This window comes from Lycium barbarum, chromosome 7 (assembly GCF_019175385.1).
Source record: "Lycium barbarum isolate Lr01 chromosome 7, ASM1917538v2, whole genome shotgun sequence".
NCBI lineage: Eukaryota > Viridiplantae > Streptophyta > Magnoliopsida > Solanales > Solanaceae > Lycium > Lycium barbarum.
The window spans coordinates 11224220-11296308 of NC_083343.1; the positions used below are offsets into that span (position 1 = coordinate 11224220).

General features: G+C 33.2%; 3 protein-coding genes and 1 pseudogene across 4 annotated transcripts; 1 reads left to right on the top strand and 3 right to left on the bottom strand.

The window, feature by feature from the left end:
• Positions 1-266: 266 nt before the first annotated feature.
• Positions 267-1241, bottom strand: LOC132602126 (tyramine N-feruloyltransferase 4/11-like; annotated as a pseudogene).
• Positions 1242-14768: 13527 nt separating this feature from the next.
• LOC132603115 (uncharacterized) lies at positions 14769-16947 on the bottom strand. Its single transcript, XM_060316013.1, has 2 exons — positions 15824-16947; positions 14769-15291 (listed from the first exon to the last, which is right to left on the bottom strand). The coding sequence occupies exons 1-2, from the start codon at positions 16851-16853 to the stop codon at positions 15065-15067; spliced, it is 1257 nt and encodes a 418-aa protein (XP_060171996.1). The 5' UTR covers positions 16854-16947; the 3' UTR covers positions 14769-15064.
• A 5975-nt stretch (positions 16948-22922) lies between these two features.
• Positions 22923-31992, top strand: LOC132603117 (bifunctional purple acid phosphatase 26-like). 2 transcript variants are annotated; one of them, XM_060316015.1, is made up of 10 exons: positions 22923-23090; positions 24201-24440; positions 25268-25468; positions 26086-26197; positions 26615-26841; positions 26961-27099; positions 27847-28067; positions 30035-30156; positions 30845-31006; positions 31679-31992. In XM_060316015.1, exons 2-10 carry the CDS (start codon positions 24276-24278, stop codon positions 31761-31763), a joined length of 1434 nt encoding a protein of 477 aa, XP_060171998.1. In that variant the 5' UTR covers positions 22923-23090; positions 24201-24275; the 3' UTR covers positions 31764-31992. The 2 variants fall into 2 exon arrangements, with proteins under 2 accessions (XP_060171998.1, XP_060171999.1); XM_060316016.1 differs by lacking the exon at positions 22923-23090 and adding an exon at positions 24042-24065.
• A 159-nt stretch (positions 31993-32151) lies between these two features.
• LOC132603116 (synaptotagmin-5-like) lies at positions 32152-54288 on the bottom strand. Its single transcript, XM_060316014.1, has 13 exons — positions 53926-54288; positions 50053-50157; positions 49383-49433; positions 49087-49207; positions 42507-42628; positions 40215-40316; positions 39229-39303; positions 37956-38035; positions 37243-37393; positions 36928-37158; positions 35072-35365; positions 34716-34829; positions 32152-32742 (listed from the first exon to the last, which is right to left on the bottom strand). Exons 1-13 carry the CDS (start codon positions 54028-54030, stop codon positions 32596-32598), a joined length of 1698 nt encoding a protein of 565 aa, XP_060171997.1. The 5' UTR covers positions 54031-54288; the 3' UTR covers positions 32152-32595.
• Between the last annotated feature and the right edge of the window lie 17801 nt (positions 54289-72089).

Sequence of the window (72089 nt, forward strand, 5' to 3'; positions counted from 1 at the left end):
AAGTTAAAAATTAAAAATACAATGTATATGTTAATTAAATTAAAAAAGAGATGACATATGTAATCTTATGAAAGCTATATTTACAATTGTAAGTTCTAGCTTGAAGTCCAAAGGTAAAATAATATTAATGCTTAATGACGTCTATATTAAATTGAAAAAGAAAACGTGAAAATATTTAATGATAAACAAAAATTAGCATGATAGTGAACATGTTTGAAAAATACAAGAGTAAAAAAGCCATGACGAAAATTTTAAAGAAAGAAAAGTATCGAAAACAAATCAATATATTTAAATTCATGTATAGATAGGATAAATTTTAAATAAAACACAATACAATACACACTGAACACTCTTCTTTTACAGAAGTAAATACGAAGAAATTTATTGGAATTTAAGGTAATAAAAGAATTAAAAAAAACTAACAGCCCCCTCCATCACTTTTCTCCTTATCAGCATACTTTTGAAGCGCTTCACCGTACAACCTCCCATATCTACACTCATCAAACATTTCAACTCCCATGTCCATGTATAAATCATTTACCTTCTTATTCCAAGCTGCACTTATTCCCTCCACCGAAACGAACCCGTTGTTAGCAGCAATGGACACAACAGTTCCAAACAACAGTCTTCCCATTCCCAACTAATTACGATAACTCTCCCTGAAGTAAAAATCCTCGAAATGGAACCCAGGTTTATCATAGAAGCACGAATAATTCGCGTAAAAGAAAGCATATCCCGCCATAAAAACATCATGTTTATCGTTGCCATCATCATATTTGGACCTGAATTCCTCCGCCTGTCCTTCAACAACGGGGAATTTAAGGTCGAACTTTGTAATGACGGGCTTGAACCCTTGGTCCGTGGTATGCATGGATTCGGTAAAAGGGGTTGGTGAGACTTCGAGTAGAAGTATGGTTGGCCCGTAATACAGGGGAAGAGGGTTTTCTTTAAAGAGCAAGTTCCCTAAGGAGGATTCGGTAGCTTTATAGAATGAGCGTCGTTATGGTATGCATGGTTTTGGTAAATCAGTTGGTATATATGGTGAAGGTCAGCTTTCGTAGCCAGACGGAGTCTTGTGTAGATCTTTTCCTTGATCGTAACATTGTTTTCCGATGTCGAGTTGGTGGTTATGGTTTCAGATAAAGTTGGTTGTTGAGGAGCAGCAGCCATGGGATATTCTTAAGTTATACTAGTATTTGAGAGGGTTGAGCTAGGTTTCAGATAAAGAAAATAAGGCAAGGAAATGTTGAAAGGACTATATATAGGATGAAGGGTTTGTGATGGGATACTGTTTGGAAAGATTGTAGGATGAAAATGGTTGCTGGATATTAGATTCCTTTTTCCATTCTTTATACTCCCTCTCCCTTATTTTCTATATTTAGAAACAATTTAACTTTATAAGATAATTAACAGTTTATCCCAAAAAGATCTTTTTTTTTGGTAAACTGGCATACGATGTCACTTGTTAATACGTATATAGCCCATCAAACTTGCCGGCAAGTTCTATTTTGATATACTACTTATTCCAATGAGCACCTATTTATACATATTTAGCAACTATTAAAATGAAAAATGCTAATTAATCACCTAAACGCATGATAAAATGTTCATATTTGGCGCTCTTACTTTAAATTTTAATTTTTTTCGCAGATCTCAAATGCCCATTACGTAGATAAATTAACCATTTAATACGAATTAGTCTCAATAAATCATAAAACCTCATGCATGTTCCAATTAAAGATAATGTGTAGCATAATTAAAGAAAATGTCATATTTTAAACGGTTAACTTATCATGTAGTGACATTTGAGATCATGCATAAAAATTATTTTTCAATTTTGAACCGAAAGTATCTAATAGGAACACTTTATCATGTGTTCAGGTGCTCAATTGGAACAAACAATAGTTCAAGTGTCTAAATGAAATTTATTGGCAAGTTCGAGGCGTTGACAGTGTATTAAGCCAATAAAAAAAGAATATAAATAGAATAGACATCATAATTTCTTTTGCTTAGTTAATACAGAAAAGATAAAAATTTATAGTACCTAAAATAAAACAAAATTAACAATAAATATATAATGTGAGACATGCAAATTAAAAGAAATTATAAATCATATGTATAAGGAAAATACATATAAGAAAATATAACAAAAAAGCAAATCTAGATAAAAGCACTGTACATCTTTTAGTAGGTTTATGGGGAGGAGTTCTTGTGAAATTTTCTACGGAGAAGAGAAGTCAAGATAGTAATATAAGTCCCTCTCATGTTCTTTTATGTTTTTCTCCAGTGTTTAGTACTTGCTTTGAATTCGCATAATAAAGCTCATTAAATGATTTATTCTACTGAAACCCTGACCTTCTGTAATTTTGCTTTTGTGAGCTAACCGCCTTCTCAATTATTAGAAGACTAATCTCATAGTCGTTCTCCCACACTAACTAATTAATGAATAGTTACATTTTGTAAAGACATTAAATAGAAGAAGGGGAAAAAGAAACTATTAAACTTTCTGACATATTATAATTAGGAGAAAGGTAACAACTTGATTAAAAATATAAACATGTTTCTTGTCTAAAGAAAGGTGTCAACCACCTTTATTAAATTATTCACAGATTTTAATTAAACTCCATACACAACAAAGTTATAAATTGTGAATATTACCCAACTCCCCCTTAATTATCTAATACAAAAACTTTATAATCAAGAATTAAAACTTATAGTCATGAAAGGAAGATCTTAGGTTTCCCCTAAGCATCCATTATAATTACTTGAAAACTCTACTTCTATAATCTCAAATGGCTGCAATTGTCATTAGGGGAAATAATTAACATGCATGTCAGAAATAAAGGATAAGTCTGAGAAGACAAATACGCTCACGCAAGAATGAATCATATAATGGAGTAGGCAATTAAAACATTTGTATCTTGTTATAAGGGACAATCGTACAATCAAACACATTGTTCAGCTCCCATTACAATGTCGTTGTAATTGTCTGGTATCTTTCTGCTTTAAAATTTTAAAACACAAAACATAACCGGTAAATTTTCTTTAATCCATTAGGAAAAGATTGATGTGGATTTTAATTTATAAAACATGTTATAAATCTACTTATTTTTCATATTACAATCTACTTTTTATAAATAATTACTCATATTTATGCTCTGGATATTCTGATAGTGCGTGCAAAAATTCTTCCATATAATTTTTTTTTAATCTTTTCCTTTAGAGTTCAACTTGTGTACACTTATAGTGTATAATAGTTTTGTTATTGCATCATATTAGAATTACTTTCACTACATGTAACAATTGATAGTCGATTTAGTTTGATAACATAAAATTGACCTGACTTTAGTTTCAGAGTAGAGGGCATTCAAGGCTTTAAGCAGCAGTCAGAATTTGCTTTTGACCGAACCAATTACACTAAACTACACAAATATAGAGCCCCCCACTTTTCTAACCCAAAAAAAAAAAAAAAAAAAAAATTGGAACCAAACTAACCCATTAAAAAAAAAAAACCTAATTAGGCTTCACGTACAGAATCTGTGCGTGAAAGGACCAAACTGTAACTTTTTAAGTTTGGTCCTTTCACGCACAGATTCTGTGCGTGAAAGGGGTATTTTTTTTCTTTTTTTAAGCTATCAAAAATCACTTTTTTTTCATACTTTGGGCAAAGATTAGTTATGTTTCAAAACCCCAAAATATCATATTTTATATAGAACTTAATATATTTTTTTTGCATACAATAACGTCGGCTCATTACATCAAGTATACCTAAACGTTTGGATCGTCGTTTTAAGGGTTGTAGAGTGCCCCGAAATAAGTTTTGTTTGAAAGGAAACTTGTCATCTTTAAATCTAAGTGTCATATTTTATAGGATTTTGATTTAAGTGTTTTGAAATAAAAATATTATATTAAAAAATAATTCATCCAATACGAGAGGTTCAACCAAGTTATAGTATATCTCATTAAATGCTCCCACCAAGGTTTGATCCCATGTTGTTGGCATAAAAAAGAAGTGAGTAAAAAAGTGAGGCTAAACCACCAAGTCAAATTGGTGAATGTTACAAAATAGACACTTTTTATTTTTTATATTGTTCACTAATGCTATCTAACTCGATTTCATAAATTGAATTTCGAACCTCGAAATTGACATTCAAAACATCATTACCACGGGATTAGCATCTCGAAATAGATTTTTTATCATTAGATTTTTACTAGAGAAGAATGAAATTTTTGCACAAATTGGGGGAAAATACAAATTGAATGGGGTAACGGGCGTTTTTTGGAAAATCGGCTGGGCCAAACCGCCTTGCGGCGTTTTTTTCGCGTAGATCTCGAAAAAATACCCTGAATCAAAAAAAAAATCGCGTAAATCGGATATCTGAGCGCAAAGTTATGACCATTTAAAGTTTCAACAATTTAGAACTAGTTTTCCACCTATGCTCTGGTCCTTATTTTTTATTTACGTGAGTGAAGAGGCATATGTATACTTGATGTAATGAACCGATATTATTGTACGCTAAAAAAAATATTAAGTTCTATATAAAATATTTATATTCCAACGTTTTGAAATGTGACTAATCTTCGGTCAAAGTATGAAAAAAAACTTAAAGATAACAAGTTTCCAAACTTAATTCGAGACACTTTACAACCCCTAAAACGACGATCTAAACATATATGTATACTTGATGTAATGAGCCGACATTATTTTATGCTAAAAAAAATATGAAGTTCTATATAAAATATTTATATTCTGGTGTTTTGAAACGTGACTAATCTTCGGTCAAAGTATTGAAAAAAGCTTAATTTTGAGTTTGATTTCCAAAGATGATAAGTTTCCTTTCAAACAAAACTTACTTCGGGGCACTCTACAATCCCTAAAATGACGATCCAAACGTTTAGGTATATTTGATGTAATGAGCCGACGTTATTGTACGCAAAAAAAATATATTAAGTTCTATATAAAATATTGATATTTCGGGGTTTGAAAACATAACTAATCTTTGCCCAAAGTATGAAAAAAAACGTGATTTTTTATAGCTTAAAAAAAGAAAAAAAATACCCCTTTCACGCACAGAATCTGTGCATGAAAGGACCAAACTTAAAAAGTTACAGTTTGATCCTTTCACACACAAATTTTGTGCGTGAAGTCTAGTTTGGTTTCAAAATTTTTTTTTTTTTGGTTAGAAAAGTGCGGGGCTCCACAAATATATGACTACTCCATTAGAGAGACCGGGGCAGGACGCTGTAGTATTACAAGCAATATAATTCCGTCCCAATAATAATAGTATAAAGTATATGGTGTCAGATCATAATTCATAGCTCAGCAAGACAGCAACACCTTCACCATTATGTCTTGAGAGTACTATGCCCTAAATGTATAACATTAAAGAAAGAGAGGAAGAAACTCATTTAGGGGAAAAGAAAGAACTAATATTTGCTAAATGACCTAACAAAAAGTTAAAGTTAGAAGTATCTGCTACTGAAACAAATTTTAATCCAAAGCAATAATACCTGATCAATATACAGCACCATCTTAAAGAGCTGCAAGCCTGCAACATGCATGTATCATCAGCCAGATCCTTAGCAGGCGAGAGGATAATCAAACTCCCGTTAAAATGACAGATTCAACACATTCATACTATAAGAAGAAGAATGGATGATGGGTTTCAATGATATGTAAGTTACAATTTAGGGAGTAAGTAATGAGAGTTAATACTCAAAATAAAGACTCTAAGCGTTCTGTTTTTCTCTGCAAATAGGGATTAAGGAATATGAAAGGTTAAGAAGTTATTCTTGGATTAACTGCAATGAGTAATTCTTTATGCTTGTATTAATTTTTTTATTTGCGTTTCTTCTTTACATAGTAACATGTGAATGCTGAGCATTTAATTGCAATAAGTATTATGTTTATGTTTGCATTAAATTTTGTTTAATCCATAAATATATTAAGACTTTTATCAAAAAAAATGAAGTAAAAGCCCAAAAAATTGAGAAAAAAGATAAATGGTGTTATAGGCTATAGAGAGGTATCACATCACCTTATCTATGCCTAGTTTTATATTATATATAGATTCAGTTTCAGTTTTTGTGGCATAAAAATATTGACTTCTTGTTAATGCATAATCAGCCTTCGATATGGGAAAAATAGAGGAGTAGGGAGAGAGAGATAAACTAGTACAAGATCACTAAAATGAGTTGTGAATTATAAGGCTTTAGGTTTAAAATCTAACAGAGGCAAAAATATTAGTTAATTCCTTTCAATATATCTGAGCTTCGACTAACAGAGTTATCCGATACTTATGGTGTGAGTGATAGCAAATACTCTGTAGAATTGGTCAAAATGTGTGCAACCTTACCCCAACACCACAATTATTAAATAAAAAAACAAATTGCAACTACTCTTTTTGTGATAATAAATGTCTATTTAGTATACAGATATATTTTTCAACAAATTATTAATCATATATATATATATATATATATAAACTAGATGTTATTGGCTCGTGCTGGCATTTTATGTTGTATATTACATCGGGCAATTCGCAGGAATGCCCTTATTTTGGGTGGTCTTTAATTTTTGCCTGTTAAATTGGTGGTTTTTAATTTTTGCTCTTTATTGGAACCTCTTGGTTTTGGATTCGAATCCCCGCTCAATCAAAAAAAATTTAAAAAAAATCACTAGGCAGAGCTTGGATTCGTAAGGCAAAGGTTTGCATGCTTCAGGCAGAGTTTCAAACTCTACCTTAAGGTAGAGTTTTGGGCAAAATCTGCCTTAAAACGGAATTTTGCCTTCAATATTCTGCCTTAACTTCAGGCAAAATTCTGCCTTAAAAATCTCAAACATTACCTGAGTGTTCTCAATGATGTGTCTATTCTCATCCCTCAGCCTATGGAAACATATCAAAAAGTTACTTAGCTGACACAAAGCAAAATCGCCTAAAGTAAGTCCAAATTGGAGAAGAACACTATCAAAATGAATTACCACTCACATATATGCACAACATATGCCCCAACATCAGAGTTTCAAACTCTACCTTAAGGTAGAGTTTTGCAGGCACAGTTTTGAAGGCAAAATTCTGCCTTGCGAATCCAAACCTCTGTCTTGTGATTTTTTTTTTACTGAGCTAGAGTTCGAACCCAGAACCTCGAGATATTAAGCGAAGGGCAAAAGTTAAAGACCACTAATTTGAGGGGCAAAAATTAATAACCACCCCAAAAGAAGGGCAATCCGCACAAAAAAATGTATTCCTTCAGTTAAAAAAGAATATGTCTTTAGCCCTATCACATTCATTTAGAAACAAGTCAATAACTTTAATTTAAAGGTATTTGGGCTACAAGGTGTCAGCAGAATGGGGCCCACATGAAAAAAAGTAATTGGCATCTGGGTCTTTTGTCCAATTGAGGAAAACATACACCTACAAAGCATTTTAGTACAACAGCTTTCAAGCACGATAACAATAGAAACTGCCAAAATGTTAGCTCTGAAATTACCTTTTTGCCCTTGGTTGTCCAATTCTTCATCTTTCAAACTTAACATTACATTATTCAAACATCTTAATTAATTTCAAATGTTTAAAATGGACAAATACAAATTTGACTTTTTGTTTAATGAAGAATTACTATTTGAAAATTTTTAGTGAACAATCCTATTTTAGTATTATTATATGATTTACAAAATTAATTAATGCCGGAGGTATTGACTAAAATTTTAACGGAAAGCAAAATTATTTCGGTACAAGCAAGAAAGGAGGTATGAGATTAGTTAAACGTGAATAAGCTAATAATATGGGACCCACGTATCCATTTGTCTATGTGGGACCCAATGTAAATTTTATTGGAGAGTTGCGGGTGGGGGAGTATGGGGTTCACGTCCATGGACACAGTATTTATTTTATAGGAGTATATGTTTGATTCTTACTTTTCATAAAGCACCTTTATAATTGAGCAAATTAATTTCATCTTCTTTTAAATTTACACGTGACATCTTGCTATGTCCGACATTATATAGTATTTGTTAAGGATTACATGTTTGGAAATGATTTTTTGTATATTTCATTAACAAGTAAGGAAAAAAAGGAGTATAAAAAATTATTGAAAGTAATTCAAATCAGAGATTCATATTTATAGTCGGTTTATATAAGAAAGATTTTGTTAACCTTTCATGCAAAATTGCATCAAGATGATAGGTTTATTTGTGGTTAGAGTTGCAATAAACACATATTTTCACATATTCTTTCTTCGGAAAAAGGCCAAAAATGTATCTTGACTTTTTTAAAGGGTCTAAATACATTCTTCATCTACCTATTTTGTTAGAAATACCCAACCGCTCAGCATTTTGGCTCGCTTTTGCCCTTAAAACTAACATACATACATACATACATACATACATACATCTTCTTTTTTAGGTGACAATTGACGCTTATATCCATCTTGTGCTCAGGCATAAATTAAATTTTAATTATTAATATTACATGTTATATTCCTATTGAACGAAATTAAAACCTTTTCCCGTTAATTAAATCTGTCCTAGACTTACAAACCTAATGAGACAATGTAGTGCCGTCACAAAGAGACAAAAAGACACGAACAATTATTAGCATTTGTAATATAAAAAAAGTGATAAGTTAAACATATACCTTTAAAAAAAAAATCGAGTTGAAAATATGCAATCTTCTTTTGTGTTTTAAGTAAACGTAAATAAAGTTATGTATCTTTTAAGGACATTAAGAGATATACTGTATCTTACATGTTACTTCTAATTGTAATGTTTAAGAGTTGGCTGTTGAACAATTATCGTGGAAAAACCACCTGGCACCAAATGAGGAAAAAAAAAAGAAACAAATCTCATCATTTGAATTTAACTTGAAGTACTATATATCAAATAGTTATATAAAAAAGAATTAAATATCTTGAGGTTTAACAAATTTTACTTCTTAAATTAGATATATGAAAATGTCAAATTTGAAATTTCTTTTCAAAATATTTACACATTTTTTACTATTATATTACAATTTTGTACGACCCAATGTGCACGTAAAAATTAATTAGAAAACAAAAACAAAATGCTTTCCTTAATATTTATGATATTATTTGCTTAAACGAATGGCACTAAACTTGATCCTATAGGAAAAGAGCAGAAATGAGTTTTTGTAGCACTTAAGAAAGAAATGCAGATTGTTCTAGAGTTCATTTTCACCATTGCTTACAATTACTGATTTGCCCTTATATTAAGTTAGATTTGCCAACATGGCCTTGGTCGTCCATGGCATGGGCTTTTCTATAAACCATAAAGTATATATATATATATATATATATATTAATGAAAGTATCTTTGGACTAGTACGACATCCTCAAAATGATATCAAAACCGATGGTACGATAACAATGGCATGATGGCTTTAAAGTTTGTTTCTTTTGTTTCACCTAACCCGTAGAGACACACGTACGAAAAAATAAATAAACTTTAGTGGTTGTAAATATTTGACAAATTAGTAGGAGTAATACTTAACAAATCTACTGATAAGACTATCAACAACTTCCACAATAAAAAGGAGCTAAATAAATCACTTTTCCGCCATGAATCATGTTTTATTAATATAGTACTATATATAACTTTTATATGACCCAAAAAACGTGTTACATGTCTTAATTTGTTCTCTGTATTCGAAAAGAGAGGGGACAGAAAGAGCAATATATGTTATGTTATTAAGTACAAATGTGATTAGCTTGGGATTAATTCCTTTAATAAAATCAACCAATTTAGAAAGTACATTGGATGTGGATATCTTCTTTATTATAAGTACTGCTTAGAAATGATGAGTGTCATGAGAATCCTAGGAAACAATGATTGCCACAGCCCACAGCCATCTTTAATTGATGTATATAAGCCTTTTACGAACATAAAATAAAGTACCAAGTGTCTGTAGCATTTCAATGGATTGAAACTCCTTTTCTTTTTAAGCTTTGGTATCGGGGCTTGCTAGTTTGTGTGTATATGCTGACTCTACAATCAAAGTTTAAACAAATAAAAAGAAAATTACGTAGTGTTGCTTGTTCTGCTTTTTTTTTTTTTTTTTTTTTTTAATTTGAATTTGCCACCACATAATTTCAATCCACTCCATCGATTACTAAGTCACACTCTTTAACTGTTTTAATCGATTGCAAAACTCTTATACATGAACAAGGCAAAATAATGTACATTTCGGTATTATTTATGTTAAGGTACTCGATTAGGTATGAAGTATGAGAGAAAAAGATTTTTAAAATTTGTCATTTTAAACCTATCATAATATTTTTATAATTATACTATATATACTATAATTATACTACATAGCTAGAGACATACACTATGTAGTTAAGAAAGTTTCTCATGCAACAACACAATAGCATTTATTACTTTTTCTCCTCAAAGTAAATTGATCCTTACTGCTCCAATGAGTGAAGAGTTAATTAAATTAAACTTTTTAAGAGAAGAAAAGTAGTTTAAACACATATTCTTACTATGAAGGTTATTAAACAAAGAGTGCAAAAACCTTTAAAGACATGTAACATGAACGCGACGCAGTTTTGTTCTGGATGAAAAAAATAAAGTATGCTAACTGAAGCTAAGTTTACATCGGGAGGCTGGAGAGGGTTTTTGGTGTCATTGTTTAAGTTATTTCCCAAGTTTATATATTTTTGCACGTCTATGCACTTCGTAACAACTTCAGACATGCGGTGATTGAAGTGTCATATGACTTGCCTGAACTTCTTTTTGCCTGAATTTCGGCAATATGAAAACTTTAGACGACAAAACCTAACTTCAGACATCACATATCTGATGTTTGTCAACACTGAATATTGGTTAAATAATCCTAGAAAGGTACATAATACTACCCAAATAGAGCACCCGGGAATTTTTTACTGTTTACACTCGCTGCTATAATTGATGGGACATAGAGAAAAACGGGCTAGGAAAGAATATTTGGGCATATGCCAAACTGTATACAAGACTATTTCATAAAATGGGTAAATTAGGATATTATATAACAACCAGGTGATGTACAACCAGTGGCTAAATTTATCAACGTAACAAGATATCTAGGGTTCCCTAATGACTAATGAACCTGTGTGGCTGTGTCAAATCCAAGATTGCTAATTGTATTTCTCAAGAAACTCATTTAATTCACATATGGCCTAACTCTTCTAATATCATTTTATTTTCTTTCTTGATCGTATTTCATGTGATTGCAAAGGTATCCCACATAAGAGAATTATAATTCAAAACAAAGATTATCATAATCTTTTTTAGGTTTGCCTTTTTATAAATTAGAAAAAAGTAGCTCGGTGCACAAATTATCATGTTTTTATGCGGAGTTCGAGGATCAGTCCAAGGTGTCATTCTGACCCAAGCATCAGTAGTTGATTTTACTTTTTTGCTTATTTTTTTAATGGGAAAATACATTAAAACCCCCCCAAACGTGTAGTCGGATTAATTATGACGCACCCAACCTTTGCGGGCGACCTATTACCCCCCAGTCTTAATTTTTCAGTATTTTAGTAGCATTTTCGGCTGACGTGGCAAAAAAAAAAAATGGCAAGTGAAAACGATTAAAATGTGATATTTTAATAAAAATTAATATTTAAAAATTTATTTATATTAAAATATCTCACCCACCCCCACCCTCCCTCTCTTTCTTCTTCTTTCTCTTTTTTCTCTTTCTTCTTCTTTCTCCTCAACCATCGCCGCCTCCACCGCCGTCGTCACATCGCCGCACCACCGCCACACCTCCACCGCCGCCGCCGCACCGCCGCCAGCAGCAGCAGCAACAACAACAGGCGGTGACGTGGGGGTGGGGGTGGGTGAGATATTATTAATGTGTTAATTTAATTATTAATGTGTTATTTTAATTATTAATGTGTTAATTTAATTATTAATGTGTTATTTTAATTATTAATGTGTTAATTTAATTATTAATGTGTTATTTTAATTAGTAATGTGTTAATTTAATTATTAATGTGTTAATTTAATTAGTAATGTGTTAATTTAATTATTAAAGTGTTAATTTAATTATTAATGTGTTAATTTAATTATTAATGTGTTATTTTAATTAGTAATGTGTTAATTTAATTATTAATGTGTTAATTTAATTATTAATGTGTTATTTTAATTTGAATTATTAAATGAAAAAAAAGTGGCGGTGACGTGGCGGAGAGTGTGCAACACTCTCCACTGTGCAACTGGGATGCAATTTTTTTTTGCCACGTCAGCCAAAAAATGCTACTAAAATACTGAAAAATTAAGACTGGAAGGGTAATAGGTCGCCGGCAAAGGTTGGGTGTGTCATAATTAATCCGGCTATACGTTGGGGGGGGGGGGGGAGGTTAATGTATTTTCCCTTTTTTAATCATTTAAATTTATTATAAATCAGTCCGGGAAAGGAAAAAAAGCTCTCCTCCCCAATAGTCACTAGAAATCATGATATTTAAAAAAAAAGACTTCAGCAACTCTTGGTGATTTCTATTACGTCTATAGTTCACTAATGTTATAGTGACGAAATTCTCTATATATTAGAAAGTCAACAAATTGATCGCAAAAACATAGATACCAAAATGGTCTCGAATATGCTGGTCAGTTTTTTCTCTTAAAAAAATGAATTAAGGAATATTCCTGCAAAATCCTTTTCTTTTTTGGCAGGATATATAATTGTAAGACGTCATAAAAATCATAGTAAAACAGGAAATCCATCATTCAAATCCCAACATACAAAAGGACCAAGTAGTGATTTTCCTTGTCGTTCTTTAATACTACAATGATTTCTTCTCTTGATAAGCCACTCGTCTTGTCCCCATTGATACATGGGACCTTTGACTATTTTGGCCTACGGTGTCACTTGTTAATACGTATATAGTCCATCAAACTTGCCAGCAAATTCTATTTTAATATACTGTTCGTTCCAATGAACACCTAGTTATACATATTTAGCAACTATTAAAATGAAAAATGCAAATTAATCACCTAGACGCGTGATAAAATGTTCATATTTGGCACTCTTAGTTCAAATTTTAATTTTTTTCGCAGATCTCAAATGTCTATTACATAGATAAATTAACCACTTTAATAATACAAATTAGTCTCAATAAATCATAAAACCTCATGCATATTCCAATTAAAGATAATGTGTTGTATAATTAAAGGAGATGATATATTTTAAATGGTTAACTTATCATGTAGTGACATTTGAGATCATGTACAAAAATTATTTTTAAATTTTGAACCGAAAGTATTTAATAAGAACATTTTATCATGTGTTCAGGTGCTCAATTGAAACAAATAATAGCTCGAGTGTCTAAATGAAATTTGCTGGCAAGTTTGAGACGTTTTCCGTGTATTAAGCCAATAATTAAATATATATATCTTATATAATAAGTGAGGAAGCATGGGCGAACACAGCTATAAAAGTACTACTGTGTGCTCTATTGGTAAGACCAACAAATTTCTTATTACTTTCTATACCCTCAATATAGAGAACTGGTTGTCTTTTCCAACTAAAACAATTACGTATTTAGCTTTGCTAGTGTTTTTTCCCCACCGGTCTATTCATGTACCGCCAAGTTATCTCACCATTCATTTATTTTTTGTTTTTATTGTAGAATTCAGTTTCAGTGTTTTGTGGCATAAAATTGTTGACTTCTTGTTGATGCATAATCAGCCCTCGATATGGGGAAAATAGAGGAGTAGGGAGAGAGAGATAAACTAGTAGAAGATCAGTAAAATGAGTTGTGAATTATAAGGTTTTAGGTTTAAAATCTAACAGAAGTAAAAATATTAGTTAACTCCTTTCAATCTACCTGAGATTTGACGAACAGAGTTACCTAATACTTATGATTTGAGAGACAGTAAATATTTTATAGAATTAGTCAAGATGTGTGCAAGCTGAGCTGAACATCACAATTATTAAATAAAAAAGAAAAGAAATTGTCACTACTCTTTTTTGTGATAATAAATGTCTATTTTGTATACAAATATATTTTTCAACAAATTATTAATCTCATATATGTGCATATCATGTATTTATAATTAATGAAAGTATCTTTGGACTAGTACGCAGTGGCGTGTCTAATATTATAAATGAGAGTTCAATTGAACTCTTAACTTTCGATATGGAGCATAAATTTATATGTAAAAAATTTATAAAAATTATAATATGTAGTAGATATGAATCCATAACTTTAAATATATTAATGATTTTAATCCTAAAAATTTTAAGATTAAATTCATGAAATTTAAATCCTGAATGTGTTAATATAAGATCCTCAAAATGATATCAAAACCGATGGTACGAGGATGATGGCATGACGACGTTAAAGTTTGTTTGTTTTTTCACCTAACCCGCAGAGACAAACGTACGAAAAAGAATCAATAAACTTTAGTGGTGGGGTTTTGGCGGGGGGGGGGGGGGGGTCTGAACACCCATTTTCATTAATTACTGAGACGAAAATGATAAAAAGTAATGTGAAGTCATAATTGGCTTGGCTACTACATTTATGAAGGCCGGTATACCTAACCCTAATAGGAATTTTCCTACTGCACACCTTTGGCCGATTTGATTAGCTGGAATGTAAGTACGTTTAATTTATCGATTCTACCACAAAATTTGAAGGATAAGCTTTTTTTATTTTTAATTTCATCATTCTGTGTATGAAAAATATAGACATGCGTATCTGAAGTTTAAATATTTCTGTGTAAGTTCAAACAAAAATGACTAAATTTTAACATATGCATGAACTTCGGACAAAAGAGACTGAGTTTAACTATATATATAACTGAAATTTAAAATCCTATTCGTAAACCAACTAAATTTCGGAAATCTATTACCAAAACACAAGCCTTGAATTAACTAAATGTAATCTGAAAAAATAATAATCTAAGAATTTATTTCAGGACCCCTTTACAACAACTGGTACATACATACACAATTAAACATAAATTTAATCCACAAAAATTACCCCAATTCCAAAAATACCAATGCCTCCCACCCAATTGTTTTCTTTACTCTTCATGTTCGTGTTTGATTAAATAATTTCAAGGTGAAGAACCCCACAAAACCTCAGCAACAATGGTAGCAGCTTCAGCATCAGTATCACAAGCTTCTCTAATCTTCTTCAATATCTCTTGTTTAAAACCCCTTTTTTCTCTTTGCCTTAATCCTTCTCCTACTTGTAATTGCACTGCAAATCTCGCTACACAGCTAGCAAATGGATGCCTCTCCAAATATCTCTTTTCTCTGTAACCCCTTTTCTTCTTCACACCTGTTGGGATTGAAATAATCAGGATGACATGCGAAAGGTATGAATACTAGAGATGCATAATACTAATTTAAAAGAGTTTAATCAATCAATCTACATATGAAAAACTAATATAAAAGAAAATATTAAAACTACAGAGAGAGTAACAAACTGTCTTAACGACCATATTCTGGATGCTATTATATTATTGTATTAGAATAAATGATCTTTTATTTGTAGAAGTTTACTATTAAAAAAAAACGAAAGATCTTATAGATTACTTTTCCCAAAAAAAAAAAATACTCCCTCCGTTTTAATTTATGTGAATACATTTGACTGGGCACAATATTTAAGAAAGAGTGAAAACTTTTGAAACTTGTGGTTCAAAATAAGTCTTGAATATTTGTGTGGCTGTAAATTATTTCATAAAGTGAATTTGTTTTCAAATTATGAAAGAGGTCATTCATTTTGACATCACATAAATTGAAACAGAGAAAATATTATTTTGACGTAAAACACAATTATAGTAAAATTCAAATGAGATAAGAAAATTCACCTTGTTCTTGATTTTCTTCTTCAATTTTCTGATGAGCTTTTTCTAAATCAATCAAATCACCACCTACTTCCGACCTCTGTAATTCCACTAATTTCTTAATCAGCCCACAATTCAACATGGCTTCTACAGCTTCTTTTCTCCCAAAATACCCGATTTCAAGAACACAATCCATTGCCATTACTCTAATAACAAAATCCTCCGAATCCAAATACGAAATTACCTTCGAAATCCCATTAAGAGATTCGATTACATCAACGAGAGGACTTCTAATTGCTTTTATAAGTGAAGTTAAAACTTCCAATGAACACAAAGAATCCATTGAAACTAAAGCTTTTATAGTTTCACCCATTAAAACTTGCCCTACAAAAACATCTTTATTGAAAAGTACAACTTCTTTTAAAGCATACCCTGCTTTTTCACGCACTTTTAGGGACACATTACAGTTACATAACAAATATTCCAGCTCGGAAAATATTTTCGATCTTAACAATAAATCCTGAAGGTTTATGTTAAAACCTTGACTTAGTCTATCATGCAAGAAACCTAGTTTCTCAATAACTTCTTCTTCTTCTTCATATGACGACGAACTTGATTCTAGCAAACGTATTTGCTGGAGTTGCATGGTCAGATTCATGATCGATTCTCTGTCAATCCAGGCTTGGATTTCTGTCTCGATTGACTCTGCAACTCGAGTAATTTCATGAGTTTTGACTCGGCGAGTGAGGAAAGATTTGATCCTACCATGTTTGTTGTGTTTGGATTTTTGGAGGGATGATATTAGGGTTTTGAGATCGGAGATATGGTGAGAGAGGTTTAAGAGGTTCGGGTCGGATGAAAGGAGTGAGTCCGACCCGAACTCTGTGTCAAGCTCGAGTAAAGCTTTAATGGCGGATGAATCTGATGAATCAGATGAGTTGGATTCTGGGTTGGTTTGTAGTTGTTGTGAAGCTTGTTTTAGTGCTTCAAGAACTTTTAATATTTGTTGTGTTTCTTCTTCTTGATTTATGGAGAATTCTTCTTCGTCCTCCATTTGATGTTTTTTAAAGCTTTTGGAGAAAAGAAAAATGGAGGTTTTGAGAGAGCAGAAATAAAAATGGAGACAAATGACTGGTCTTACATGGACTTTGGAAGGATATTAGATAAGAGGTGGGTCCAGCAGATAATATTATAATAATTTTAAAAAATATATACATAAAATATCTAATTTTTTAGAGATTATGTGTTCACGTGCCTCAAATATTACACCTGAAATCGTCCCTGTATTAGATTATGAGAATGAATGGATTTGACTGGAACGGGGAAATGCCGGTAGGAGAGGACTTTACAAGAGATTCCAGCATGAATAGGGGTGCTATTAGCTATTTTCTTTTTTGAGTTAAATTAGGATTTACAGTCAAATTAGTATAGAAATAGATTTTTCTGTTTTGAGTTAAATTAGGTTTCTTACTATTATAAATAGGGGTGCTATTAGCTATTTTCATAACAAGAGAAAAAATAAGAGAAAATAAAAGATATTGTAGAGATTCATAAAGTCTATCAATAAAATATTTTATATCAAATTGGTATCAGAGCTTCTACGATCCTGGTAGAAAATTAAAAAGCTCCCGCTGCCGGTGAGCGGTTATAACCCATATGTGCTGCCCGTCTGGCCAAGAATTATTTAGGCAAATGTCGGGCCAATATTATAAGCATGAAGATAATCACGCTGAGAATGATTGAGAAAAATATTGCATGTTTCAATAGGTGCAAACAAATATGCACAACAGGAAGAAAAACTTTCCAAAATCCAGTCTTACAACAAATTAATGAATACATGACATGACATGTATTTATATACAGTTTTATTACTTAACTATAATTAACTAATGTATATTTTTATCTCATATCATTCAGTTATGATTAAATAACATAGTTTGTTATAAACATTTAAATTTCTTTCATAGAAGCAAACGGTGTTCACATTTCAACTGCTATAAAGAATTAGGAATGATAGATAATGACCATAGCCATTGCATAAGATGAGTCAAATTAAAATATGTTTAACAAACTTGAGTAGCATATTCGAATCTACGGATAGGCCTCTGGAATATGTCATTATTATTTATTAAATTATACTCCCTCCATCTCATAATAAGTGTCATCTTAGTAAAAAAAATTATTTCATAATAAGTGTCACCTTAGGAAACCAAGACATAAATTGACTAGTTTTTTCCAACTATACCCGTAGACAAATTGACAAGTTAAAGTAACATCTAATGATGATTGAAAAACCCACATATAATTTGATATTATTGGATTTTCAATGTTAAAAGGATTACAACTTGGGCATGTTTTTTGGGAGAATTGGATTTTTGGTCCTTTACAAACTTTATTTGGTTTTATAACTTTTTTACAAGAGATCTTCATTTTTTACACATAAGAGATCTGAAAAATACACATAAAAGATTTGAAAAAACTATTTTTTCTATTTAAATTATAAGAGGGCAAGAGATTATATTTTTATGTTTTTTATTAAGATGACACTTATTATAGAACGGAGTGAGTAATATGTTTTGTCCAGCCTTTCAAACTTGAATTAATTATGTGATCTGTCACAGTCATACGACCAGGCTATTTGGTGGTTTGTCTTGTGGGACAGTTACTTGAGGTCATGCATGAGAAAGTTTGATGAACAAATTTAACGCGTATTATAATTATATTAGTATAATAATAATAATTAATAGAAATATTTTCCTAGACTTTGCGAATAGAGAAAAAGATTGACCCAAAATTTGTGGTTTGGTGGTTGCCACGTGTGTATCATGCTTTTGGTATATAAAAATGTTACGGGAAATATATGCTTGCGCTACAAGAAAAAGGGAAAAACTTTTAGAATAAACAACCATATTATATTAACACATAATTGATCTTAAAGGGAAAGTAACTACATCACTTACAATATTACAATTCAACTAGGAAAAACAGAAATTCAATTAACATTACGTAAAAATAGAAAATTTGGTTAAATTGTGTGTTAGCATATTCCATAATCTAAAATATATACCATATGTACATCTTTAAATAAACTCACCAGCTTTCAAATATCTTCACAAGTAGTCTTAGATCTATCTTCCATGATACTAAGTACACTCCTTTTTTGTATCATGTCCACTACAATTGCGTTAGACAAGATTTACACTTTTGACCATCAATTTTTAATTAGTAGTGTTATGCCTTACGAATTGTTAGTGCTTCAACGATGATGACATCCTCAACAAATTGAATTGGGGTGTCAAAAGGCTTGAAGGAAATGGTCACAACAAGCCGCCACTCCAATGTTTAAATCATTTTTATATTCATGGAAAAAAAATTGACTTGTTTACAATTTCACCTGATTCACGTATATCCCCATTAAAGTTTATTGAATTCCTTCCCTTCCAAATTTTCCAAATGATTGAAACACTTAGTTTAGCAAGCTCAATAGAATCAGGATACTGGTTAGTTTTAATAAAAATATCATTCCACCATCTAGCAAAATCTATTGTATTTTCTATATTAGGCCAATTAATGAAACATATTCTTCATACTAATTGTGCTTTAGAGCATTAAAAAAACATATCATCAATAGTTTCACTTTTGATACCCAAACCTTATGCACATTACAGATACGTTTTAATCTATTTGAAACAATAAAATTAGCAAGTAGCACGTGAAGGATACATTTTTAAATAAAATGCTTATACTTGTTTTTTAATAAATTTCGATTCATATTTTTCATAAAGAATCAAACTCTTCTACTTAATTCCTCTTTTGGCCATATATTTTTTGGGCAAAAGAATATGAAATCTTTTTCCAGTTGTTTTTCAATAGTCTGTTTTTGCATTAATAGCTACTTCATTAATCTCACTGATTAGCGTACCTATATATTTGCTTATCTTGCTCAAGTAACAAATTATCAATACTATATGCATACATACTAGTTAGGGATAGCCCCTGCGGAGCACGGGCCCAATAACATGTGAGACATGAGCAAATAGTCACTTTGTGACCGTTAATCAACCTTTAATTAGGACAATTAGTTAAGTTTTAGTCACTTTTAACGCGGATTATCATTTAAACAATCATATGATTAAAATACGAAAACTCTATTTTTTTTAATGCAACTTAAAATATAAGGGCTCAAAAAATGTTCCTGGAGTTGAAACTGGCATGACTCAAATTAAACTCCAGAAAAAAGTTTAAGATGTGCGGTTTAAATTTTTTTAAAAAATATTGTGGAATGATTATCAGTGTAACTCTGAAATTTGAGTTTACTTTTATAAGTTCGAACTCTATATTTTTTACGTAACTCTATGACAAAATCCTGGAGTTTCAACTGTATAAGTTTGAACTCCAGGACACAATCTAAAAGGTTCATTTATCAAAAAAATATTTGTAAGCTTATTCGAATTGTAGGACACAATCAGAGGGTTTCAATTGACGTTATCCTTGAGTTCAAACTTAAATATTCTATCATTATTTAATTCGTGATATCTCTTTTAAAACTTTATCATTATTTCACATTACGATACCTATATGAAACTCCATAATAAATTCGTGGGAGCAATGACACCCCTTCTTATAAGAATAACTTTTTTATGTATATATACTATGTGTTGAATCCTCTTAATTTCGTTGTATATTTACTTTTTTATATTTTAACACCCCTTAATAAGAATCCTAATTCCGCCACCGATGATAATTGCACAAACAAAATAAAAAAATCATGGTGCTTCATCCAACATAAAGTCCCCACCCAGTTGATAAGTTCATTTCAAATAATTAAACTTCTTTTTGAATTGTAAATTCAATCCAGTGATCAACTTAAGTCGTGGAGTTTCGTAGAAACTAGTCCAACAAAATCGATTAAACACAAATAACAAAAAGATGCCTCCAATTGTTCCATCGAAATATTAATCAGTGCAATGTACACCGTGATATAGAACCACATAATTACAATAATTTCTACGAATAAAGTTAAGATGAGCTCTAATCACGCACAAGAAGAGGGATTAAATAGTCAAACAATAAAAAAGGTTTACAAAGAAGTTACAGTAATTTTTTTTTCTAGCCGATAAATTATTTCATTCTCGGCTAATTTGACACAAGTAGCCTCCTTCCAAAATAAAGACTTCAATGAACAGAACCAAAGAGAAAATTTTCAATTTGAATGCTACTTAAGAAATCATAAATAAAAGATATATTTTATTACCTTATTCTTATCCTTTTCAATAAATATATTATAATCAATATTGACTATTTTCAAAAACATTAAATACTAAAGGTAAGATGAGAAATATTTAAATTAATTTTATCTTGATTCTGTAAATAAATAAGTAATTTGGGATATATATTTTTAGTAATATGACCAAATATTATGGGTCGGAGGGAGTATAAATTTATGTAGGATTAGGTTGCGAGATTTTTTTTTTTTTTTTTTGTTTTTGTTTTGGTTGAATTGACTAAATCGAAAGAAGAGTTAGTTTCAGTGCACCACACAACAGTAGTCTAAAAAACGCCAAGAAGAAATTGAACTCATCAATCGACATTTGTGGTGTTTGATAGCATGACGGCTTCCCACTTGGCATTATTTCGCTGTAGCCAATTAAATCAAGGTGTTCTACCTTTTATTCATTAGGTACAAAAGTCTGCAACACACAAAAAAGGTTAAATGTCTGAAATACCCTTGCAATAGCTGGTTAATTCCAAGGACAGATGTGGTAATTATCATAAAGATTTTCTTTTGTACTGTATGACTTTTAGGGAAAAACGTACAATGCCATGAGCTTAGATGTACAAGTTGATGATGCAAACTCTATGGTGAAATCCTATTATGCCCTTGACCAGGGTTAAACAAAGAGTTCAACTGTTGCTTCTATATAGGTAGTAAAGTAAAGTAATAATAGTTATATATATATATATACTAGTTATGTGAGGCCCGTGCTAAGCCCGGGCCTAAACTCAAAATATAAAAGTAGATATTTTAACTAAGAAATATAATTTGTGTTAGTACAAGTGTACAACAACAACAACAACCATATACCCATTGTAGTCCACAAGTGGGTAGTTATATGAAAGCAAAATTTTCATTCCACTCCTTTAATATTTTAACTTCCATTTTGATGAAATTATTTACTTCAAATCAAATGTGGAGCCAGAATTTGACATTTATAACTTATGTATTCTAATTTTCTGAAGTTATTTAGTTCTAAATAAATAATCTATACATAGTTAATGAACTTTTAAGACAAATACATAATTTAACTTGTGCATCGAATGGAGCTGCTCCTCTCTTAATTAGGGATTAGGGGTTCGAACATGGATATGGAAAAAATCTTTGGAGGAAGCGCTCCCCCCGAATAGGCGCGATACAATGCGAATTATCTGGATTAATTGGGCTCAAATGCGGATATCGAGCACCAACCAGAAAACTAAAGAACATGAAAAATGAGGTAGGAGGTTCGATAGCTTTTTTAAAGTAGACCTTAAAAATAAAAAACAAAAAAATTGACTTAAATAAATAAGATTAGGACCTAAAAGTAATTAATTAAAAAGTTTTAAAAAAATTTGAAAATTATTGTGAGGACTACAAAAGTCCCCAGGTTCGATAGCTTTTGAAAAGTAGATCTTAAAAACAAAAAATAAAAAAATTAACTTAAATAAATAAAATTAGGACCTAAAAGTAATTAATTAAAAAAATTTAAAAAAATTAGGAAATTATTGTGAGGACTACAAAAGTCCCCACATTTGCTCTTATATATAATAGTAATATATATATATATATTTTTTTTTTTTAAAAAAAAAAATCTTTATGGATTAGATTATTCTTTCTATTGGATATCCTAAATTCCCTCACTTTGAACAGAAAATATAGGGGAAAAGAAATACTCCATATTGAGCTTAACAAAATGATATTTAATTCAGTTGGTTCAGAATGGGGCCCACAACTTTGGTTGAGTTCACAAAAATAGATCACCAATCACATCTTGCCACGTAACCACACTTCCCTCCTGACATTTCTTCATTTTTAAGCCATATAAACTAAGTAATGAACCCCACAACAACTGACAGAGACACTGTTCCCTTGTGAAATCCACGTTTTCTTTACTAGATTTGTACAAAACTACCATACCAAGTTCAAAATATCATCTTTTTAATACACCCATTTCAAAAAGATTGCATTTTTAGTACATATAAAAGCTCTGCTAATACAAACATTACCAAAGACTTGTATGTTTCAGCCTTTAAGGTACAATACTCTTATTTCTTGATGTTTGCTTTTTATGAATAGATTGTGTTTTGATAGAGTTAAAGAATTATATATAATCTCAATTTGAGTGAATTTTATGTTCAACTGTACTATAAATGAGACAAGATACACTTATTAGATTAATAAGGATTCTAGTATAACCAGTTCAAAAAGATTGCATTTTTGGTACATATAAAATGTTTGCTGATACAAAAATTACCAAAGATTTGTTGGTTTCAGCCTTTAACGTACAGTAAATACTCTTATTACTTTCTTGATGTTCTAATCACATACATTTCATATGGGTATGATTTGTTTTTATGAAAGATTGTATTTTTACTGAGTTAAGAACTATATATAATTTCAATAAGGGTGAATTCATACATTTTCTGTTAGGTTTGTGATGATTCTAGTACACCCAATTCAAAAAGATTGCATTTTGACATAGTTAAAGACTTAAGAACTGTATATTATTTCAATAAGAGTGAATATCATTCATTTTCTGTTAGGCTTGTGATAATTCTAGTATATCCAATTCAAAAAGGTTGCATTTTTTTTATATATTTATAAATGATATGATCTTCATTTTCTTGTTCGTTCCGAAATTCGAAGAAATATTAAATGATATAGCCGATCCTGACTTGTTTGGAACTAAGGGCAGAGGCAGAGCCATGATTTCAACTTTATGGGTTCTGGATTTTGGAACGACGATTTCAAGTGCTAATAAGTAATAGTAACTAGGTTCTATATTTAATATACTGTTTGAGCAAATGTTACTGGGTTCGGCCGAACCTGTATCTGGGTTTCGACTCCTCACCTGTGGGATTACACTGGGTATGTTGTTGTTGTTGTTTACTTGTTTCAAGGAGAAGGGGTGAGAGATCAGGAAAAACAGCATTGTCTTTAAGGATGGAAGATCTTTCAACTTTCCAGAGCATTGTCTTTAAGGATGGAAGATCTTTCAACTTTCTATAAGTATTATTTCTATAACAAAAAGATCTTCTGGTTTTATATGCTTTGAGTTTGGAATCAGATGTATATTCTCATAAATATGTAGTTATGTCATTTCTTTAACCTTCTGATTATTGTGTTGGTTCTTCTTGGATGCAGTCAATTGTAACTGGTGTAGCCTGAACTCTCTTTGATTGAGCATTGCTTATCTTGGAAGTTAGTGGAGAGGAGCCAATGTTGCTTCATCTCTTATTTTCGGTATCTCTCTTTTTGACATTTATAGACAATGGGAGTGCGGGTCTAACAAGTGCATTCGTTCGAACTCAGTTTCCTTCTGTGGATATTCCCCTCGAAAACGAAGTACTTGCAGTCCCAAAGGGTTATAACGCTCCACAGCAAGTAAGCTTCCTGTCTTGAGACTTACTATTATGTTGGGTCAGTCAAAGCCATTCTTAACAGATTATTCATTTGGCTATAGTCCTTTCGTAGTCAATTCTTGTTTAATTGCTTTAAATCCAAGTTTATAGCCTGTTTGGCCAAGCTTTTCCAAGGCCAATTTTTTTTTTCCTTTCAAAGTTGAGGTGTTTGCCAAACTTTTACGAGAAGAAAAAGTTCTTTTGAGTAGAAGCAGAAGCTGTTTTTGAGAAGCTGGAAAAAGTAGCTTCTCCCCAAAAATACTTTTTTTGAATAGCACTTGAGAGAATACACTTAGAAGCACTTTTTAAAAGCTTGGCCAAATACTAATTGCTGCTCAAAAGTGATTTTTAAATTGATTAGCCAAACACAAACTTCTTCTCACCAAAAGTATTTTTTTTGAAAAGCACTTTTCAAAATAAGTTGATTTTAGAAGCTTGGCCAAACAGGCTATTAGTTCAATGCATAATATTCAATCTTCTAATTGGCAAGTTCTCTACAACCACTTTCTGGAGAACGAGAAAATAGTGATAGTAAAGAACAGTATAATATTGCTATAAATTTATAAGTAGAAATTCTTGGTAATGCTCATCTGTTTGCAGAACATGAGAAGCTCGAACTCCACATTTTTGTTTTCTCTGCCAAATTTTGAACCTCATGGTTGCATCGAGACTAGTTTAGAGTCTTTAGACGATAAGCTGTGTTCAATTCAAAAGTTTTGCTCCTATATGCTCTTTTTTTAACATGATTTTTGAGATGATAATCGGTTTATATGTCATTTAAAGTGCTAATGACTTTAGTCATTCTTCTAGGTGCATATTACACAGGGCGACTACCACGGGAAGGCTGTCATAATCTCATGGGTAACTGTTGATGAACCGGGGTCTAGCCAAGTGCGATATGGCTTATCTGAGGGGAACTATAATTTTACTGCTGAGGGGACTCTAACAAACTACACATTCTACAAATACAAGTCCGGTTATATACACCAGTGCCTTGTAACTGGCCTTCAGGTAGTCAAGACCAACATTTTCTTATCCTTCTAAAAAAATAAAAAATGACAGCGTCATCATTTTTATCTTGTTGATTGTGGGCTAATATACATCATGCAAGTGTGTTCTCATATACTTTATCGACCAAATAAGTACTGCTTAGTTTCTGTTTGTGGGAGGAGTATGGTATTTCATTTTTCTAGCAGTAAAATTGGTAATCCTAATCTCTCTTCTTAGTTCGTATGAGATGATTTCCTCTGTTTTATTTCCATGAGGAGAAGATTGGCACAAAGACTAAGAACGATGGGCCTTATTAGGAAAAAGAAGATTAAGGAGGATAGGTTGGCTAACATATTGATATTGTAGCATTTGAAGAAAGTATAAGCTATCAAAAAAATAAAAAAATAAAGTATGATTTAAAGATTTTGTTTCTCATATTAATTTTAAATACATGTTTGTCAGATTAATTTAGGCATATGAAACTCCCTAACAATCTCTTTGCATGGTTATGATGGCATATGCATGTCTTGAATGTTAACCCCCCCCCCCCTCCCCCCCCCCCCCCCCCCCCACACACACACACACACACACACCTTCTTTCTTTTCAATCTGTTTGATCAATTTACCTTCTGGTTTAGTATGACACGAAGTACTACTATGAAATTGGAAAAGGCAATTCTGCTCGGAAGTTTTGGTTTGAAACTCCTCCAAAAGTTGATCCAGATGCTTCTTACAAATTTGGCATCATAGGTAAGTAGTTTAAAATTCTATTTGGTAAGTTAGCTAAGTAAATTCATTTCAGGTGTCTTATTTTTTTCAGCAGGATGAGCTATATTCTTGTAAGTTGCTATAAGATGTGTTATACACCATGAAAATCACATAAATTTGTTATGAGTTTATATGTTTTCACAAATATAGAACTGAAAGAAAATGGATAGCATGCTAGAGATCCAAAAGAAAATCAGTCTCTAACTTTTTCTTTCGTGTAAACGAGATGGAATTTTCTTGCTAATGTAACACAAGTCCAACCATTATTGGGAAGCAAAATTGAAAACCTTTGACTCTCTATCTTTCATTAAGTATGAATTTTTTTGTATTTTTTATGCATTGAGTTAATGACATTATTGTGGCAGGATTCTGATACAGTTTGTCTAACGTCCTTTGTAGGCGATCTTGGTCAAACATATAATTCTCTTTCAACCCTTCAGCATTATATGCAAAGTGGAGCAAAGTGTGTCTTGTTTGTTGGAGATCTATCTTATGCTGACAGATATCAGTATAACGATGTCGGAGTCCGCTGGGATACATTTGGCCGCTTAATTGAGCAAAGTGCAGCATACCACCCATGGATTTGGTCTGCTGGGAATCATGAGATCGATTACTTTCCGTATATGGTAATGTATTGGAATACGGTTACTGAGTCATAAAAAATTTCTCCCATCCTAAGGGCCTTTGTATTATGTTTGTGTAAAATAGTTTGATGCCTGCTGACTATATTTCTCATCATGTTCAGGGGGAAGTAGTTCCATTCAGATCATTTCTAAATAGATACCCTACACCTTATAAAGCTTCAAAAAGCAGTAATCCCCTTTGGTATGCCGTCAAAAGGGCATCTGCTCACATAATTGTCCTATCAAGCTATTCCCCTTTTGGTGAGTAATTGTTTCCTCTCTTGTCTTGTTTCTTTTGTTTCTCTAATAGCTTGGCCAAGCTGCTAGGAAGTCAAATGTGCTTTTTTCTTTTTCTCTTCAGCAGTGCTTATTTTAGAGAGTTGAGGTGTTTGGCCGAACTTTTAGGAAAAAATAAGTGCTTTTCAGTAGTAACAGAAGATATTTGAAAAAGTAGCTTTTCCCCATAAGCACTTTTGTAACCTTGACCAAGCACAATTTGCTGCTCTAATATTGTCAAAAGTGCTCTTGAAATTGATTAGTCAATCACAAACTGTTACTTTCTGAAAGAACTTTTTCGAAAAGCACTTCTAATAAAAGTGCTTTCAAAGTAAGCAAATTTTGAAAGTTTGACCAAAAAAGCTGTAAGCGGATATAGTCAGGTGAAAGTGTTATAAATCAAACATCTGTCCCTTTACTCTCGCTTTTGTACGTGCTATGCTATATTCTGATACCTTTGCCGTTAAAAACAAATTATTTGTATTGGGACAAAGAAGTTTTGGCTGGGGATCTTTTTTTTTTTAAAAAATTCTTCATGTACAAGTCTCGTCAAGTTTAGGCTAGTAGTTTTCTTGGTCATTTTAGAAGCTTTACGGCATGTTTTTAGTTTTATAGAAACCTGAAAATGCTTTCTTGTTCTTGTTGTTTTACTATACCTTTAAGCATCATCTCCTATAAATATGGATAGTTTTATTCAATAGCTGCTGAGCCGCTGCGTCTCTTGTCATGCAGTAAAATATACTCCTCAATGGCATTGGCTGAAACAGGAACTTAAAAAAGTGAACAGAGAGGAAACTCCTTGGCTTATAGTCCTTATGCATGTTCCTCTCTACAACAGTAATGAAGCCCATTTCATGGAAGGGGAAAGCATGAGATCCGCCTATGAAAGATGGTTTGTCAAATACAGCGTTGATGTGATCTTTGCTGGTCATGTCCATGCCTATGAAAGATCAGTAAGTTGCTTATCTCATCATCTCTGTTGTTCGGGCCCTTCAAAATCCTTGTTGCACCCATGTCGATCTGACACTACTTGGGTGTGGGTCCATCCACACCGGATTTGGTCAACTTACCTGGAATGTTTTAATTACATCAATGACCAAGAAGTATGAGATTGGTATATCTTATTATTAAATAAAAGGGTATTCTTTAAATTTTATTAGTTTTATTCAATAACTTAGATTAATCAAAATATATAGTAATATTTGTTGTAAGATACAGCATACAAGCACCCGTGAACCCTAAAATATTTGTGATAGCGAATCCGACTTCTAGATCCGCAACCTAGTCCAAGCAACATAGCTTATCATACTTGTCTTTGCTTCTTGTCTCTCATAAAAAAGATTACATTTTGATATACATTCAAATCAAGTAACTTTTCTATGACTTTTTAGGTGGAACTTTAGTCATACCAAAAATCAACTCTGGAAAAAGAAAAACTCAACTAGAACTAACAAAGATCAATAGGAAGCTAGGAATATATCAACAAAGTTCAACCCACAATACGCGTCACTATATCTTTGAGTAAATCATGGTCTTCTCCACGTAATAGTGTCAACCAAAGAGTGGATCATCTTAGCAGACAAATAGAAACACGTAACTGAATAGCAGAAATAGAGATTTTAGGCACAATAGAAAAGAATGCTGATTTAGCCCCAGAAGCAATGCTTTGTAATTCAGTAAAAAGTATCATGTTTATTTCCAAACTGATATATTCCTGGACGGTCTCGCATTTTACTCGAAAAATTGAGCCTAACTTGCAGTAACACGAGGACTATCAGGATATAGGCTAGAGAGGCGTAAGTGCTTTCTTTTTCTTTTATTGAAGACGAAGTTTAATAGTCACTGTATATGAGGCACTGTTGCCTTAGAGAGAATTAGTCGTAGATATCAGTTACACTTTTCTTCCGTCTTCTCTATTTCCGTTTTCAACTCTATTTGTATTGTAACTATTAAGATGTAATAAGACTAAGTAGGTGTTTGGCCATGCGATTTGGAATCATGATTTCATATTTTGGTTTCAAATCAATGTTTGTTTATGAAATTTGCACAAAATTTCAACTTCAACTCATATCATGATTTGAAATCCCATATTCTCTAAAAAGTAGGATTTGAGATTCCAAATCATGATTTCAAATTTTTTAAAATGTAAAACTTGACCCATAAGTTTTTATTTTGTGAAAAAAAGAGCCATAAGTTGGCTAATATATTTTTTAAATGTAAAACTTGACTCAAAGTAACAATATTAGTTAGTCTTCTAGGTCATCTAATCGGAAATGCATGCTCGACGTAAAGTGATTGTCCGTACCATGTGGGAGGATTATATTAAAGAGTAGTTACTCTACAACTCAAGTTCAATTTTCATTTTTTCTTTATGACATGGGAACCCGCAGCCGTTACCCTTTGGGTGCGCACAGGGTAAACCCAGCTCCTGTGTAATAGCTCGCAAATCACACAGGAGGGATAACCAACACGAGACAAGCCCCGTGTGATGAGCTCGACTCAGAAGGCAAATCCTCTGCTATCGTATGCAGGGGGTTTCTAACCTGAGACCTCCATTATGAAAGCCTCATGCTCAACCAAATGAGCCACCCTTGCGGGTTCAATTTTCATTTTTATTGAACTAAAGTTCAATCAATAGATGATGTATTTTTTAGAAATGCCTTCTAGTAGCGTATTAACTTTGTTATGAACTATGGTTTGCTTATTTGACAAGATTGTATAAGAATTGGGAAGTTTCGATAGTTTTCACAACTTGTGGGGTTTTCATGTTTGTGAGAAAAAATACAATTTAAGAAATCCAAATTGCATGTCCAAACAAAACTTCAACTTCAAATCAACCTGATTTCAAATCACTGATTCCAAATCATGTCCAAACGGGGCCTAAGTTTTTTTTATTTTTTTTTGTTAATATCTTTTTCAGTATCGCATATCCAATATACACTACAATGTCTCGGGTGGTGATGCTTATCCCGTACCAGATAAAAGAGCTCCTATTTACATAACTGTTGGTGATGGGGGAAATTGCGAAGGTCTTGCTTCAAGGTAAGTTACATGATAGATTACAGTTAATATCCCTAGTTCAATGAAGCCTGATGCGCTCTTGCTAAATTATGTGATACAACTTATCTGAAAGTTTAGCTATGTTTGGAGGGAGAAAAGGCATATGTTTTTCTTTTTTTTTTCATTTTGCTTTTTCTCCCTCCAAAATGTCTTCAACCACCAGAATGTGCACACTGGATCCTGGCCAAGGACCTTTGCCTATTTTACATGTAATCTGCTTATGGACAAAGTGCATAGATGTCTGATTTTGGTGCCACTCTTTAAGTTATGCCCTAAATTTATAAAGTTTTGCACATGTACCCACTTCGGAACAACTTCAGACATGGGGTGTCTGAAGTTAGTCTTGACAAAGCCTTCATATGGCTGAAATTCATGCACATATGGTTGAAGGTCAACCATTTTTTCCAGAATTAATGCTTGAACTTCAGTCATATGAAATTTCAGACACCGCATGTCTGAAGTTGTTCCGAAGTGGCTAGACGTGCAAAATTTAAAGTATTAGGTACAGGTTAAATAGTGATGTCCAAATAGGGTATCCCGTGAAATTTGTACTCAAGTTTATGTGACTCTGCCTCTATTAACAGCCTGAGATTAGGTAATTTATTTGTTACTATCCAACTAATATCCCTTTCTATTTGCTGTTCAACTATATTATCTTTGGCCTGTGCAGATTTAGAGATCCCCAGCCAGAATATTCTGCTTTCCGTGAAGCCAGTTATGGTCATTCGACACTAGAGATCAAGAATAGAACACACGCATTCTACCACTGGAACCGAAATGACGATGGAAATAAAGTTACAACCGACTCGTTCACATTGCAGAACCAGTATTGGTCAGTTTCATCCTTTTCTAGCTTTTACTTGATAACATTGAAGAACTTCCAGCCCATATAGCATTCAGTTTTTAGATCCATGGCATAAAATAGTGAATGTATGTGGTGTTTCTACTATATTTGTAATCTTGAAATCATTCTCAAAGCTAAAAGTTGCTTTTGTTGACATTTTTTTTTTTTTTTTTTTTTTTTTTTTAAAATTAAGTTTCCACTAGAGTTCTACTCTCTCAAGTGAAGAGTCATTTTTTACTGATAAATCTTGAGAAGTTAGCACTTGTTCCTCAGCTATATGCATTCACCACTTACTGATTCTTCCATGATTGCACTTGTCACATTTGTCACTATATGCCTTAGTTCTACTTCTTACAACCATTTTATTACTTGAAATACAAATTGGTTTTGCCATCATTTTTATATAACTGTGACGTCGAGGTCAACTTGCGTGCACCTCGACCGTTCCACTAGGCACTAATTACCTCCCATCAGCACAGGTACCGGATAACTCTGTCTAGTAACGCTTAAGCAGATGATAATAAATCACCTAGTGTTTTGTTGGATTCGAACCCTGATCTCCCATAGTTTTCATTCATTGACCACTTAGCAGTAAATGAGTCCGGCTGTTCACTGTCGATATCTCCCATTGGCTAATGAGTGCAACTCATGGTTATGCAGGGGAAGTGGTCGTCGCAGGAGGAAGTTGAAGAAGAATCATCTAAACTCTGTCATTTCAGAAAGGGCCTCCACTGCACGAATCTGAAACGCAGTTTTTTCAAGCATGTTCTCAAACTATGGGTAATTTAATGCCATGATCCTACCATGCAGTTTGAAAAATTGATCCACTTTGTTGGAGAGTGGGTCCTAATAGCTATTTTCCCAGTGTATTGGTCATGTAAAATAAGAGTTTATGCTGTTTATTTATGGCAACATCATGTCATTATGGAAGTATTAAGCCCTTTTAAATTTGAAATAGCTACATATTCAATTTTTATCCTGTGTTATAAGGTAGAATAAATTTTCTGCAGACTTATGCCACCTCTGAATTTAACTTCAAAAACTGTTGCAAGTTTCAACTGATTTCATAACACTTGATGTTGAACATACTAACTATGTTAGTAACACAGCGATTTTGAATACATAGATTAAAATAGCTATCAAATACTATATTATTAATGCAGAATTAAATCCTGATGTTATTTATAATATAATAATGCATCTAACCACCAAGGTTATGGTGGGATGGATATGAGTTCGAGCCCCGAGTATGGAACAGAGATCTCGCTTACACAGCGCTAATCCAGCTTAGTCGGGGACCCAATACTGGTACCAAATACAGGTGAGAAACCAAAGAAAACATCTAACACAAACAAAGCCTATAAATATAAAGCTCCTCTAATTTTATTCTTGTCCAGCTTCAGCTAAGAGAAGTTTTTGAGCTTTACATTTCATCTCAACTCTGCATTAATCAAACAATTATCTACAAAAATGTATAATTCAACAAATGTCTATAGCCTACGACGTACAGAATCGAAGTAACTTCTTTCTGTACAAATCTTACAACAACAAAAACATATCCAATGATTCTTTTATCATTAGGAGTCCCTGTATATGGGCTGTGGTGCCCATTTGAGATGCAAGTTCAGTTTCCCTGATTTAACTCCATCTAGTTCAAAGGTTTCTTTATATTCACCTTCCATTAGTACTCTTGTCAATGTCAGTATGCACCTTCCCATGTAATCCTGCCAACAAAAAAAATTGTAAGCATTGGTACATTAGATATCCTCAGGAACACCATTATATATCTTGATCTATAGGATTTGTTCTTAAACAAATTACTTACATGGATCACCTTTGACCATTCAATTTACTATTACGAATAACCCTAATGTTTCAAAGTACTAAACCCTTCGGATGGAGAACCTTTTGGTGGTGAGCGCTTTACCCCCTTAGTTAACAGACCCAGCATGAATTTGAGTTAGTCGGCCAGTAGACTTCGGATATTGGATGGGTAAATGGAAAAAAGAATAATAACTATTTCCCACACAAGGAATAGCATAAACGGTGAAAATGATTTTTATCCCCCAACTTTGCTTTAAAAATCAAACCCCCCGTTCAACTATGAAGAATAGACATTCTCTCCCCTTTATCCTATGCAATGTCTATTTTACCCTTGACATTGTCAATCCTCAACCTACATATTACCTTTTTATATTATATAAAATTGATATTTTAAACCTAGGTATTTATAGATTTTATTTAAATTCATATTATATAGAATAATCCTTTTATGATTGGGATTTTAATATATATATATATATATATATATAGATATATACAAACACACACATACATATATGCATATTTAAGTTCCACTTCTCTCTTATGAGATATTGCCAATATATAAACGAGTTTTGGTTGTCATTAATGAAATATTTTAAATTATAATTTAAAATTCATTTCTAATATAAATGGATAATCTTTTAGGAATTTGTTATAGAATAAACCTTTATTTTTATTAATTATTTTGTATTACTTGCATTGAAATATATTTATAAAGTTATTATTACCTGTTATTTTTACTTGTATAAATAGATATCATAGTTTTGATTATTATTATAAAAAAATTATTATTCTCATTTATTTCATTATAGAACGGCATGAAGTTATATACTCAACTAGTATTTCTCACTTTTCTTTTTCCATCTCAACAATAATATTTTTTGTTTATAGGAAATTTATTACATAGATTAAAGAGATTAAAAAAACAAATCATGATTTTAAAGAAGTAAAAGAAAAAGAAGACAAGTTGATAATGTAAGGGTACAATAGGAATTTGAAAAAGTCAATTAGGATAAAGGGGGGAGAATGACTATTGTTCAAAGTTGAGGGGGGAATTTGATTTTTAGATCAAAGCATAAATATATCAAAGAAAAAAACAAAAAGAAAATAACAAAGGCCTAACCAGGAATATAGTCTAGTTGTTAATGTAGTGGAAGGAGAACCATGAGGTCTGTAGTTCAGATCCCAGTAGAAGCAAAAACACACTAGAGGATATCTTCATATCAAAACGAGGGCCTATCGGAAACAGCCTCTCCACCTCCCAAGGTAGGGGTAAGGTCTGCATTTATACTACCCTCCCCACACCCCCACTTGTGGGATTACCCTGTGTATGTTGTTGTTGTAGTATCTTCAAATCTGCCTAAAGCTTGAATTGAAAATCAGATATATTTGAGTTCAAGAGGCACGACACCTTCAATCAACCATAAGCCTTGGTGGGCCAAGTTACTCGGTACCTGTGTCAGTGGGGTGGTAGAAGGTACCCAGTGGAATAGTCGAGGTGCGCACAAGGTGGAAAATGCCAATGAACACATTTGTAATATCGAGGGCTAACTTTTTAATGTTTCAATTGCCAGATTGTTGCTTTTATCAGAACTTTAAGCCTTTAGATTTTCCAAAAAGATTCTAGAATGTCCCAAATCATCTGAAAACTCAAAACAAGGCATCTCAATGTAGAAAACTTTACCTGTTCTAAATTTAAGAAGAAATTAGCATGGATTAACGAGGTTATTTCAGCTCAAGAAAATCTCACATCAGGAGACATTGGTGTTTGAATAGATATAATAAGTACTGATTTATCAACGTTAATTTCGTAACAAGACCAACAGTAATAGGATAAGTATTTGGAATTGATTAAACAGAAAGATACTCTTACCTTTCCAAAGGTATCATGGTCCCAAACTTCTAGAATTAGCATATCGTGTAATCCATCCTCAACGACAAAGTCAAAAGTCTGATTCCACACTGGATTTAAACTTTCCGGTACAACCTAAAAATGAAAAGAATATTTAATCAGCATTAAAAGAATATTTAATCAGCATTATACATAGTTATTGGTTATGAGTTTAAGGAAACTACTTTAGAAAAGGATATTCTTGTTCGAAATATTAGATGGAAAATCCAAGAAGAGATCACAGCTCAAAAGGTCCTTTTCTCTACTTACCGAAAAAAGAAGGCAATGGACGAACATTTCTAACTCTAACTAAACATTTAAATAATAAGAAATGATACCCTGGTTTTGTTTTTGGTTTCAGTCTTCTTCATAGTAACCACAACATAAGGGTCAGCTTTCCCCATTAGATCAGTTGGGAACAGATCTTCAGCTGATATCACGGTTACAGAAAGTACACCTCGTACTATTATGTCCTTCCGCCTGTTGATTTCACCTCCATTTTGGGCAGATTCTTTTCCTTCTGCTCCACTTTTAAGAACCTTCTCCAGTGAAGTCATTGACAAATTAGGGGCAAAAGGGTTAGTAAACCCATTCTTCATGCCATAAGGACAATACAATAGCTCCAAGTGCACCTAAAGCAAAGATGAACGGAATAGTTCAGACAGAGAGCTAAAAATAGTAAAACAAAAAGGGCTGCCCAGTGCACTAAGCTCCCGCTATGCGTGGGGTCCGGGGAAGGGCCGGACTGCATGAATTTGTTTACATTAGCAAGTGAGAAATCGACATTTCTTAGCTCTCCTACACGAAAGTTTATTGGAGTGATTGAGATATCTATAATATGATTGGAGGTTTTACCGCAGTCAACTGTCTTGTTTAGTGGTATAAGTGGATTACATTGAATCAGCAATAAGTTTCATTCAAAAAAGGGCTGCCCCGTGCACTAAGCTCCCGCTATGCGCGGGGTCCGGGGAAGGGCCGGACGGCATGAATTTGTTTACATTAGCAAGTGAGAAATCGACGTTTCTTAGCTCTCCTACACAAAAGTTTATTGGAGTGATTGAGATATCTATATGTTGATTTGGTATTAATGACTAAGATTGAGATGTTGATTTGATATTGATGATTAAGATTGATAGCTTAATTTTAGGAATATATTGTATTGATGTGAATGATTAGGAATTGATTGTGTAATATTGTCTTTCCTTATTTAGTCTTAGAACTCATGTATAAGTACCCATTCTTATGGATTGTATATTCATTCAGAAATACAAGAAGCCCTTTCTTCTTGCTAAAAATCTTCACTATAATATGATTGGAGGTTTTACCGCAGGCAACTGTCTTGTTTAGTAGTATAAGTGGATTACATTGAATCAGGAGGGTGGGGGTGGGGGTTAAAGTCTGCAGGATCAAACTCAATAAAATTCACCTAGACTGTCTATGGCACTCAATCTACAACAATTATATGCAGTTTGATCTGATTATTGTTGAAATGAACCACTTAGGGTTCGTTTGGTTGATGGTTAGGAAGCGAATTATTCATGTAGTAAAACCAGCATAACTAGTACCGTGTTTAGTAGTATTTAAGTTGCTTTGTAGAAAATTCGGCACACCAACTAAGGTGTTTGGTTACCAGCTTAAAAACCCGCATAACTAATTGGAACAACTAATACAGGAATAACTAAATCCGGAATACTCCCTGCATTACTAATACCTGCACAACTCTAACCCGCAACTGTCAAATGGAATTGTATAGTATCTTTCTACTTTTCGTGTAAAGAAATAGGATTAGAAGATATAAATCAGTTTGTAGATTTATTAAAGTCTCTGTAAGTATTTCTATTTCCCATTTTTATGTTCCTGCTGTAACACTTTTGAAGGTCTCCAGCATGTCCTAAATGCTGATGAATACACAATTACCAGTTTCAAAAAAAAAAAAAAAAAAATTCTAACCCGCAACCAAATGACACCTTAAATTACTAATACTTGCACAACTCTAACCTGCAACTAAATGACACCTTAAATTATGAATTGATAGGTGTTTAAAAAAAAACTTTTTCTCCATCATTACTGATTAGTACTCCATTTGCATATATATGTTCCATTAAAATTGAAGTTGTGTGTACAATAAAGTTGATAGTACCAAATTCCAATAAAGAGAAGGATAACAGAAAACAAAAGGGGATGAAATTGTCACCTGGCCCCTATTCTTTTGGTCTCTCTGGATCTCCAAATCTTTCACCAACTTCAACCAGACATCCTTCACTTTACCAGGTTCAAGCTCATTCAAACGGATATGTGCACATCCAATTAGTTCAGCAGCCTGAAGCCCTTCATCATCAAATATCTTTACCACTAAGTGTTGTGTCAATGGATCTTCAACTATAAACTCGAAATGCTCATTCCACACTGGGTTCAATTGGTTGTTCTGGAAAGAATAATGGCCACTTAAATGTTAACTTGATAGGCGTATTGCCAAAACTCCTCCATAATAAACATATGAAAAACTTACAATTGTTTTGCTCTTCTTCATTCTATCTCGTACAGGGCGGACATATAACTCGGCAAAAGGATCAGATTTACCAATGAGGTCTTTGTTTGTTAATTCCTTTGCTTGGACAAGTTTCACCTCCAATACTCCAGTAGGCTTCAGTTCAAGGTCACTAATAACAACAAAAGTATTTCAAATAGAAAACTGTACCTCAGACCAGCAATGTTAGATAATTATAGAAGAAAGTCAAAGAATACATGCTTTATTCTTGATTCAGAGAAGCACAAGATTCGGTTAAAGGTAAGAATCATAGATATTTCTAGTAAATATTTTCCCTTGACAGGTTGACTCTCATAGGACTTTTAAAATGCAGTTAAAGTCCAAGTTTCGCATTAGAAATTAAAACATTTAACTTGTCTTTTTACTGTCAATGTATAGATAAACATCTAGTACAAAGTATAACTTTTACAGCTTCCACGAAGATATGAGGTCATTATGAAATTAAATATATTTAACTTTTCCAAATGGATAACCAAATGGAAAAATGGAAGAAAGTCATCTCAATTACTCTCCCAAATTTGGGGGATGTCTCCCAAATTCAGATTCCATGTTCTGACATCTTTATATTGAAGAAGTTTCTCATAAGATTTAATTAGAAAGTAAATGTGCTAAACTGGAACCAAAATTGGGACCGAAAATGACAATGTTTAAAGTTCCCTAAATAAAAGGAATACCTATAATCCCCAGGCAATATGGGAATAATTTTTCGAACTGGCCATGTGATAGAGTCTTCAATGGCATCGCGGATGGTGCCCTGTAGAGAAAAATTCAGTTAGTACACCTGAGTGGTGTCAAACCGTAAGAAGCATTTATAGAACTTTCTGAAACCATCAGGGCAAAATTGCACAAATTCAAACAAACGAACAGTTTGCCCTCCTATTCTTACAATTACAATGTGGACAGTGTAATGAAATGCAACAAGGGAATAAAGAGTTATTTTGCTTGAAAGTTTTCATCTTTACTCTCATTACATAATTGTCATTAATGTGCCATAGCTACATTATGAAACCCATTCAGAAAAAGAGATTCTGATGGCACTTTTTTTATTTTTTGGTTACCTGTCTAAATCAGTAAAGATGAAGTAATGTTGTTTGGCCGCTTACACTAAAAAGGAAGACATGGGACCACTTTATAGAACCTTACAAATAGTAAGAGCTCCGTGTTATATGGAACATCATTACAATAATAGTATGTGAATCAATTCCCATGGACCTAGTTAAATCAATTTCCATGGGGTGTGTTTGGTATGAAGGAAATGATACTTATTTCTGATGTTTGGTAAGTAAGCTGAAAAAACATCTATATCTAATCTAGGCAAACACTATAGGGAGTAGGGTGGGAGTGATGGGTGGTGAGTAGGAGACAATTAGCACGGAATGTTACTTATGGAACTTGTTTTCCTTACTCCGGAAAGTCATCTTCCTTAAACTTGTTTTCATAGAGAAGTATTTTCCAAAACATTTTGACCAACCAAACATGGAAAAATGTTTTCCTCTATACCAAACACACCCTTAATTTATATAACATTAGCTATATGGAAACAAAGATGTCTTATTGCTCACTGCATTATGCAAGATGTTTCTCACGAGAGATACTTTTTAACTTGTTCCACAGTTAGTGCCAAAATAGGCAGGAAGATTGAGAGCCGCAATTTCCTTGAGAAAGATGAAAAAGGCTATTTGTAAACAGATAAGATACCATTGTACTAATCAAATAGAAAATATCCTTGTACTAAATACATAGATACTTATTATTCATTCGGTTTTCCACCGTTCCAAGAAAAGAAAGAGGGAAAGCAATGTAAAGCTTGGACCGCGTCAGCATTATCCACTTCCAATAGTAAGAATATCTATGGGCCTTTGTGATATTTATTTAAGCTGCATCAGAAGTTATTGAGTGGCAAAAAGATTAGAGTAACAAAATTAAATGGTATAATTTTGGCCAAACCTCAATTGCATCAGAAATTCCAGGTATTGCTGTCATGTCACCACCAATCACTTTAAGCGTAAAATCCAGCTTTTTCTGCAGACAAGAATAGATTTTATTATCATTCTTTTCCTTACATAAGTTAGGAAAATGGTATTAGGTACGTAGGTGTGTGGCCATCCAGGTGAGCTTGCAATGTGGACCCTACAGGGCTACACCTCGACAAAAACCAATTACAGGATGACTAGTTTTGGATATGTTGGGTGTCATGCATGTCCATCAAGAAACAGATTTGAACTTAATTCTCCTTTTGGAGGGAAAAAAAAAAAAACTTAATTTGTAAACATTAACATCTAATCCACGAATCAGTTGGCTAATTCATGAGCTATTGACCAAGCTGGTGTCAGATAATCATCCAAATTAATAATTTACCTCTAAACCTTAGCTTTACATATAAAAGTTTCTCCTTCTGTATTGTTCAAGGAACATTCATAAGCTGACTTTGCAAGTGTATGTACACACCTGTATTATCAAATTATTCAGTGTGCAAAATAACCTTAGCGGGATTAGGGGTGTCAATTTTTATTTTTTTTTGGCGGGGGGAGGGCGGGGGGGGGGGGGGGGGGGGGGGGGGTGGTGTAGGGCTGAATTTGGGCTGAAAAAGCAGGTCATAATCCACCCCCACCCCACCCCCAAAAACAAATTCTTACTAAGTTTTAGTTTCTTTCTTTATTCTTTTATAGTTTTTTAGTACCTAAAAACTATTTTATTTCTTCATTATGGCTATTAACATACCAAATAAAAAAGACTTTTTGCAAATATTTTGACAAGATTTTTCATGGGTCAATTTGGACTACACATCAGCCCAATTTTTGATGGGCTGAGAAAATAAATGGGCGGGTCAATCACCAGCCCAAACTTGGATGGGTTGGGCGGGTTATGTTTTCATGGTCTAATTTTGCCACCTCCAAGCAGGATACAAGTGAAGTCAGAAGTATATATAACACCTTTTTCCTTAGAGAATAACAAACAGCTCCAAAGCAAGGAAACTCATCAACAAGCGGCCTGAAGATCAGCCTGAAAATCCCAGTAAATCCAATGTTTTTCACCTAAAACAGAAGGAGACGTTAAGCACAATGTGAAATAAAAAAAAATCCTGAGAAAAACTAGAAATAATAATGGAATACATTGGAAACAAAAAGAAAGTCAGAAGATAGGTAGCAAAATAAACATGAAAAAATCTAAGTTGCGCGGACTCTTCATTTTTGCTGCCGAACCCATGTCGTGCCGGTGCGGGGTGCAGGATTTGCGTGTTAGGTCCATCCACGTCCGATACTTTGACCAGAGTACATGGACAAATTTCGGGGGGAAACTGTGATTTTGATGTCTCCAAATAAAAGATAAAATAGATTTAAGACATGGGAAATGGCATACCTTCAATCCTTTTTAGCTTTTCCTCTTGGTCAATATTTGCTATTTATAAATATTTTCTTTCTCATAGAAAAGATGGATAATTTCTAAATTAATTATTATCATGTTAAATTTTTTGACAATTAATATATGTTTTTTAATGCCCATCTTGGAGAATGAAAGATTGAATTCTACAACATACACAAGTTTTCCACAGAATATCTCTCAAATTTAGAATATCTTTATCGCTCTATTTTATAATTTTGAACTTTTTTAGCTGAATCCCCGCACCCGTATCCATACCTGGATCCATACCCCTGAATCTTAAAATTTAGATTTTGCTGAATCCGACCCTCGGATCTGCATCCGTGTCGGATACCCACACCCGAGTCCGAGCAACTTAGGTTAAAATGGACAAGTTAAGAAGTGAAAATCAAGGGCAACCATCTAGTTCTTGAACAAGTAGACTCTATAGGGGAAAACGGAAAAAACTATACCAGGGAACTCTTGCAATATAGAATGTCTGATGGATGGTTAGGAAGACTTATTAATGGCCTTGTCTGTGAAGCTGACCCACAACCACGTAAACAAGAAAACCATAAACAGGCAAAAGCTAATCCTGAATACTTAACATTATACAAATATTGTTATTGTAGTAAGTAGCTACAGCAAATTGAATTCATACGCTACACAACAAAAAGAATGAAAGGGTTCAGAATACAAAGGTCGGCCTCAATTTGGATATCGGTTCCTTAATCCTTTTAAATAAAAAATGTAGATAAAGAATCAATTACAACTTCTTATAATTAAAAAATATTCAAAATATTCAAATAAATATGAAGAAGTTGTAGTCCAAGAAAAAGTTGTTTGCTTTCCAAATTATATATGATTTTATGTTTGCCATTCTAGATTTCAAGTTATGGACTTATGGTACATATGTTGGTTGTTGGTATTTTGTTCTGGGTCTTCAGAAAAGAGACCTCGTTGATCTGACACTGAATGTCTCCTAGTTTGCACTTCAAATGGCATGAGTTGACGTACATTACCACCTGATTGAAAAGTACATTTGAAGCTATAATTATACTGCTTATGTAAGCTATCTATGCTACATATTGTATTATCAACTTTATTCTGGAGATTTTTCTCTCGGGCTATACTTCGTTCCAAATTTATACTTGTCCGAGGTCAAGTTATGCTTTTTTCTATCATTCATACCCAAGAATGAGCTAACGAGGAGTTGAGGCTTTCTAGTGAACCCCACACTTGTTCAGTGGAAGTTAACGCTTTATGTATTTCAGATTTTTTTTTTCCCTAGATATTGTTTGAAGGAGAGCCCTGGAGCAACGGTAAAGTTGTCCCTGTGTGATCTATCGGTCACGGGTTCGAGCGGTGGAAGCAGCCACTAATGCTTGTACTAGGGCAGGCCCTTCCCCGGACCCTGCTAACACGGGATGTTTCTCTAGATATTGTTTATAGTTGTATAAGTTACTCCAAGATTGCCTCATGTACTTATATTGATCCTTGTTTCTGTTGAGTACTCTGTTGTAGATATTTATTTTTGCTTAAATATGCTCCATTGAAAATTCTGTAAAGGTCTTCTCTTGTTGTGAATATTGGATCAGCTGGTTTGCACGGTAGAAACGTGACAGTCATGGTCCAAGTTTGGGTCATGAGAATAATAAATACAGGCATAAAGATATCAACAAATAGCTGTAACATTATAAAGTAGAGTTATTAACAATGGAAACAAATTGATATATCAGAGGCAATTAGCATGTCAGCTCGAATTTAAGATCATACAAGTGTGGCAATGAAACAAAAATGTCACAACTCTGAGGAGCAGAAGCTATTTAACATAATGTTTAAGCTGCAAGTACCAACTAAATTACCTGCACTGGTAATGATACACCAACATATGTCTTGATATCGAGTACAATGTTTGGGTTCCCATCCCAATTCATCTCTAATTCCATGGTAATACCTTCACTTCCATCTTCAAGAATAGAAACTCCTGAAAGATAAAGACTATTATGTGTTTAATAGAATTGTCTTCTTCATCCTTTTGTCTATCCCAATCATTCACATTTTGACTTCTCAAAAAGACTACAGTACTGGAGAATCGTCATGACTACTCCGACGGTGAGGTTAGGGGTAATGAGTATCAGTTTTTTCAAAGGCGTTTACTCGCAACGCCCCAAGGCGAGGCGGGCTTCGCTAATAATGCACCTACGCGGACTGGTTGGGTGCAAGTATCGTGGGGTGTAAGTCCCAACCCTTGTGGCCATTTGCTTAGGCGTAAGTCCAACCTTCTGGCCATTCATTTGGGGCGTAAGCCCAGAGAGCTTTCCCAAACTGGAATTAAAATTGCTAAATAAGTACTAATTAAATACTCAAGGTCAATTCATGATAGATTCTCAAACCAAAAAAACTCAAAAGTCGAAGGCCTTTTTAACTGTTACCCCAGATTTTATAATCATTTCTCTTTGTCATTTACAAAGTAACCAAATACTCTTTGGCTTTTTCTTTGCAAAGTGCAAGCTGCAAAGTAAGAGCTTTGTCCTCCAACACTTTGCTCTGCCACGTGCTTCTCACTTGCAGGTTCACTCATCATGTCTCATTTTCGTCAAGTGTTTCTTTTTTTGTTGTCTTTTTATTCTTTGCAAGTGAGTGTTTTGTTTTGGAATTACTTTTGGCATCACTTTAGTTTAGTGTTTAGATACTGTTATAGATACTTTATTTCAAAAAATGCTTTATTTATGTTATAATGAGTATTGTGATTGATTTTCTGAACTATTAGGAAACAATTCTAAGTATGTTCCATTTACCATATTATAGGTGTAATGTAATGCAATTTTTTGGTCTTTCACTGAAAAAGAAATTTGTAATTGTCGTGCACATGTTAGCATGTTTATTTACATATATACGTTTTCCACAGCTTTATAATTTTCTTGAATTTTCTACTCTATTTATTTAATTTTACTTTTTTGTGATTTTGATGCCTCGCCCTTTGTCAGGTAAAAGGTCTCGCCTCAGGCCCACAAAACACTGATGAGTATGACTTTTGGTTAGGATAAAACTGGTCCAATGTAATTTCTTAGGTGGTCTAATAATGCAAAATTTTAGAATAATTAATTAAAACAAGAAATTTTCCATCCATGGAAGTTGTCAAATTGCTATCTTTTGGAGTAGTCAAAGCTCTCGGGCTGATCAAAGGGGAAAGTAGAACAACCAGATCAGGTAGGGGAAATAAAATCTAATATGTTATGCTCGAGGAAAAGCAACAAATAGAACAAAAAGAAAAGCATGACCTGCAATTTCTAACGATGAGCACAAAGCTTGATAATTTCTCTCTTTACTACTCCATGACCACTATTAACTCTTTTTATCCTTTTCAGGAAATATAGCCACTTATACTAGGAATCAACACACCAAGCACTCTATGTGCCCATTGCAATTTTTTATACATTGATTGACTGAATAAGCTAAATGTAAATCTATGATTTAAAAAAAACAGCAACTGGTTTAAGGAAAAGCATGCTTAAAGTCATTTAATACAGGACCAATATGGTGTAAGGAGTCATCTTTGTTAGGGAGAGTTGTCCCCCCCCCCCCCCCCCCCCACAAATCCCACCCCCAATGTGGATCTTCCGGCGAGAATCCGGATTTAGTCGGGCCCCAATGTGGGTACTATACACCGGGGGAGAAACCAAAGAAAATAAAGGATCAATAACATTTAAGAGATCTGTTCAAGAGGACAGAAATAGCAAATTAAAAGGAGAGGCAAGAAAAGGGAGCTGGGCCATCACTTGGAACAATATACTAACAAAAGAAAAGGGAGTTGGGCCATAACCAGGAATAATATACTAACAATAGTTGCTCCGATAAAAGTCCTCCAAGTTCTTTTCTTTTTTAAATACGATATGATAGTTTTTCAACTTAAGGAATTTAATACTCTAATGTGTTTTCAAATCATTTCTGTCTAATCTTTAAACTTTGTGTACCATCAAAGCAAAGATTGGACAAGAAGAGTATCATAGTAATATGAGAGCCAAAATGAGTAAAAGAAAAATGTAAGAAGATGTTAGCTTCTTTTACACAGTACATGGCAAAGTGTGAATTCAAACAAAGATGAATGAAAGCTAAGTAGCTAACTAGAGGTGGAGATAGATTTGAAGCTTATGAGTTCGGGATTCTCGCCCTTTTACGTTACTGAGTTCTAGATTAATATTTTGTACAATGAATTTCTTAAGACAAATATAGAGTTTGGACCAAAGTTACTGTGTCCGGCCGAACCCATATCTTAAACACTAGCTCCGCCCCTATAGCAAACTATATCTTCATGCAAGTTGAAGCTGCATTAAAGCTCAGTGGCCTGGATGCTGAGGTGGCACAAGTAGTTACAGTAGTTAAAAGTTACTTAGAGAGTTAGTTAAAGTGGTTAAGCTGTTAGCTGTGCAGTTAACAGTAGAATTAGTTACTGATTCCAGGATTTCATTGCATATATACATTGTAATCTTGTAAGAGCCTGTTTGGATGGGCTTATTTTAAGCAAGTTGGGGTAGCCCAACTTATTTTTTTTGGCTTATAAGCTGTTTTCAGCTGCTTTAGATAAGCTAAGTCAAACGGGCCCAATTATTTTTTTGAGCTTATTTTAAGCACAAAATGACTTTAAGCTGGCCACCCAAACACTCAAAAAAGCTGAAAACAGCTTATAAGCAACTTATAAGCCAATCCAAACGGGCTCTAATTCAATTGATTCATGGATCATAATACAAATCTCTACTTTCTCTCTCTAAACAACTTCTCTCTAATAGCTATATTCTCGGTTAATTCCCTGGTTTAGCAATCATCCTCTTCGAGTTTCATACTCCTAGATTAACTAATTCCACTCAATTATACTTGATTGCATCAATTGGTGTCAGAGCTTTCGATTCTCGTCACTGAAATCATGACCAGAAGTAGCGAAATCATGACCAGAAGTAAAAATCACGAGCACCCACCGGAGGAAATGGAGGATAAATTGACACAGATTCAAGATCAATTACAGAAATTGATGGAGGGTATGACTAACATGAATGATCGCAATCTTATGGCTGCTAAGGAGATGATGGAACTAAGAACAACTATAAATCATTTGAATGGGAAAGGAAAGGAACATGAAGTTAGAAGGGCTGAATCTTCATCAGTGGATAGGAACTGTTCTATTGAAGTTTTGCCAGAGACGAGGAGCGAAAATCATGCCAATCACACCCATACACATACTGGTAACTTCTTTACAAGATATTCTAGGTTGAAATTTCCCAAATTTTCTGGCCGTGATTTGAGAACTTGATTATATAAAGTAGACCAATTCTTTGTTATGGATGAAGTTCGTTTTGATCAAAGGGTTAAGGTAACTTCAATTCACTTAGAAGGAGAAGCAATTTCTTGGCATAGGTCATACATAAGAGCTAGGAATTCAGTTTTAGACCTCACTTGGACTGAATATGTATTAGCTTTGGATGAAAGATTTGGTGAGGAATTTGAAGATCATATGGAAGATTTGTTGGATGAGTTGGGTGGTGCAGTAGTGTTCTCTAAGATAGATCTTAGAACTGGTTATCACCAGTTGAAAATGACTGAAGCAGACACAAATAAGACAACTTTCAAGACTCACGAGGGTCACTATGAATTTTTAGTTATGCCTTCTGGCTTAAATAATGCTGCTTCTTCATTTTAGAGTATCATGAATTCAGTTTTTAAATCATTGCTCAGGAAGTCAGTCTTAGTTTTCTATGATGATATTTTGCTCTATAGTAAGAGCGTGACTGGCCATCTTAAGCATGTCAAAGCTGTATTTGAGCTAATGAAACAGTATCAGCTTTATGCTAAGATGGCTAAGTGTGCATTTGGTGTGCCTAAAGTGGAGAATTCAGGTCACTTCATTAGTGTTGAGGGTGTGTCAACTGATCCAAGGAAAATAGTTGCGGTACAAGATTGACCCGTTCCTACCAATATCAAACAGCTGAGAGGTTTCATTGGGCTTGCTGGTTATTACAGAAGATTCATCAAAAGATTTGGTGCTATATGCAGACCACTACATGACCAGCTCAAGAAGGATGGGTTTTTGTGGACAGATGAATCCACTATAGCTTTTAATAAACTCAAACAAGCCTTAGTTTCTGCTCCTGTGTTAGCCATGCCTGATTATTCTAAACCTTTTGTTGTTGAAACTGATGCTAGTGGTAAAGGAATTGGGGCTGTCTTGATGCAGCAAGGGCACCCAATAGCTTACATCAGTAAATCCTTGGCCCCTAGACACTAAGCCATGTCTGTTTATGATAGAGAACTGCTAGCTCTTATTTTTGCAGTTACAAAATGGTTTCACTATCTATTGGGGAGGCATTTCATTGTTAAAACTGACCAAAAGGCATTAAAGTACTTGTTGGATCAGCATATTCACACTGATTTCTAGATTGCTGGCATTTCAAAGCTTATGGCCTTTGATTCCTCTATTGAATATAAGAAAGGAGCTGAAAACAAAGTTGTTGATGCTTTGTCTATGCTGCTGAACTACTAGCTATTTCATTGTTGACCCCCAATTACTCTTTATTTGAGCAAATAAAAAATACTTGGCTTACTGATCCTGCTTTGCAGTTGGTGATTGCTAAATAGCAAGTGCAACCCTTCAAGTCCTATACTTGGAGTAATGGTCAGTTGAGGTGGAAAGGAAGACTGGTGGTTGGAGATGATGCTCAGTTAAGGCACAACATTATTGAATTATGGCATGCTTCTACTCAAGGGGGTCATTCTGGTATGGATGCTACCATTAAGAGACTTCAGTCACCATTCTTTTGGAAAACACTGATTCAAAACACTAGAGCCTTTATCAGCAAATGTGACATCTGTCAAAGGCATAAATATGATGCAGCTGCATCTCCTGGTTCGTTACAACCATTACCAGTTCCTGATGGAGTCTGGACTGATATTTGCCTTGATTTTATTCAGGGTTTGCCTAAATCCAACGGCCAGGAAGTAATCCTAGTTGTAGTGGTCAAACTGAGCAAATATGGCCAGTTCATGGCCTTGTCTCATCCCTATACTGCTCATTCAGTTGCACAATGTTTCTTGAATAACATTTTTAAGCTTCATAGTATGCCAGTCACCTTGACAAGTGATAGGGATCTAGGTTTTCTCAGCCACTTCTGGCAGGAGCTATTTACTTTTCAAGGTGTTAAACGGCAAAGATCTACTGCATACCATCCCCCAACTGATGGTCAAACAGAAGTTTTGAACAGGACCTTGGAGACATATTTAAGGTGTTTTTGCTCAGATAAACCTAAGGACTGGACCTCTTATTTACCCTTAGCAGAGTGGTGGTACAATACATCCTATCATACTACTATCAAGTGTACTCCTTATGAGGTCCTTTATGGTCAAAAACCACCTATACACCTTCCTTACTTGACTGGTGAAGCTAATTCTGAGATGGTGGATAGATCTGTTAAAGCTAGGGAAGCTGTTATCCAGTTGTTGAAGTTTCATATTGCAAGAGCCCAACAAAGAATGAAGGATATTGCAAACAAGCACAGATCTGATAGATGTTTTGAGGTGGGAGATTGGGTTTACTTGAAATTACAGCCCTACAGGCAAGTTTCTGTTGCTGTGAGGCCCTTCAATAAACTTGCTGCTAAATATTTTGGACCTTATCCTATTGATGCTAAGATTGGAGCAGTTGCCTATAGGTTGTTAGTACCATCTGATGTTCTCATTCATCCTACCTTCCATGTGTCATAACTCAAAAGATGTCTTGAGGTTCCTAATATCATTAACTATCCTCCTGTGTTCCACTGATCAAGTCCTTGCTGTCCCTTCCCTGAGGCTATACTAGACAGAAGAATGGTGAAAAGGGGTAATAAGGCTGTGAGTTGAGTTTTGGTGAAACGGACTGACATTGATGCTTCAAAAGCTACTTGGGAATACTGGTCTGAGTTGCAGCATAGGTTTCCTTCATTTCATCCTTGAGGACAAGGATCACCTTTAGCAGGGGGTATTGATGCAAGTTGAAGCTGAGTAACATGGATGCTGAGGTGGCACAAGTAGTTACAGTAGTTAAAAGTTAGTTAAAGTGGTTAATATGTTAGCTGTACAGTTAACAGTAGAATTAGTTACTGATTCCAGCATTTCATTGCAAATATACATTGTAATCTTGTAATTCAATTCATTCATGGATCATAATACAAATCTCTACTCTCTCTCTAAAAACAACTTCTCTCTAATAGCTATAATCTCGGTTAATTCCTTGGTTAAGCAGTTATCTTCTTCTGAGTTTCATACTCCTAGATTAACTAATTCCACTCGATTATACTTGATTGCATAAAAGAGTCACTTTAAGTAGTGTATACTATTTATTTCCTTCCTTTGTAACAATAATACACATAAATAGAAAATGCAAATGCGGAAGATCAGTAATACTAGTCATCATCTAACCTGTGAATTGAGGAGCAACAGTACCAAGAGTGAACTTGGACAATTTCAATGATGCCAAAATCATTGGCTTGTATTGTTCCAAAATTGGCTCCACACTTGATTTTACCAGTTCTGATGCTGCCTGAATTACAATTACCAGAACAAACTCACTCGCCAAAAAAAAATAAAAAATAAAAGGAAAAGACCCAAATTTAAAAACTCAAAGAAACAAAAAAAGGCTCATACCCAAGATATGAAAAAATCGATGGAAAATTGAAAACTAACGTGACCAAACATGCATGGACATTTAGACTAACCTCATCCACATAAGGCCAGATCTTTTCAAGAAGAGAATTAAGCCATTTCAACTGTAAGTGTTCAACAAAAAAAAATCACTTCATTTTCACACAGACATTAATCATAAGTATAAAAAGGCTTAATACATAGCCAACCCCTTAAACATGCTAGCATATTTCATTTAGACAATCGAACTAAACCTTGTTCCAATTGAACACTTCAACTTCTAATAAACTGTTCCAATTAGACACTTTCGATTCAAATTTTGGAACTCTATTTGCGTGTTTTCTCATGCGTCTATCAGGTAGTTAAGTTAATCATATATATATATGTCATCTCCTTTAATTATACGCATTCGCCTCAATAAGTCGTAAAACCCCAAGCATTTTCTACCTGAGGTTGATGCGTATAATTATAGGAGAGGACATATTTATATGATTAACTTAACTACCTAATAGACAAATGAAAAAAACACGAGCTAACCTTCTCCCAAAATTTGAACCAAGCGTGTCTATTTGGAACACTTTATTAGGAGTTGAGGCGTTCAATTGGATTAGGACTTAGTTTGAGTGTTTAAATGGAATATACTGACAAGTTTAAGGGGGTTGGCAATGTATTAAGCCTTAATCAAAAGTATCATAAAATTAGCATTAAAAACATGTTCAAAAAAAAAAAAAAAAGAAAAATCACCTTTTGCTGATTGGAGAAAACAACCCAAGAAGGATAATGCTCTGGCATTAAAATCTTTCTAGAATCTTCCACTGTCATTCTAGCAAACGCCGCAATTGTAGTAGCCTGACACAGTTCAATTCAACAACAACAACATACATAAAAATGCAACCAAAAAATTCAACAATAACATACCCAATGTCATCACACAAGTGAGGTCCCCCTGTGAGGTCTGGGGAGGTTAGTGTGTACACAGCCTTACCCTATCTTGGGAGGATAGATAGTTTGTTTTCAATAGACCTTCGGCTCAAGGAAATGCATTTCAAAGCAGTTCGATAAAAAAAATGACAAAAGTGAAGAAGCTATGGCAAAATACTAAGAAAGCATGAACAGTAACTACGACAAAACAATACGATAATCAAAGTACAAGAAATAATAACAAAACAATACGATAATCAAAGTACAAGAAATAATAAATGGTAACAGAAATCAAAGAACAAGAAATTAGAAGAGTAATACTACGACCACAAGTAATCAGGGGCGGAGCTAGTAAGGGTCCAGGGGGTTCATTTTGGTGGAAAAATACATGGTATATACAAGGTTAAAATTACTTTATATGTATATATATAGTAGATGTTGAACCCCTTGGCTTCTTAATGTATTTAATTCTTTATACTCTGTTAGAATATTTGCTTTCGGACTGCAATAACTTTGTTTTATTGTTAGTAATTAGTTAGTTAGAAGATATATTCTGCAGAGATATTCTAGGCTAGGTTAGTTAGAGATATACTCTGCAGAGATATCCTAGGCTAGTTTATGATTATCTTTTTTACTGTTTTTCCCTATAAATGCAGAGCTAAACATAGCTAAATAAAATAATTCTCTTTGACTGCATTGCAGTATATTTATCTCTCAGTATTTTTTTCTCTGTTAGTTCCTACTTTTCTTTGCTAAAAACCAACAATTGATATCTAGAACCATTGTCTTGAGGGACCTGTGAGTGAGATGGATCCTGAAAATAGCTTTTTTCAAATAGCTACTCCTGTCTTTGATAGTGAGAATTATCATCTATGGGCAATAAGAATGGAGACTTATCTTGAGGCTTTAGATTTGGGAGCCCGTGGAAGAGGATTATGATATTCTTCCGCTGCCAAATAATCCCACCATGGCCCAAATCAAAAGCCAAAAAAAAAGAAAAAAAATCAGAAAATTAAAGGCGAAAGCAACTTTGTTTGCTGGTGTGTTCACAACAATTTTCGCAAGAGTTATGGCTCTGAAAATAGCAAAAGAAATTTGGGATTATCTGAAGGAAGAATACACAGGAGATGAAAGAATATGAGGCATAAAGGTGTTGAATTTAATAAGGGGATTCGAATTGCAAAAGATGAAGGAATCTGAGACCGTCAAAGAGTCCTCAGACCGGTTTCTTGGCATTGTTAACAAGGCACAAGAACAAAGGAGGCTTATGAGGCAAGATGTTATGGCTGAAGGAGCCTTGATAGCCAACCACAGAACTCAAAGCAAAGTTAATAATTCAAATAAAAATTACCCACCTTGTCAGCACTGTGGCGAAAAAGGTCATCCTTCATTTAAATGTTGGAAGAGGCCAAATGCAGAGTGCAAGATCTGCAACCAACTTGGTCATGAAGCAGTGATTTGCAAAAACAAATCTCCAAAATATGAAGCAGATGCCCAAGTCGTCAATGAAGAAGAAGAATAAGAAGACCACTTGTTTTGGCAATATATTTTTCAACCAAAAAATCTGATTTTTGGATGATTGATAGTGGTTGTACAAACCACATGACATATACAAAAATCTTTCTAAAGAGTTTATGTCTACGAAAAACAAGAAAGTCAGAATCAGTAATGGTGACTATGTTCTTGCAAAAGGAAAAGGGACGATTGCAATCAAAATAGGTTCAAGTACAAAAATTAATTTCAGATGTTCTTTACATGCCTGATATTGATCAAAATCTATTAAGTGTTGGCCAGCTAGTGGAAAAAGGATTTAAATTTATATTCAAAGACAAGTACTGTCGAATCTTTGATGCCACTAAGCAGGAGGTTTTACGAGTTAAAATGAGAGGTAAAAACTTCTCATTTAATCCAACAAAAGATGAACACATGCCAGAATTTGTTGATAATCAGGAGCTGCAACTTGGAGATATGGATCAAGCTAACTGCAAGACCAAAGATGAATTGGCAGATTTGTTCACGAAGTCAATTCCAGCCAAGTCTAGAATTTGTGGTTCCAAAACCAAGGAGGAGCTTTAGGAGCCGTTTGGACATGGTTTGAAACCATGATTTCAAACCATAGTTTGAATCCATGTTTGGACATGTAATTTGGATATCTTAAGTTGTATTTTCTCTTATAGACATAAAAACCCACAAGTTGTGAAAACTATCAAAACATTCCCAATTCTTATACAATCTTACCAAATGAGCAATTCATAGTTCAGAACAAAATTAATACGCTACTAGAAGGCCTTTCTAAAAAATACAACATCAATTAATCAAATTTTAGTTCAATAAAAATGAAAATTTAAAATGAATAATAATGTAACTACTCTTTAATATAATCCCCCACATGGTAATGATGCTGGTAAATGGTTGATGGGAGTAATTGTTAAAAATATTTACCAACTTATGGGGTCTTTTTTTATAAAATATAAACTTATGGCTGGGTTAAGTTTTATATTAAAATTTTTGAAACCATGGTTTGAAACCCCAAAATATGCCTTTTTGGATGATTTGGGGTTTCAAACCATGAGATAAAATGCATGTCCAAACACTGATTTCATCTCATAGTTTCAAACCGCATGTCCAAACACCTTAGAATATTTGTTTTTGGACTGCAGTAACTTTGTTTTACTGCTTTTTGAAAAACTTTGTTTTACTATTAGTAATTAGTTAGTTAGAGACATATATTCTGCAGAGATATGCTAGGCTAGGTTAGTTAGAGATATAGAGCCCATTTGGATTGGCTTATAAGTTGGTCAAACCAGCTTATAAACCATTTTTAATTTATTTAGGTGTTTGATAAAATATAAAATAGCTTAAAAAAGTGCTTAAAATAAGCCAAAATTAAGAAGTTGCTCAACCCCAACTTTTTTTTTTGGGCTTAAAAGCCATTTTGTTTTGACCAACAACTTTATGCTTTTATGTCTTATATTTCTGTTAATTCCAATACTACCCTTACTTCTAAAAACTCTTTAAGCACTTTTATCCAAACACGTTACTGCTTATTTATAAAATAACTTCCAGCACTTAAAAAGTACTTTACGCACTTATGCTTAAAAGCCACTTTTTTCAGCTAATCCAAACAGGCTCATACTCTGCAGAGATATCCTAGGCTAGTTTATGATTATCTTTTTCACTGTTTTTCCCTATAAGCAGAGCTAAACATAGCTAAATAAAATAATTCTCTTTGACTGCATTGCAGTATATTTTTCTCTATTATTTCCTACTTTTTTTTTTGCTAAAAACCAACATACTCCCTCTGTCCCAATCAATGTGACACTTTACATTTTAATCTGTCTCAAAAAAAAAAAGATACATTTCCCTATACTTAATGATTTACAGCCACATAAATATCTATCCATTATTTTAGATCACAAGTTTCAAAATCCTTCCTTTATTTCTTAAACTTCATATCTAGTCAAACTAGATCACATCAATTGAGATGAAAGGAGTATTTTTGAACCCCTAGTAAAATTCCGGACTCCGCCACCACTAGTAATGAAACCACAAAATTCAAAAAAAAAAAAAAAAAAACTAGTAGCAAATGAAGTAGAAAGCTAAAAAGAACACCCTCTGTTCTTAATCACTAAGAATTCAAGCTAAAAGATCACTTAACTCAAATAAACAGAAATGAAGAACCCATTTTTGACTAACCAGTTCAGAACGACGTTTGGATCTTGCATTTTCAGATTTAACAAAACCAACTATTATACCAACTCCAACTATAATCCCAATTACAACACCCAAAACAAACGACATCCTTTAGCTCTTCTTCTTTCAAAGCTCCTCTTTGTTTGTTGAACTAGTACTTTTTTCTTTTCAAGATTCCAGTAAAAGAAGAAAACAAATAATAATGAAAAGAGACTAATGAAACATGTTTTTGTTGGGTTCTTTGCTAACTCTTGATGAAGATTAGTGGTTTAATGGAGGGACTAGAGTTTAAAGTCTTAAGTCTTAAGATTTGATTTTTTGAAGTTAAAACAGCTTTCTATGCTTTCTCCTTTCAATGATGTGGATTTACTATGTGGGCACCAAATTTTAAGAAGATATGAAAATAATTTTAGCTTTTTTATTTTTAAATATGATATACTTTTTGTGTAATTATAAGAGGTCGTTTGGTTATAGGAATTAGATAGGAACCCCGACTTAAATAGCACAAAAAAAAAAAAGTTGTACATTCAAATATAATAAAACACTTAAATCAAAACCCTATAAATATTACAAGTTTTAAAACTTGCTTTGGGGCACTTTAAAACCCCTAAAACGACGATCCAAACGTTTAGGTGAATTTCATGTAATGAGCCGACATTATTGTACGCAAAAAAAAATATTAAGTTTTATATAAAATATTGATATTTTGGGATTTTAAAACATGACTAATCTTTGCCCAAAGTATGAAAAAAAACGTGATTGGAAAAAAAAAAAAAAAAAAAAAAACTCCAACATTAACGCACAAAATTAGTGCGTGACTAATAATCTTCTCTTTTTTTTTTGGTGACCCCATTCACGCACAAAATTCGTGCGTGAAAGGCCAAAACTGTTTTTTTGCAGTTTGGTCCTTTCACGCACGAATTTCGTGCGTGAATACTACTTATGTTTTTTTTTTTTTGTACTAGTTTGGTTCAACTTTTTTTTTTTGTGTTATTTAAGTCGCGGGTTCATTAGATAGCCATCTTAGTACAAAATTTGAAATTAAATTTGTTTAGGGGTCGTCTGGTAGCTGGTTTGAATTATGCAAGTAACAATAATACATGAATTAGATATGAGGAAATTGTTTGTTCAACTAATTTTTTTCAAAATTCAGTAAAATTGGGGTTGTTACAAAATTAGCACTTGATGAAGATTAGTGGTTTAATGGAGGGATTAGAGCTTAAGTCTTAAGTCTTAAGATTTGATTTTTTGAAGCTAAACAGCTTTCTATACTCTCACCTTTCAATGATGTGGATTTATTATGTTGGCACCAAATTTAAGAAAATATGAAAATAATTTTAGCTTTTTTATTTTTAAATAAATGTATGATATACTTTTTGTGTAATTATAAGAGGTCGTTTGGTTATAGGAATTAGATAGGTATCTTAGTCCAAAATTTGAAATTAAATTTGTTTAGGGGTCGTCTGGCAGCTGGTTTGAATTATGCAGGTAACAATAATACATGAATTAGATATGAGGAAATTGTTTGTTCAACTACTTTTTTTCAAAATTCAGTAAAATTGGGATTGTTACAAAATTAGCACTTGATGAAGATTAGTGGTTTAATGGAGGGATTAGAGCTTAAGTCTTAAGTCTTAAGATTTGATTTTTTGAAGCTAAGCAGCTTTCTATACTCTCACCTTTCAATGATGTGGATTTATTATGTTGGCACCAAATTTAAGAAAATATGAAAATAATTTTAGATTCTTTATTTTTAAATAAATATATGATATACTTTTTGTGTAATTATAAGAGGTCGTTTGGTTATAAGAATTAGATAGGTATCTTAGTACAAAATTTGAAATTAAATTTATTTAGGGATCGTCTGGCAGCTGGTTTGAATTATACAGGTAACAATAATAGATGAATTAGATATAAGGAAATTGTTTGTTCAACTACTTTTTTTCAAAATTCAATAAAAGTGGGGTTGTTACAAAATTAGCACTTGATGAAGATTAGTGGTTTAAAAGAGGGATTAGAGCTTAAGTCTTAAGTCTTAAAGTTTTGATTTTTTGAAGTTAAACAGCTTTCTATAGTCTCACCTTTCAATGATGTGGAATTATTTTGTTGGCACCAAATTTAAGAAAATATGAAAATAATTTTAGCTTTTTTATTTTTAAATATAATATTCACTTCCCTTACTTTTCTTTTTAGTCCGTTAAAAAAATAATATCTCTTCTTTTAAATATAACAAGTCATTTAAATTTAAAACCCCAAGATTCAAAAATCTTATTTATTTTTTTAAACTCTGTGGCACAAACGACATCGTTTAGCTCCTCTTCGTCTTCCTCTTTCAAAGCTCCTCTTTGTTTGTTCAGCTACTTTTTTTTTCAAGATTCAGTGAAAGTGAAGTTATTGGAGAAAACAAATACTGAAAATTGTTTTTGTTGTGTTCTTTGGTAGTGGGATTTTCACAAAATTAACACTTTTTTGAGGCATGAAGAATGTGGTATTTAATCCAAAAAAACAAAAGTGGTATTCTTTTTTAAACAAATTAAAAAGAAAAATAAGACAAATAATTTGAAACAGGGAAAAGTATATTTTTTTTTGTAATTATAAGAAGTCGTTTGGTTATAGGAATTAGAGTTATTCCTGTATATAATTTAAAATTAAATTTGCTTAGTATTTGATTGTCGATTATCATAAGGCTTTATACTAAAGTTTTGAAATTTTGATTGTTCAACTACTTTTTTCAAGATTCCCTAAAAGTGAAGCTATTGAAGAAAACAAATACTAAAAAGTGTTTTTGTTGTGTTCTTTGCTAGTGGGGGTTTTTCACAAAATTAACACTTTTTAAGGCATGAAAAATGTGGTGGGGGAATGAAAATTAGAGGATTAATGGGGAGTTTAGAGTTTGGCTTAAGATTTGGTTTTGATTACACTCATTTTTTGAAGTTAACACCTTTCTATACTCCCTTCTTTCAATGAATGTATGTGAATTTATTACGTGGGCACTAAATTTAAGAAATATGAAAAATACTTTTTAGTTTTTCAATTTAAATATAATACTCACGTCGTTTTAATTTGTGTCTTACTTTTTTTTAGTCTGTTTAAAAAGAATGTCGCTTTTCTTTTTTGACAACGCTTTACTTTCAATTTTATACATGATATGTTTGAGATCATAACATTAACAGGCATTTTGATACATTCTACTTATCTTTAATTTAAGACCATAAGATTTAACAGTTTTCTTACTTTTTAATATTCGGTGCCAAGTCAAAACATGACAAATTAATTAAAAAGAAGGGAGTATAATACTTTGTAATTATAAGAGGCTGTTTGGTTATAGGAATTAGAGTTATCCAAAAAATTTGAAGTTAAATTTGTCCAGTATTTGATTGTCGATATTAGCTAAAATCTCATAATTATAATTGGGATAACTTTATTTTGAACCAGATGAATCCTAAGATTTATGAAATTTATAGTATTAGGTGGTTATGAAAACATTTCTTTAAAGAAAAACTTATGAATTGCTTTTAAAATTTGAAAAGGATCATTGTTTAGACGGGATAAGAATAATTACAATCACATAAATAAATGAATATAAAGGGAATAACACATAAATGAATATAAAGGGAATAATATATATTTTATTCTGAAATATTAAGATCAATGTACTTCAAGCATAATCAATAAATGTTTTTCTTATTTTATTGTATTCATTCTGCTTTCCAAAGGTTTGTTTGGGTTGTAATCAAAATTTGTGCAGACAGCGCCAAATCTGAATCGAAAAGTAAGGAGAATTGCTACTTGCCGACAGCCTGCTTGGACACGTGTAGGGCTCAGATCTCATCCCAATCATAATATTTTTCTTTGGCCATGACATTTACACAACTCTTCTTAATATTTTCATTTACATAATATGACTGACAATGCATTATACATTCATAAAATTTTCTAAATGCACTCATAAAATAAATACTTTGGACCATAAATTTTCGTATTATATCCGGACAGATGGAGTGTTTTATTTTTAACCCAAATTTTACAGAAAAATTTATCTCCTCATTTTTTTTTTAATTTTAGGTCCTATAAATAATTTATAACATGGATATATAGATTCTATTTGTTTGTGGAAAAGTTTGTTTTGGGATCTCTTTTTGAAGAATAGTCTTTTAAGAAGAAAAAAAGATGCTCCATGTGTTCTTAAGAATTTTAAAAGATTGCATGTCACAAGAATATATGTCTTCACTGTGTCTTTTTTTTTTTTTTTTTTTTTTTTTTTTTTTTTTTTTTTTGTGTGTGTTTCCCATTCGATGTCGGTACTTTCATTGAAGTCCGACTGACCCGTATGGTCCATTGGGAAAAAACGCTTCCTACCAAGAATTTTTTCATATTCAGAACTAAAATTCGAGATCCCATCCACTGCACTACATCCTTTGATGATTGTCTTCAGTGTGTCGACTCACTCCTTAAGGTATACAATAGTAGATTACAATAGTTCATGCATTCAATGTTATTTGAGATTGAATTAATTGAAGGTATTAATTATGTTTATCTAATATTTTAATAGTGGCCAGAGACTGATAGTACTGCAATAATTTATGAAAATTAAGTATGCTTTGGATATGTGTAAAAACGTAGCATATGAAAAAAAGTTTGAAAAATGTCTTTGAAAATTGAAGTTATATTTCGACATGCACTTAATTTGAAAAAAAAAAAGGAAGTATAAATCTTGTGAGTGAAAAACAAATCCACTTTAAAAGCTGGTAAATCACTTTTTCAAACTTTATACTCATCTTAAAAAGAATTACAAAAAGTCAATACATGTATAACCAAACGTTGTTTTGATTTTTTTTTTAATTATCCAAACGGGTCTTTAAGTTTGATAGAAAAATTTGCGTCTAACTATGATATGTGCTTGAATATGAATATTTAAAAAAATGAAAATAAGACAGAATTATAAGTGAAATAGTATTAAACATGTGGGACATTTGAAAGTGAAAAGAGCATCATAATATGAATATTTAAAAAATGGAAATAAGATAGAATAGTATGTGAAATAGTATTAAACATGTGGGACATTTGAAAGTGAAAAGAGCATCATTAAATTATTTTTCGACGGCAACAATAAGCCACTTAAATGATAAATGTGATCATACTATATAAAGGTTTCATCTAGTTTGATATCCACTTTTGATATGGAGGGATTTTATAAAGGAAAAAGTTAAAATTATGAAATGGTTGATATTAATTTAAGAACACATGGGTCATATACCAATTTTTAATCTGAAATGAATAGAATAGACGATAAAAATATATTTAAAGAGAAACTACTAGTAGGTGATTTAAACTTTTGTGGTATTTAATGCATCAAAACTTTTCATTTGAAGGAAGTAAGAGAAAACAAAAGACGTGCATTCTTGGCACGACGTATAATATTTTTATGCGTGGTTTTAATCTATTTCTTATAGGTCTTAAATTATTGCAAGTAATTTCTTTTAAAATATTTCTCCAAATAGTTTGTTTGAAGATTCGAGAAAAAGTGAGTTTTTACTTTTTGTACAAAAAAAATTAGTCTGTGTGAGCTTTTTCAAACTCAAATATTACACAGCTGCTTTGAAAAGAGTCGTTTGTGGTGTCTAGTGATACTCTTGATGTAATAAAAATACCAACTTGCTGGATTTCATGTATAATTTTACTTTCTACATATCTAATTTATTAAAGTAATTGTTACCTGTTGCTTGTTGGACAGCCTGCAACATGGAAAAGAGTTGCATCCATCTGATATGGTAATTATCTACATCGATAGTGCACTATAGGATTTCTTATTCATTTATCTGTATACATATACTTGACTTCTCATCCGATCCTTAATAAAAGAACATATCACCTTGTAAGGAAAGAACAACTTGCAATGATGAAGAAGGTAATTTCAGTTGCAAGAATATTTATTGTGCTTGCTGATTTATACAAATGTGATTTTCTTTACATACTCAACTGAATCTTGCTGGAAGCGTTATTTGTGAACTGTAGATGGAGGCATGTGATAGATGAGGTAGCTCTTGTTGAGCATCTGAGAAAAATGACACATTCTATCTGCCTTGATGTGTTTGAGTCTTTGAGGTAATCACAACTACTTCCAATCTATATCACTAATTCTCATGATTTTTGATAATGTTACTATTTTGTTAGAAAAAATTACATATCTTGATTCTTAATGCAGTGAACTTGTGAGGGAATGATAGGCTACTCCGAAATGCAGAAAACTCAAACATTATAATAACTACTTTGAAAAGAGTGTGGTTTATGAGTCATATTCACGATGCAAATAGGATTTTCATCTGGCTCTAGAACACAGGTGCAGCAAAAATATAAAATATTATGAACATTCTGGACTTCACATATAATTTTAGTTTCTACATATTTGGTTTATTAACGCAATTGTTCGATTATACTAAATGTATTAATAGATTTCATACTGTGCGCTTTGCTAAAATTAATGTGGCATGAAAGCAGTAAAGGAATAAGAATGTTTTGAGGAGAATTTCCTCTGCCTTTGTATTCACGTAATGACCTCCGTATATCAAGTTAGTCACCTCCTTAAACCCTATTATAATAAGGTAATCCTATTCTAATAGGACTATAAAACTTATGTTACCATAATTACAATTGTCCTATAATTATAGTATTACACTTAGTCTAGGATTCTATTACACCGACGTGACCGGTCTAATTCCGGTCACAATAACACCACCCCCCGCCGCGCCCCACCCTCAAGTTGGAGCATGAGGGTCTCGAATGCCCAATTTTCCAAGTAAATATTCATACTGCTATTTTTCTAATGCCTTCGTAAATACATGAGCCAACTGCTCACCGGTTGGCACATACCTGGGGGATATAGTTTTGAACTGGAGCTCATCTCAGACATAGTGATAGTCTACTTCAATATGTTTGGTCCATTCGTGAAACACCAAATTTTAGGTAATATACTAAGCCGCCTGACCATCACAATACATTTTCACGGGATTATTATGTTCGACTCCTAAATTCTGCAAAATTCCTTTTAATCATTTCAATTCATAAACCGCCATTGCCATCGATCGGTATTCTGCCTCTGCCAAAGAACGGGAGACAATATGTTGCTTCTTGTTCTTCCAAGACACAGGTGAATGCTCGAGCGAGATAAACACCCGGTAAGAAATTTTCGGGTCAACGAGCAACCTGCCCAGTCTGAATCACACCATCCGTACAAACGGAGATCACAATCTTTCTTTATAACTATTCCTTGTCCCAGGTTTTTCTTTAAGTAGTGTACCACCCAGAGAGCCGCGTCTCAGTGTGCTTCCTTTGGTTGCTGCATGAATTGAGACAAAACATGCACGCAATATGATAACTCTGATCGGGTAAAACATAGATATATTAGTCTTCCCACCAATCAATGGCATGGTTTCGGATCTCTCAAATTGGCTCCACTGGCCAATGCCAAATTATGATTTTATTCCATTGGAGTGTTGATGGGTTTAGCTCCCAACAATCCGGTCTTAAAGATTACATCCAAGACAAATTTTTGTTGACACGGGAATATCCCAGTAGGACCTGGGGCACCTTCAATTCCCAGAGAATACTTCAAGGAGCCCAGATCCTTCATGTGGAAACACTTTCGGAGGTAGTCTTTGAACCGTTTAACGACACTATGCTTGTTTCTAGAGATAATCAAGTCATCGACATAAACCAAAACGTTAAGCTGCATACCGTTCTGGTGCATGGTGAAGAAAGAGTAATCAGAGTATGACCGTTTGAACCCATATTTAGCAAAGTGCTTGGCAGTTTCCCAAACCAACACCGTGGAGATTGTTTTAATCTATATAGAGATTTCTGGAGATGACACACCTTCTCCGGACTGGAGAAACGAAATCCCTATGCTAATTTCATATAAACTTCCTCCTATAAATTCCCGTGCAAGAAGGCATTATGAACATATATCTAATGCAGTTCTCAATTCTGAGCAGCCGCAACTGCTAAAAGTCCAGAACGGTCACCACCTTAGATACCGGAGCAAAAGTTTCATTGTAGTCAATTCATTCTTCCTGTTTATTTTCGAAAATAACCAAATGAGCCTTATATCGCTCGATGGTACCGTCTGTTGTACTTGATCTTGTACACCCATCTACATCCGAGTGCTTTCTTATCGTATGGCAATGTCTTCAGTGTCAACGTTCCATTATCTTCCAATGCTTGTATCTCTTGATTCATTATTTTTGCCATTGTTCCTTCTTCACGGCTTTCGAGAAATTTCTCTACTTGTTTTCAGTGATAAGTGTTGCAAGAAAATTTTGGTGTCGCAAAGAGAAATTATCACATGACATATAGTTAGCTAAAGGATAAGTCGGAGGAGCAGGTGGACGAGTTGATGGACTTTGTTTCTCAAATGTATCAATGACATAATCGCGCAAATGAACTTAGTTAGATTTCCATAGTAATCCACTATGCTTTTCCCCTTCTGCTTGCACTTCGCAAGTTCTGCCTTCAGCTGCCACATCCGGGGACCGTTCATGACCCCGAAATGATCCCGGATCCTTGTCCACATTTCCTCTGCTTCCTCTCTATGTGAGATGGTAGACCAGAGGGTTGATTCTATGGTGTTGCAAATCCACGACACCAACAATGAGGTTATAGTCCACCAATCTTGTAGATCTGGCAACTCCTCATTCAGCTTCTTGATCATTCCATCAACGAAGCGGAATTCCTTGCTATTAAGGCCGCCCTCATGGATCTATCCCATTATTCATAATTCTCATCCTTCAATTGGACTTGTGTTATCACAATTTCAAGGTTGTCATTCGACGTAATGTCATATGGAGATATAGTTTTCCTCTGAATTTTGTCTTCTTCACCGGCAACTCCTTTGCCTTTATCACCGGTTGTTTCTTTGCCTTCACCTGGTATTATTTATATGTATAAGATTTGGTGTTCTTTCTAACAAGGCCCTGATACCGTGTTAAAATTATTGTGGCGTGAAAGCAGTAAAGGAACAAGAATGGTTTGGTAGAATTTTCTCTACATTTGTATTCACATAATGACCTCCTTGTATACAAGTTAGTCACCTCCTTAAATCCTATTATAATAAGGTAATCCTATTCTAATAGGACTACAAATCCTATATTACAATAGTTACAATTGTACTATAATTACAATATTACTTAGGCTAGGATTCTATTACACCGACGTGACTGGTCTAATTCCGGTCACAATACACGTTTGTAAACACATGAATCAAATAATTCACATTATACTAACTTAATTTTGGATTGCAGGAACATACGTGCCGAGGACAGACCTCTGTCTCAGATAACTTAGTCAAGTATGGTCGGTCTTTAACTCAATCTCACCCTGGTTTGATCTTCGACGAGAGGCCCGCCTTTGTTGTAACAACTATGGAAGAAGATATTTGACTTCACATATAATTTCAGTTTCTACATATTTGATTTATTAATGCAATTGTTTAAGTGTAATAAATGTATTGAGAAACTTCACACGGTAGGCTTCTTTAAACAGATAAATGATGCCGAACATTTGCTGGAAAATATGATTCACAGTTGCAAAATTTAGTTGACATAAAAAATTTCTATCAAAGTGGCACCTTATATATAATCAAGCAAAATTTTACCAAGACATAAATTCTATAATGAAATTAGAATAAAGCATTTAGCTAGCAGCATTTTGACATACATGTTAAGATTAGACTTTCAAATTCTATTTTAGCTAGTTTCAAGGTCAATCAAGTTTCATGTCACGCTGACAACAAAATAGATAAGAAAAGAGCTTTACATGTTATTTAATTTGTGCAAATCTTGAAGGTGATTCTTAAGAGCGAATTTTAAAACATATACCTAAATCAAAATTTGATGTTGAAGATTTTGGTAGAAGAACACTTGGGCTTAGGATTCAATGTACTAACATGAATACTGACCCATAATTTGTTTTCCTAAAATGCTTAGATATCGAAGAATGTGATTGTTTGTCTTTATTCATTTCACTTATAAATTTTTTTGACTTATTTAGCAAAAATGGGATTTCATACTATATAAGAAAAAGATATTTTTTTTAAGTATAAACACTTAGGGAGTAACTTAATACTACATACTTAGTCACTCTCTTTTTTGTTTTCCTTACCAAATATATTATTGTACTACACATTATTATTTTTCTATTAAAACTGTTTTGACTCTTCAGAAGAAATTGAAGCTCATACTATATAATAACACCTTCCTACGTAGATAAACAACAATAACAACAATATAATTTGAAAGAAAGGATGGGTAAATTGAGTAGTTTGTTATTTTCAGTCCTACTAGTTATGTTGATAGCATCAACAGGTCAGTTTCTTGTGTTTACAAACATTTAATTTGTTGTTAAAGACTAATATAAAGGTTAACTATATTCTATCAGAAAATGAAGTGCGGGAGTGATTACTTAAAGTTACAAAACAATGCCAATGACTTTTTTTCAATTCTAGGATATAGCCAATTAATTTGCTTATATCTTTTTTCTCATATTGCCTTATCTTAGAAGATTTTGGATATAGATATGCAAAAACCTATAATGAAATTTAATTTCAGGTTTGGTTCAAGTAGATGGTTTGAATTGCTGCACCGACAATCACATCGGGAGATGCATTCCAGGCTCGAGCGATGATTCCAAGTGTGATAATATTTGCAAGAAAAATTGCAAGGGAGGCCACTGCAAAGTCATGGGAAAAAAACCACCCAATCATTTTTGTCATTGTCTTTGTTAATAAGCCTTCAGAGTTGTTTTGTATACACTACTGCTTTTATGGAAGAGAGATTGTTAACTTTTAGTATACAAATACTGAAAATTATAAATCTATGTTAAAACAAGTGTTATCTTGAATTTATTTTTTTATCACATCACAATTATTTTTCTCTTTTTCACTAAGTTCATTTTCAATATTATGGTAATGGAGAAGTTAATGGTCATTCTTTTAACTAGATAATCTTCAAATTGTCAACAAATCTCTTTTAGACTTTGGGATTCTCATTTTAGGTCGCGATGGAAACTCTACCATCAAACTTCATGAAAAAAAAATTAAGATAAATAGAATGATCACCACTTTTATAATCAGAGCACTCCTCCTTAAACAGAATAATTTCAAATTGAGAGACAAACAAATATCTTCTCAAGTTCACTTTGTTTATCATAGTCTAATTGACGTAAAGTTTATTAAAGAATGAGGATTTTTTAAACATTTAACCTCAAATATGTCATAACATTTTTATGAATATAAATTTTTTATTCTAAATATGTCATAGTATTTCCGCAGCTATAAAAGTTTCTCATTAAAAAAATAAAAAATATACCTTTTTATAGAATAGTATTATCAAATAAAGTGGAACAAAAAGGGGTGATATATAATAGGGCATTCCAGTTCTCAGAAAATTGAATTATGTGATAATGTTGTAGTTTAAACTAGTTAGACTAGACTATGAAGTAAATAATCCTTAACAGTACACAATTTTCAAATTTGTTATAAGACTATGAACTTGAAGAAGATGACTGTTTTCTTTATTGGTTCTTGAGTCTACTGGAAAGGGTCTCACTAAATTCTTGATAAGAATAGGAACCCCATGCAACCGGACTATCTCAAGAATGTAAATTCTAGTCAAATTCTGTGAATCATAGGTAGTCTGAACCGGAAACAAGTGCATAGACATGGTCAATTTGCTAACTGTGACCCAAGTAGCATTAATTTTTTTTCAAACTCAAGAACTTCCATTTTTTTTTGTTTTGTTGTTGAATATATATAGGAAAAAAAAAATTAACTTCTGTTTTGCCAAATAAAAAACCTCGAATAAGTAGAGTAAATTCAAAAATTACAAATACTGTTATAAAAAAGTGTGATTTGTGAGCCATATTCTTGATTTTGAAAGGATGTTCATTTGGCTCTAGAACACAGTTGCAACAAAAATAACGAATATACTGGACTTCACATATAATTTCAGTTTCTACATATTCGATTTATTAAAGCAATTGTTTAACTGTAATAAATGTATTGAGAAACTTCACACAGTAGGCATTTTTAAACAGATAAATCATGTTGAACATTTGCTGGAAAATATGATTCACAGTTGCAAAATTTAGTTGACATAAAAATTTTCTATCAAAGTGGCACCTTATATATAATCAAGCAAAATTTTACTAAGACATAAATTATATTATGAAATTAGAATAAAGCATTTAACTAGCAGCATTTTGACATACATGTTAAGATTAGACTTTCAAATTCAGTTTTAGCTAGTTTCAAGGTCAATTAAGTTTCATGTCACGCTGACAACAAAATAGACAAGAAAAGAGCTTTTCATGTTATTTAATTCGTGCAAATCTTAAAGGTGATTCTTAAGAGTGGAATTTATTATCTCGAATTTTAAAACATAAATCTAAATCAAAATTGATTCAGGTAAAAGAACGCTTGGGCTTAGGATTCAATATACTAACATGAGTATCGACCCATGACTTCTTTTCCTAAAATGCTTAGATATCAAAGAATGTAATTGTTTGTCTTTATTCATTTCACATATAAAAAGTTTTGACTTATTTAGAAAAAATGGGACTTCATACTATATAAGAAAAAGCGTCTTTTAAAGTATAAACATTTAGGGAGCAACTTAATACTACATACTTAGTCACTCTCTTCTTCTTTTTTTTTTTTCCTTAAAGAACTAATTTACCAAATATATTATTGTACTAAACATTATTATTTTTCTATTAAAAATGTTTTGACTCTTCAGAAGAAATTGAAGCTCATACTATATAATAACATCTTCGTATGTAGATAAACAACAATAACAACAATATAGTTTGAAAGAAAAGATGGGTAAATTGAGTAGTTTGTTATTTTCCGTCCTACTAGTTATGCTGATAACATCAACAGGTCAGTTTCTTTTGTTTACAAACATTTGTTTTATTGTTAAATATTAATATAAAGGTTAACTATATTCCATCAGAAAAAGAAATGCAGGAGTGATTACTTAAATTTACAAAACAATGCCAATGATGTTTTTTTTCAATTCTAGGACATAGCCAATTAATTTGCTTATATTATTTTCTCATATTTTATTATATTGCCTTATCTTAGAAGATTTTGGAGTTGGATATGCAAAAACCTATAAAGAAATTTTAATTTCAGGTTTGGTCCAAATAGATGGTTTGAATTGCTGCACTGACAATCACATCGGGAGATGCATTCCAGGCTCGAGCGATGATTCCAAGTGTGATAATATTTGCAAGCAAAATTGCAAGGGAGGCCACTGCAAAGTCATGGGAAAAGAACCACCCAATCATTTTTGTCATTGTCTTTGTTAATAAGCCTTCAGAGTTGTTTTGTATAAGCGATTGCTTTTATGGAAGAGAGATTGTCAACTTTCAATATACAAATATTAGAAATTATAAATCTATGTTCAAAAAGTATTATCTTAAATTTATTTTTTATCACATCACAATTATTTTTCTCTATTTCACTAAGTTCACTTTCAATATTATGGTAATGGAGAGTTAATGGTCATTCTTTTAACTATATAATCTTAAAATTGTCAACAAATCTCTTTAGACTTTGGGATTCTCATTTTAGGTCGTGATGGAAACACTACCGTCAAAATTCATGAAAAAACAAGTTAAGGTAAATAAAATGATCACCAATTTTCCAATAAGAGCACTCCTCCTCCTTAAAAGAATAATTTCAAATTGAGAGACAAACAAATATCTTCTCAAGTTCACTTTGTTTATCATAGTCTCATTGACGTAAAGTTTAATAAAGAAAGAGGATTTTTTAAACATTTATACTTAAATATGTCATAACATTTTTATGAATTCAAAACTTTAAAACTTGTTGTTTTAGATATGTCATAGTATTTCCGCAGCTATAAAAGTTTCCCGTTAAAAAAAAATATATATACCTTTTTATTGTAACGACCCGCTAGGTCGTTATGTCCGTTTTGACCATTTTACCCCTACTAGTTCCTTTTCGAGACTAGGAACGAATCTAGTGATAACTTAGGGAGCTAGAATTCTGAAATAAAGGCCTTTGATTGTATTTGTGCACTTGTGTGAAAACCTAACTTATTTCCCTTGGAGGGTTGACTTAGTAAATTAGACCTCCATTGTGAATTTCGAGGCCACGGGTGAGTCCGTAGTGAGTTGTTACATATGTGTGCATGTTTGGTTTGTGTTTGTAGAGCCTCAGATTGGTGTTGGGATTTTGAGTGAAAATCTGGCAGAAAACCAGAGGTCACTGGTTGGATGTGACCGCTACAGTGGGCGGGGGGCCGCTGCAGTGAGTCCGCCACAGCGGGCCACCGGTCGCCTCCGTGGGAATTCAGGTTTAATGAGGTCCGTCATAGTGGTGGGATTTTCTGCTACAGTGAGACCGCTGCAGCAGTCGACGGGAGACAGAAACCCACTATTATTTTGCAAATTTCGAAGTCATTCACCACATAACACCAAAAACAGTTCCCAAGAAAGTGAAATGTGATTTTCTATGGCTAGGGTGAAGTTCCTCCTTGAAGGTAATGTCACGACCCAATTCGCGAGTCGTGGTGGCACCTACACTATCCCTCCGAGTAGGTGAACCACATTACTGATAACAAGTTAAATAAGCGAAAAATTAAATAATAAGAAGTTATTAAGTCTTAAATACTTATCATAACTAGAAATGTCATAACAACCCCAAAATCTGGTCAAAGGGTACAAGAGCACTAAACATAGTCTGGAATAAAAATCTGAAAATACCCGAAGGCTACATACTGTCTATCGAATAAAAAAAATAGAATTAAATAAGAGCGTCCTTCAGGGGCCACGGATGATCAACTAGCTCACCCTGAATGACCGAAAGATGTCACATTCGCGTATCAGCAATGAGGCATAGAACTGGAGCCTGGATCGTACTCTGCACTCAATAAAAGTGCAGCAAGAGTAGTATCAGTACAACACTAGTACCGGTAAGCATCATAGGCCAACAATGATTAGATAACGCATGAAGAAGTGGAAATTAACAAGTAGCACATAGAGCAAACAAGTATGGTCACGTATCACATACAAGTAATATGTAAAGGAATCATAAAATCGACCAAGACAGATATAGTTCACCAAATGATTCGTCAAATATATGAGAGGATGAATGCAATGCAGTGCAATAGTGACCTCTTTTACTCCACTTTCGTACACACATGCTAAGGGCAGTGCATCAAAGTCATGACCCATAGGGGCCCGCGAAGTCCATGTACCACTCGTGCTCTCCGGCAGAAACCTCGGAGGCTATCAATCACTCTCAATCTCCGGTAAAGACCTCGGAGTCTCTCTGACACTCTCAATCTCCGGCAAAGACCTCAGAGTCTCTCTGTCACTCTCAATCTCCAACAAAGACCTCAGAGTCTCTCAATTACTCATCTCAGCAATCATCACAACAATAATATTGAAAGCATGTCATGCATGATATCAGTCTCAATAATATCACCAATATAAAATCAACAAGTACAAGTCATATTACTATCTACTGTTCAATTATCAATATTACCATTCCTTTCATGTGATAAGTGAGCTAGTATGTGATGGAGATACAAACAGGTGATAATCACGGAAAATAACACATTTGGCGACAAGCTCACATAACCAACCTAATTAGAATTCACCTCCACTTCATGCTCGAAGGCCTATCATGCTATCCCCGTCACTTTTTACAACTACATACGATTCTGTAATCCGAGTCTAACTAAAGTAGACCATAACCTACCTCAATGCCGAGCGGTGACACGATCGATCAAACGAATGCCTTTCATTTGCGTAGAGCCTCTGAACGATTGAAATCTATCAAATGTGTGGTTTACGTTAGAATCCGAATTTAAGGACACCCATATTGCTATATTTATATTCAAAACCCAAAAACGCACCCCGAAAAGTGACCTCGGGCCCACAAGGGCAAAACGGGAACTTTCTTTAAAAATTATTTGACCCATAACTTAAGAGTCATATATTTAGAAAATTAGTCAATTAAATCCACAAATGGACTCTAAACTCATAAATTCCCATTTCTTAAGACTAGGCTCAGCACTTTCAATTACCTCAAAATCTTAACTTAGGATTAAAATTAGCTTCCCACATTTCAAATACCATGAATTTAAAGTTGTACATATGACCCAATACACCTAAAGTACAATCACATAAATCCATTATATACAAAAATGGAAATGGAAACATAGCAAGCATAAGACAATTTTGAAAACCATAAGCAAAAATAAGAAAACAGTGACTTTACATCTAAAAAATGGAAGCAACGTACCGGGAACATAACCCCAAATTAATTCTATCAATATTGCCTAGAATGATTTGTAATCATTACTCTATTATTCGTTCTAATCATCATGTCATCATTATGCCATCCACTTCACCGATTTATAAAATTCACACGAACTGTACCAATGGTATCATTGAGATTTAATCTCATTCCTTCTCCAAATTATCATATATAATAATTATCTCATCATCATTATCAGCCCACCAACCTTTCCAATCATTACCCTATAATAACCCAATCATTAAGCTAACCAAAACATAAATGAAACATACCTAATTTTGCCTTAACTTTCTTCCACGGAAACTGCTTCCTATTGCCTCTTTCCCGTAGTACTATTCTCCCTTATCCTAGCCGAATATATGTAGCCTTTTTTTTTTATTAGTATACTAGGTATAAAGAAAAAAAAAGTTTGGTTATTCCCAATACACTCGTAAGACCCATGACGTAAAGAGAAGGGATGGTGGGCTTGACCCACTTCTTTTACCATTTAATAACCAAACAATTGCACTTTAGCCAACCAATCCATTTGCATATTAGCCAAAAATAAATAAATACTCTCACCTTATGACTTATATATATGTGCAAATAATATTCCCATTAATAAATAAAGCATAGAAAAAACAAATATTTCCAAAATTACCCGTCAACTAAATCACCGTACCACCAATTCCCACAAGTCAAGAATACCTTTTAAAACTACGGAAAGGGTGTTTTTGCGGAAATGAGTTCAAAAGTGCTAAACGACCAAACGGGTCGTTATAGGTAACTTCTAACCTTTATGTAATTCATTCGCCTTTCTTCTTCAAGTCCCATGACTAGCCTAAGGTCCATTAATGGTAGGTGAAGGACCTAGAACCTTAGAACTGATAAACCCTTGAATAAAATATGGAATGTTGATTTTGTTACTATTATATCACCTAGGAGTGTAGATTATCACTTTCTAGGATGAAAATTTGATTAATTATGATGAGGATGGTGTATTGATACTTAGGGTTCTAATAAAAATGAGAACTTTGACCTACAATCTATTTTGAAAGGGGTAACTTGATTAGAAAACCCATATATTGGAAGATTATGATTGTTGGGATTGAGATTACAACGAACTCATTATTAAGTGATAGTTAACCCATTTAAATAGGGTAGAAGTAATTAGGTCTTCATCCCCAATTGTTGTTCTTATTTGATTAGAAGGTCTATTTCTTACTTAGCATTGTATTATTATACTTTGAGCGTTCCGAAGCATTGCGAAAGGGAAAAGCTCTTGCGGAGTAGCTTGCATTGTTTCAGTTCTGCATCTGAGGTAGGTTATGATTTACTTGAGTTAGACTTTGATTAGTTGATTGTGTATGTAGTAAAATTGACAGGAGACAACATGATTAGGTCTTCGGACATGATGTCGAGTTGGATATTACTTAGGTTGGTATGATTGCTGCTTAAATGGGCTTGTCCCCATTGCTTTATATACCAAAACTTGAGGTGAGATTGTTATGTTATGAGAAGGAAGGGGTAAATATATACTCTTCTTGTTGATTGAGATGGTTGCATATTCTTGTTGTTGTTGAGTTGAACTATATGAGTCATGTTGTGACTTGTGGCATGGTGCCTTGTATTTCTTGACCTTGACATTATTGATTGACCATGTTCCATATTTACTGTTGTATCGGAAATACGTTGAGATTCATATTGTGATCAGATACTAAGTTATATATATAAAGGCACATTTGACAGAGTGTGAGGATGCAGCCTAGTTATGGGCTCGTGATCCGAGCTCAGTTCCGCACACTACAAAAAAAGGGTAATTTGAGGAGGATGAAAGTTGCAA

Bases quoted from the DNA above. Each gene is read 5' to 3' on its own strand.
- LOC132603115 (XM_060316013.1), bottom strand. From the start codon at position 16,853: ATGGAGGACGAAGAAGAATTCTCCATAAATCAAGAAGAAGAAACACAA. The intron at 15,292-15,823 runs GTGAATTTTCTT...CAATCCCAACAG, and splicing joins AGAAGAAAATCAAGAACAAG to GTGTGAAGAAGAAAAGGGGT.
- LOC132603117 (XM_060316015.1), top strand. From the start codon at position 24,276: ATGTTGCTTCATCTCTTATTTTCGGTATCTCTCTTTTTGACATTTATA. The intron at 24,441-25,267 runs GTAAGCTTCCTG...TCATTCTTCTAG, and splicing joins GTTATAACGCTCCACAGCAA to GTGCATATTACACAGGGCGA. The intron at 30,157-30,844 runs GTAAGTTACATG...TGGCCTGTGCAG, and splicing joins TGCGAAGGTCTTGCTTCAAG to ATTTAGAGATCCCCAGCCAG.
- LOC132603116 (XM_060316014.1), bottom strand. From the start codon at position 54,030: ATGTCGTTTGTTTTGGGTGTTGTAATTGGGATTATAGTTGGAGTTGGT. The intron at 38,036-39,228 runs GTTTGGCCAAAA...TTTTCTCTACAG, and splicing joins GAATTTCTGATGCAATTGAG to GGCACCATCCGCGATGCCAT. The intron at 37,394-37,955 runs GTATTCCTTTTA...TGTTGTTATTAG, and splicing joins ATATTGCCTGGGGATTATAG to TGACCTTGAACTGAAGCCTA.